Source organism: Impatiens glandulifera, chromosome 1, assembly GCF_907164915.1.
Source record: "Impatiens glandulifera chromosome 1, dImpGla2.1, whole genome shotgun sequence".
Taxonomy (NCBI): Eukaryota; Viridiplantae; Streptophyta; class Magnoliopsida; order Ericales; family Balsaminaceae; genus Impatiens; species Impatiens glandulifera.
Window position 1 is genome coordinate 15,165,113 of NC_061862.1, and position 72,089 is coordinate 15,237,201.

The 72,089-nt window shown below is 30.3% G+C and overlaps 6 protein-coding genes and 1 non-coding gene across 7 annotated transcripts; 3 read left to right on the forward strand and 4 right to left on the reverse strand.

Moving 5' to 3' along the window:
* The first annotated feature begins 25,326 nt into the window (after positions 1-25,326).
* LOC124918966 (COP1-interacting protein 7-like) lies at positions 25,327-29,614 on the forward strand. The gene is made up of 12 exons (XM_047459059.1): positions 25,327-25,629; positions 25,713-26,031; positions 26,117-26,156; positions 26,234-26,289; positions 26,353-26,399; positions 26,475-26,627; positions 26,713-26,879; positions 26,964-27,907; positions 27,988-28,752; positions 28,796-29,117; positions 29,192-29,278; positions 29,365-29,614. The coding sequence occupies exons 1-12, from the start codon at positions 25,571-25,573 to the stop codon at positions 29,442-29,444; spliced, it is 3,039 nt and encodes a 1,012-aa protein (XP_047315015.1). The 5' UTR covers positions 25,327-25,570; the 3' UTR covers positions 29,445-29,614.
* Positions 29,615-31,026: 1,412 nt separating this feature from the next.
* LOC124921013 (60S ribosomal protein L14-1) lies at positions 31,027-32,004 on the forward strand. Its single transcript, XM_047461611.1, has 4 exons — positions 31,027-31,087; positions 31,213-31,314; positions 31,475-31,717; positions 31,806-32,004. Exons 1-4 carry the CDS (start codon positions 31,085-31,087, stop codon positions 31,860-31,862), a joined length of 405 nt encoding a protein of 134 aa, XP_047317567.1. The 5' UTR covers positions 31,027-31,084; the 3' UTR covers positions 31,863-32,004.
* Positions 32,005-33,123: 1,119 nt separating this feature from the next.
* On the reverse strand, positions 33,124-33,195 carry TRNAQ-UUG. Its single transcript has one exon. It is a non-coding gene; the product is annotated as a tRNA-Gln (tRNA).
* A 420-nt stretch (positions 33,196-33,615) lies between these two features.
* Positions 33,616-34,487, forward strand: LOC124918976 (CRIB domain-containing protein RIC5-like). The gene is made up of 4 exons (XM_047459068.1): positions 33,616-33,687; positions 33,790-33,890; positions 33,963-34,014; positions 34,099-34,487. The coding sequence occupies exons 1-4, from the start codon at positions 33,633-33,635 to the stop codon at positions 34,485-34,487; spliced, it is 597 nt and encodes a 198-aa protein (XP_047315024.1). The 5' UTR covers positions 33,616-33,632.
* Positions 34,488-34,599: 112 nt separating this feature from the next.
* On the reverse strand, positions 34,600-35,806 carry LOC124920434 (plastid-lipid-associated protein 6, chloroplastic). The gene is made up of 4 exons (XM_047460924.1): positions 35,452-35,806; positions 35,134-35,370; positions 34,929-35,055; positions 34,600-34,857 (listed from the first exon to the last, which is right to left on the reverse strand). Exons 1-4 carry the CDS (start codon positions 35,704-35,706, stop codon positions 34,643-34,645), a joined length of 834 nt encoding a protein of 277 aa, XP_047316880.1. The 5' UTR covers positions 35,707-35,806; the 3' UTR covers positions 34,600-34,642.
* Positions 35,807-45,040: 9,234 nt separating this feature from the next.
* Positions 45,041-45,418, reverse strand: LOC124918988. Its single transcript, XM_047459079.1, has one exon. The coding sequence runs from the start codon at positions 45,416-45,418 to the stop codon at positions 45,041-45,043; it is 378 nt and encodes a 125-aa protein (XP_047315035.1).
* A 2,134-nt stretch (positions 45,419-47,552) lies between these two features.
* Positions 47,553-48,712, reverse strand: LOC124920869 (cyanate hydratase). Its single transcript, XM_047461440.1, has 4 exons — positions 48,338-48,712; positions 48,100-48,171; positions 47,920-48,028; positions 47,553-47,827 (listed from the first exon to the last, which is right to left on the reverse strand). The coding sequence occupies exons 1-4, from the start codon at positions 48,619-48,621 to the stop codon at positions 47,783-47,785; spliced, it is 510 nt and encodes a 169-aa protein (XP_047317396.1). The 5' UTR covers positions 48,622-48,712; the 3' UTR covers positions 47,553-47,782.
* Between the last annotated feature and the right edge of the window lie 23,377 nt (positions 48,713-72,089).

Sequence of the window (72,089 nt, forward strand, 5' to 3'; positions counted from 1 at the left end):
TAAAGTTAAAAATATTAAAATTTTTAGTAACTAAATTATAAGGTTGTCAACAAATATATATAAAAAATAAAATAAATAAAATAATTGAATTAGGTTAGTTTCAAATACCTATATATTTAGTTTCATAAAAAATCTAAAATATTAATATAATATAATATAATATAATATAATATAATATAATATAATATAATATAATATAATATTTAATTTATATATATTTTTTAATTTAATTACTATTTAAATAATAATTAATTAAAAGACATAAGGTTAGTTATGTTGTAAAAAAATAATAATTAAATTTTAATATTAATAAAATTTTAAATAAAATTTATTTATAAAAAATTAAAATAATGAAATAAAATATTTATAAAGTTAAAAATATTAAAATTTTAAGTGAATAAATTATAAAGTTGTCAATAAGTATATATAAAAAAAAATTAATAAAGGTTGTTAGTATATTTTTAAAGGTTAGCAAAAACTTTTTATTTTATTGACTTTTAGCGTGGGCAGAAAATATATATATATAACCATGTTTAGGTATAACTTTTAATCAGTAGTTAAGCATTTAGAACTCAATCAAGTTTCTGTTTATTTGATTTAAAATAATATTTTATATTAAGAAACATTATGATAATCTCAATGAATTTAATGCTTTACTATAAGCAAATTTAATTGAGAAGATTAGTTCTCATTTGAGTAGGTTCTCACATCATTTTTTTTTTCTACAAACCAAAGACAATTTCCTTTTTCTTTTTATAGAACAAAATGCACCATATATCCAAACCTTCCATTGAATATTCCAACTTCAGTCCAATAGAAGATGAAATTAGAATAGAAGTTATTAAACTATTTATAATTAACATGATATATAGATAACAATATTCTTTTTAATGTCTAGAATAATATGATAGCTAGATTGAAATTAGCCAGGGAGAGTCGAGACCAGGCCCTGGGTCTTGCCCTAAAGTATCGAAAAGGCAAGGACTCCAAGAAGAAGTAAAGCTTGAGGTCAAGAACAGAAAGCTCAAGATCAGGAGCCAAAGCGAACCGAGAAGAAAGAAGGTTGAATCTGCTCCAAACCCTTAAAAATAAATGAAAGGAGTTTGTTTCTGCCTCAATAATTGTAAATGAATCGTCCAACTGGAAATGATAACAGAATGCATATGTCATTAGAAGGAGTTCCGGCGGATAAATTTGCATTTGGGATGTCTCTTGTACCTAGACATCTAGTTCACCATTTCACTGGATCTTTTCCATGCGGCTATTCGATACTGGGTTCGGGCATCATCCTCTTCGGTCAGCTCTTGAACTGACTCCTTGAACTGTTTGGTCTTAGAGGATAATTCAGGTGCTATCTCGGTTTCTATGATTTTATCAGGTTGGATGGTCTTTGGTTCGGTCAAGGTGGATGCTATGGGGTCGGCTCTAAAGTTGAGTTGGGCTGATATTAATGTTAATAGGTTCTTATACTCTGCTACCATGTCATTCAATGCATTAAATAACTCATCTTTAGTAAATTCTTCACAGGGAGAGTCAAATACATGTTCCTCATTTGCCATTAGACATGTGAGTTCATCATCACAGTCACTGTGAGCCCATAAGCTTCCTCCGTCATCGGCTATCAGTGCTTTCTGAACTTCACTTCCTTCACCGGTTTGTTGATAGTTATTTCGGTGATTCTGATCATCCGGTTTCCGGTCATCCCATCTTGGTTTTCTGCATTCCCACCTGAAATGTCCCAAACAATTGTAGTTATAACATCTAACATTAGATTTATCACCGTAGTTATAGTTGTTGTTGTTTGTCAGTTGGCTTCTCTTCATGAATCTGCCAAATTTCTGTGCAAGCATTGCCATGGCATCCTCGGTGAACTGTTCAGCGGTTCTGATCGGTGCAGGGGCAACCGGTTCTATGGATGTGACTAAGGCTTTAGTAGAGGTTGAGGTTGAAACTTCATCTTCAGTCCTAGATCTCATTTCAAACTCAAATGCCTTAAGATCTTCGAATACATCGTGTAGTTTCATCTTGCTTAGACAGTTTGATTCCCTCATCACCATTGTCTTTATGTCCCATGCACTTGGAAGAGACCTTAACGCTTTCATGATGATTTCCTTGTTATCGTACTTATTTCCAAGAGTTGATAGCTCGTCTATCATATCTGTGAACCGGTCACTGTACTCCCTCATTGTTTCTCCCGGTTTCATCTTGATATTTTCAAACTTCTGGGTAGCCACCACTATCTTGTTTTCCTTGGTTCTTTCATTTCCCTCATGAATTTGAATCATTGTTTCTCATATTTCCTTTGCGTTTTGGCAATCTCTGACTTTACAGAACGTATTCTTGTCCAAACCGTTGATGATGCGGTTTCTGGCATGGTTGTCCAGATTGTTTCTTCTCCTGTCTTCTTTTGTCCATTCCTCCCTATCCTTATCAATCTTTACCGGTCCTTCGGTCAGGATGAACTGCATCTCGTCATCCATGGTGATTAAGTGTAGGTGCATGCGTGCCTTCCAGTTAAAAAAATCGTCACCTTCTAGCATTGGAGGCTTATCGAAAGACATGCTTGCTTGAGTATTGAAACTAACTGCTCTGATACCAATTGTTAGGATCTAGGTCGCGGCTGGGGAACCGGGGTCTGACCGGTTAGCGCCTTCACTCAACGGTTGGTGTTTAATCCGATTAGAGATTAACACCGGGGTTTCAATACTACACAAACTGTCACAAACCCTTGAACCGAGTTCAAGTGTGGAAGTGGTTTGTTTCAGGTTGAAGCAGCACACACACATGATGAATATGACCGGATTTGGATAAAGTCGGTTTGGAGTTTGGTGGGTCGGTTTGGGATTTAGTAAATCAGTTTATGTGATGTTGGATCGGTTAGGGCGGTATGGATCGGTTAGTATAGATCGGTTAGAATGTAAAGCCGACAGAAAGTAAAGAACAAGACAGGTTTTTATGGATGTTCGGAGATAAAGCTCCTACGTCACCCCTTCCTCTCGAAACCGCAAGAAGGATATTAACTAAGGAATACACAAACACAATCCGATCGAGACTTATTTGCTGCTCGATAACACTCGTACAATTCTCACTGAAATTGTAATCTTACTTCACATATACACTTAAGCTCCTTAGAGAGATAAAGACCACTTATAACTTGGGTTGGTGTAGCTTTTAAATGTTTTCTCTTGTGACTTGTAATTTGTTTTTCGTAACTCGTGACCGCCTTTACTCCTCTTCAGCTCTTTCTTTTATAGCTGAAATGTGCCAACGGTCACATTTCATCTCCTTGAATCTGATTGGTTGAGCAGAGGTTCAGTGATTCAGACCTGGCGGTCTAGACTTCCAGTGTATAGGTCAAACCGGCTAGGTTTGTCTTTTACTTAATGTGGTAACTGTCGGTTGGACAGTTACCTACACCTGGAGGGTTGCGCCTCTGATTTATCCTAGAGTGGAAAGATCTTGTCGGACGGTCTTCTGCAGCCTGCAGATTGTCCTCAGACTTGTATGAATATGGCAATATTAAGGTCTGTCCCTTTGGTATCATCTTCAACAGATACTCAAAGTATCTATTTGCACCGGTCGGTTGTTTAGGTTAACCGGATGACTTCCGGTTTTTCATAGCTTCAGGTTAACCGGATGTCCAACGGTTTTGGCCTTCTTTTTTGACTGGTCTTGTCTTCCTGATCGGTTAGGTTCTTGGCAGGTTGTATTGCTTGACCGGTTGAATTACTTGACCGAACTTAATTCTTTAACCGTTCTCCTACACAAGAAGTTTGTTTTGTTAGGTTCTTATTTTTATCCGGTCTAATTTATCTAACAAATTTTTTATTTTATTTTTTACAATGCTAACAAATTGGACACCAAATAGACCAAACATTCTTATGCATTTACTGTGATTATAAATTGTTTTTATTAAATAACAAAATATATATATATATATTATTTTTCTTTCGTCAACATATATTGATAGGTCGATCAAATGTCTCTTGGGACCCGATTATCACTAAAATGAAATGTAAATTGTCTGGATAGAAAAGTAAAATATTTTCGAAAGGGGTTCGGCTAATCATCATTAAAAATGTATTGTCATCTATGTCCACATATGTGATGTTGTTATTCATTCTCTCCAAGAGTGTGTCGGTAATAATTGAGAAAATAATGTATAAATTTCTATGGTGATCTTTTAACTTATCGTTTTGTCATTTAGTTAGTTAGGATAAAGTTAAATATTTTAAAGATTAATGAGGTTTGGATATTCGAGATCCTATTTTTTTAATAAGACTCTTCTATTAAAATGATGTAATATTTACAATGGAGTCGGATAATCTTTGGTCATCGATAATTAGATATGAGTATGGTCATGATTGGTCTAGTTTGTTCACCAAAATATCTAATTATTCAGCGGGGTGTAGCATTTAAAAGTGAATTTATTTTATGTGGAAAACGTTTTGTGAGTAGTTTAGATTAATTGTGGGAATTGTTCTTCGATTAGTTTTTGGAACGACATTTGGTGTAGTATCAAAAGTCTAGCTACGACGTATCATGAGTTTGCTTCCATTGTTATATGTAAAATTGGCACAATTAAGGACGTGTTAACTGAATCTAGTGATTTCTCTAGCCGAATTAAATATATAAGGAGATTAAACATTATGAAAACTTTGTCCCATAATAGAATTTTATTTTATGTATGACGCAAGCAAGTGTCCCCGTCTGAATAAGATGTTATGCGTTGGCAATATATGGATTGTTTTCATGTGGGCATTGATTCCATATAATTTTTGTTGGGAAAAACTTTGGGAGTCAAAGATTCAATCCAAGATCTTGTTATTTGGATGTAGTAGCGTTATTCCTGTGGAATTCTTAAGGATGATATGTGCATGACAAAATGTTGTATTATGGTTAGTCGTATGTGTCACGAAGATGTTAATTAGTAATTCACTTACTTTTGCATTGTCGAGGGGTGACAAGTATTTGGAGTCTTTTGTGAAATATCATTGGGATTCATTGGGTGATGTCCAGATCTTTGGTTAATTACTGAGAAGTTTGAATTGATGCGGTTGATATGACAAGCCTACATATTTGGGTTAGCATTCAAATTATTTTTTGGTGGACTATCTAGTTGAAGAGAAATCGTCGAACTTTTAATGATCGTAGTCGTTCGATATGTATCATTCATAATGTTATTATTATTATGACGTTTTCTAAGATCCGTTCAGGAACTTCAGTAAAGTTTGTTGGAGAGTTAATCGTTCTTCTCGAAGATTTACGAGCTCGATAACTTATTAAGTACCTTTTTTTCTTTTTTCTTTTCATGTCATACTTTGTCGTGGTGCATAAACAATTTTTTCATTTTTAATATATATAGACTTTAAAAAAAATTATCGTATAAACTTAATGAAGATATTTACTTAATTATTTTAGTTAATTGTTGTAGTCAAACATTAATGATTTTACCAAAAATAAATTACCAAAAAACATTACATGTGTAAATGTTTTTTTGGTATGTAAATAAAACATGTAAGGAGACTATCACAATTAGACTATAATGTAAATGTAAATACTAATTTGGTTGAAATGGGTAAAGATAAATATACTAATTTTTTAAAATAAGATAAAAGTCATAAAGTGATATTTTATAATTACCCTTAAAAATTATAAAAATGAAAAGTAAAATAATTATATTTTTATTTAATATAAAAAATAAATGAATTTTTATTTTAATATAAGAAATTGATACTATAACTTTTTCACACCACATATTTTCAAGAAAAAGTTCAAATTTTGTGAAATATAGAAGAAAATTTCAATAAAGATATGAATGTACATTAAGGATGGATCTACAAAAAATATATATATAAAGATTTTATTTTGTATAAATAGAATAAAACTCAAAAGTTAAAATAATAATGTGAGAATTAAGTAAGTTAAATCTTATATAAAAAGAAAAAAAAAAGTACTCAGTAAATAAAGAAAAAAATTGAGTCATTCTATATATAGTATAAAAGACAAATTATAATTTATTGAGTGTTAAAAGCTATCAATCGAGATTATGGAATTTCTATAATATATATTTAATTTTAAAAAAAAAAAACAAGACTATATATATATATATATATATATATATATATATATATATATATATATATATATATATATATATATATATATATATATATATATATATATATATATATATATATATATATACTCTAACAATATTTCGACTACTTATTATTCTAAATAAATATTAAATGCTAGCCTATTGGAATTTTATTTATTTAAATATGAACAAAAATACATTTATTAAATGTCTTATCTTATTTTATGAGTTATGTTGAGTGAAATCTTCAAATGAGTTTGATGGGTATATATATATTTGAACTCATTCTATTCATTTATTATTTGCATTCTCTTGGTTTTATAATCCAAAGGTGTATTGTACAATTAAGTGTTTTCAGGTATCAAATCATTTATAAAACATTTAAATTTGATTGGTAAAATCGGTTAAACGAGTCAATTTTATTTATCATATTTTTTTTTTTTTTTTCATCACAGGTTGCAAGAATTTGTATCGATATGTTATCAAATTGTTATGAAATTTTCCCTGTAAACGGATATTTTGTGTTTCGAAGAAAGATGGGAAAGCATAAAAAAGATGTGAGAATTGCAGATCTACTTAGGTTTTGAGAGCGTTCAGTTCATTCGACAGAGAATTATCTTATAAAATTGAATAAATCATTACCCATAGTAATTGATCTTTCACTCTAGTAAATAAGATGATTTAAAATTTTAGTTCTCCATATTTTTCATATCTTTGCAATGTTTTTTAATTGTCATTTTCAGATTTATCATGTATTTCTATGAAACTCTTATTTTTGCAATTATGCTGATTTAATCTATTGAAGGTCATTCTCAGAATTTTATTTATTTATTTTCCGTTTACTCTTGCTTGGTAATTTGTTTAGTAGTTATTGACAATTTTTTAACTAGTCAAACATTTGATACTCATTTGTAGCTCAATTTATTTATATCAAATAGATTTTATATAAGTCTTAATTTTGCTCTATTTTATTTTATTTGGATAGTTTTCTCCTGGATATTATAACGAATCAATTTGGTTAGAAGAATTTCAGATACTACGTATTAAAAGCGTTTAAAGACGTATTATTTTTAATATATTAATTTTCCTAGATATTGGTTAGAAGATTTCATATAGTGCTTATTAAAAGCGTTAAAAGACGTAATATTTTTAATGTATTAATTTTTCTAAACTTTCTTAGAAATTGTGTTTGATAAAATTATTTATAAATTTATCAACTGTGTTCGATGAAATTAAGATTTTATTTTGAATATAAAATTTTAATGTTAAATTAGTGAAGTCATTCAAAAATAAAAGATGAATAAATCAATGAAAAATATTTAAAATCTAGGTATATGTGAGTTGTTTTGAGTTGTTTTTTATAAGTGAAGAGAAAATTAATTTATAATATTTTTTTATAAAAATCTGTTAAAATTATTTTATTAAAATCTTAAAAATTGGAGGATTAAAAATCAAAGTTAAATGAATACTATAATTAAATAATGACAATCAAATTATCCTAAAGAATCTGATTAGTAGTCGTGAATACAAACAGAGATTAAAAAATAAAGATTAAATTTTTTTATCAAACCATAATTATCCTAATAAATATTTTTATTTTCATATCAACAAGTTTTCTTCCTCTTCACATTGTCCTTCCTCTTCACCTTCCATTCATCTTAAAATGAAAGGGATGAACGCTAAAGGTTGATAAATATTGTCTATTCTTATTTTGATTTCTTTCTTTATATGAACCCGTTTTGATTTGATAAAAAAAATATATTCGTAAGAATTTTCGAATTTTTCACCTTATTATTATCAACTTAAATCATCACCAATTTTAAATTCCTTCGTATTAACTTGTAATTCTCTTCTTTCTTTTGATTAATCTTGAATTATTTTATTAATGTAGAGATACAAAATAATTTGTATACACTAATTATTCATTGATAGTATTAAATTAAGCTTTTTTAACTTAATTACATTCTTTTAGTTTAAATTAAATTTAAATAATCAAGTAATTTTATATAATAATTATTAAATAAACACTTAATAACTGTAATTTGATTAAAAATAGTTGTGTTATCAAATGAAAATTAAATTTGATTTTTTCATAATTAAATTTGAAAATAGTCAAAATAAAGATTGAAAATAAATTTTTGATATTTTGTATTAACAGCATAATTAAATTATGTGAGTTTATTAGGTAAAAAACGTGTATTGAGAGTTTATATTTTCTACCAAATTTTGGATCATTAAGAAAAAGAGTAAAAAGAGATGAATTTTATTTTTATTTTTTTTTTAAGTAAAATGATTTTTTTCTTTCTCTGACAAAATTACATACCAAATAGGTTTCGAAATCTTCTATCATTTTTTTTCATAAATACATTTAATTTTATATGAAGAAGGATATATAAACACCTATTTGATTTGATAAAAAAGAAAAAATATTTTTTTTATCTAATGTATTTTTTTAAGATATATTTTCTCTTTATGTATAAAAGTGTTGTATATATATTTCTTTTTTTATATATATAGTATGAAATTTAAAAATTAAGTAAAATGCTAGCATAACGTTCAAATCTATATAAATCTATATATATATATAATGATGCTTAATAAAATAAATGGAGGGTGACATTCACGCTCTCACCACAGACATAGGCTTATTATATTTTTTTAACATTTTATAACCATCTCTCTTATCATAAATACCATTTATTAATTTATCTTTATTAATGAATTTTTATTTTATTTTACTAATTTCTCTTTCCTAATTATTATTCTTAATATAAAAAACCGTTCAATTTAATAAATGAAAAATTAGACATAAATAAGAGAAAAACGTTAAATTTAATAAATAATAAATTAATGGGCATTAAACATAAATAAGAGAAAACCAATACAAATATTTGTAAATTTTTATTTCTCTCACATATTCCTTTTTTTTATTTTTCGGTTTCTCACCTATTCATTTTATTTATGATTTTGGACGGGCGAGACACTATCATGCATTAGATGAGCAATTTTCGATCCGCAGACGCTGAGTGTGGTATGTTTATGAGCTAGGAATGTAAAGGTTCTCATCATACAATTATCTGGTAACTTGCTTATTTTGCTGTAATAATTTACAGAATACTTCGTCAATACATTAGATTTGAAAATTTATGATACTCTATTGAGACCTTATAAGGGAACATGAATGAGCAGTACTCCATAATTCTTGCAATTTACATTACTTTCATTAACTCTATTCTGATGTATATTAAACTAATAATAACAAGAAGAGACAAATAGGAAGAACTACTATGGATCCTTACACATTTTTTTCATCTGGTTTATGGTAGCTACTCTCGGTCTAAATTTTGGTGTAAAGGAGGTGACACCGTTTTTGTTGGAGAGGTTAAATTTAGGTTTTTCTTGTTCCAACGATTTTGTATATTCTTAATGATTGAGTTATGAAAACACATTTTGCAGATAGAGATGATATGGAATGACTCACGATCTGGACCAGATAGCCTAAATGAAATTAAAATCTTAACTTTCATCTACACAACATGTAAACATAACTGATCACTTTTTACCGTTCAATTTAATAAATGAAAAATTAGACATAAATAAGAGAAAAACGTTAAATTTAATAAATAATAAATTAATGGGCATTAAACATAAATAAGAGAAAACCAATACAAATATTTGTAAATTTTTATTTCTCTCACATATTCCTTTTTTTACTTTTCGGTTTCTCACCTATTCATTTTATTTATGATTTTGGACGGGCGAGACACTATCATGCATTAGATGAGCAATTTTCGATCCGCAGACGCTGAGTGTGGTATGTTTATGAGCTAGGAATGTAAAAGTTCTCATCATACAATTATCTGGTAACTTGCTTATTTTGCTGTAATAATTTACAGAATACTTCGTCAATACATTAGATTTGAAAATTTATGATACTCTATTGAGACCTTATAAGGGCACATGAATGAGCAGTACTCTATGATTCTTGCAATTTACATTGCTTTCATTAACTCTCATTAACTCTATTCTGATGTATATTAAACTAATAATAACAAGAAGAGACAAATAGGAAGAACTACTCTGGATCCTTACACATTTTTTTCATCTGGTTTATGGTAGCTACTCTCGGTCTAAATTTTGGTGTAAAGGAGGTGACACCGTTTTTGTTGGAGAGGTTAAATTTAGGTTTTTCTTCTTCCAACGATTTTGTATATTCTTAATGATTGAGTTATGAAAACACATTTTGCAGATGGAGATGATATGGAATGACTCACGATCTGGACCAGATAGCCTAAATGAAATTAAAATCTTAACTTTCATCTACACAACATGTAAACATAACTGATCACTTTTTATTACAATTATATAGATTTAAAAGGAAGATTTCAGCACGTCTTAGAAGAATGTGGGTATAGAAGTCTTTGTCTAAACTTGGTGTAAAGGAGGGTGACAACGTTTTTTGTTGAAGAGGTTAAATTTAACTTCTTCCAGCGATTTAGTATCTCTTAATGATTGTTATGAACACATTTTTTAGAACACCACTAAATTTACATTAAAAATTTTCATTCTTTAACATTAAAAAGAATAAAACTTATAAAATTAATAAAAAAAATTAAAATAGTGTAAGTTCATGTTTATATTTATATAAGAATATTTAGTTCATATAAGTTCCTTTATTTATGTAATAAATATTCTTAAATAAATAAAAAAAATATTGTAATTTCATGTATATATATTTTCCTTTAATATAAATATATACTGTTTTATTATTAATCTTATATAAATATTTCTTTCATTATATATATATATATATAAAAATATATATATATATTGAATTAAATATAATATAAAAACTTCATTTATATTTTTTCCCGTACAACGTAGGGTATTTTACTAGAGCGGATGAATTTCAAAGATAATTTCACTCTCTTCTCGACCTGTGGTAAGCTTTAAATTCCTTCTCTTTTTCAAAAAAATTAAACAGCATATATCTTACGAACCCTAAACTATTTATTTTTTACGGTTAAAGGGGATGCAGTGCTAACTGAAGATGGTCTCATTGGCCTTTTGTGTTAAATCTAACATTTGATCGTTGCCAATTTCGAACTGGAGTTGATGGATTTCTGAGCTAATGGATTTTAAAAATAGTTAATAAACAATAGTTAGTAATATAGTCTATGGTTGATTTTCAGACCTTATTAGTGTAAGTCATATCCGTGGAGGTTGATTATGAACAAAAAAAAAAAAATGTAAATGAATATTAGATCAAAGTAAAATTTTATATAATTTGATCAATAATTCAAATTTTAAAGACTATATATATATAAATATATATATATATATATATATCTAACAAAGCTCTCTTCAAAATAATCCACATCATAAGGTAATTTATTTTTCTTATTCTCTCTTCATTTATTTTTATTAATTAATTATTTTTCTTTCTCTTACCATATATATATATATATATATATATTCACTCTAATCATATAAAATATACATTTTTTCATCAATTTTATTAATGAGACTCACTATTTATTAAAAAAACGGGCTATAAAATAATAAATGTAAATAATTATGATTTTGGTCATGCATTATATGAGCAATTTTCGAAAAAAAAAATATAAATTAATATTAGATCAAAGTAAAATTTTATATAATTTGATCAATGATTCAAATTTTAAAGTATATATATATATTTCATGTATATATATTTAGTTCATATAAGTTCCTTTATTTATGTAATAAATATTCTTAAATAAATAAAAAAAATATTGTAATTTCATGTATATATATTTTCTTTTAATATAAATATATATTATTTTATTATTAATCTTATATAAATATTTCTTTCATTATATATATATATATAAATATATATATATATTGAATTAAATATAATATAAAAACTTCATTTATATTTTTTTCCGCACAACGTAGGGTATTTTACTAGAGCGGTTGAATTTCAAAGATAATTTCACTCTCTCCTCGACCTGTGGTAAGCTTTATATTCCTTCTCTTTTTCAAAAAATTAAATAGCATATATCTTACGAACCCTAAACTATTTATCTTTTACGGTTAAAGGGGATGCAGTGCTAACTGAAGATGGTCTCATTGGCCTTTTGTGTTAAATCTAACCTCTGATCGTTGCCAATTTCGAACTGGAGTTGATGGATTTCTGAGCTAATGGATTTTAAAAATAGTTAATAAACAATAGTTAGTAATATAGTCTATGGTTGATTTTCAGACCTTATTAGTGTAAGTCATATCCGTGGAGGTTGATTATGAAAAAAAAAAAAATATATAAATGAATATTAGATCAAAGTAAAATTTTATATAATTTAATCAATAATTCAAATTTTAAAGACTATATATATATAAATATATATATATATATCTAACAAAGCTCTCTTCAAAATAATCCACATCATCATAGGGTAATTTATTTTTCTTATTTTCTTTTCATTTATTTTTATTAATTAATTATTTTTCTTTCTCTTACCATATATATATATATTCACTCTAATCATATAAAATATACATTTTTTCATCAATTTTATTAATGAGACTCACTATTTATTAAAAAAAACGGGTTATAAAATAATAAATGTAAATAATTATGATTTTGGTCATGCATTATATGAGCAATTTTCGGAAAAAAAATGTAAATGAATATTAGATCAAAGTAAAATTTTATATAATTTGATCAATAATTCAAATTTTAAAGTATATATATATATATATATATATAACAAAGCTCTCTCCAAAATAATCCACATCCTCGTAGGGTAATTTATTTTTCTTATTCTCTCTTCATTTATTTTTATTAATTAATTATTTTTCTTTCTCTTACCATATATATATATTCACTCAAATCATATAAAATATACATTTTTTCATCAATTTTATTAATGAGACTCACTATTTATTAAAAAAACGGGCTATAATTATGATTTTGGTCATGCATTAGATGAGCAATTTTCGATCCGCAGACGCTGAGTGTGGTATGTTTATGAGCTAGGAATGTAAAGGTTCTCATCATACAATTATCTGGCAACTTGGTTACTTTGCTGTAACAATTTACAGAATACTTCGTCAATACATTAGATTTGAAAATTTATGATACTCTATTGAGACCTTATAAAGGCACATGAATGAGCAATACTCCATGATTCTTGCAATTTACATTGCTTTCCTTAACTCTGTTCTGATGTATATTAAACTAATAATAATAAGAAGAGACATATAGGAAGAACTACTCTGAATCTTTACACATTTTTTGTCATCTGATTTATGGTAGCTACTCTCGGTCTAAATTTTGGTATAAAGGAGGTGACACCGTTTTTGTTGGAGAGGTTAAATTTAGATTTTTCTTCTTCCAACGATTTTGTATATTCTTTATGATTGAGTTATGAAAACACATTTTGCAGATGAAGATGATATGGAATGACTCTAATGGACGATCTAGACCAGATGGCCTAAATGGATTTAAAATCTTAACTTTTATCTACACAACATGTAAACATAACTGATCATTTTTTATTACAATTATATAGATTTAAAAGGAAGATTTCAGCACGTCTTAGAAGCATGTGGGTATAGAAGTCTTTGTCTAAACTTGGTGTAAAGGAGGGTGAGAACGTTTTTTTGTTGAAGGGGTTAAATTTAACTTCTTCCAACGATTTAGTATCTCTTAATGATTGTTATGAACACATTTTGTAGAACACCACTAAATTTACATTAAAAAATTTCATTTTTTAACATTAAAAAGAACAAAACTTATAAAATTAATAAAAAAAATTAAAATAGTGTAAGTTCATGTTTGTATTTATATAAGAATATTTAGTTCATATAAGTTCCTTTATTTATGTAATAAATAAAAAAAATTATAACTTCAAGTATATATATTTTCTTTTAATATAAATATATATTATTTTATTATTAATCTTATATAAATATTTCTTTCATTATATATATATATATATATATATATAAATATATTGAATTAAATATTATATAAAAACTTTATTTATATTTTTTCCCGTACAACGTATGATATTTTACTAGTGATTATTATGTTACTAACATCAAACATGAACCATATTACCAAATATTTTAATCTCTCTTCTCATAAATGCACTAGCATCATCAAATTAGTATTCAATTTAACTTTACAAATTCATTATATTTAGGTGTTAAATTTATCAAATGTTCTCCTAGTATGATTTAACCTTCAAATCATAAAATAACTTAATTCAAATAATTACTTAATTAATCATTTATTTTTTCAATACCTTACCAAATCTCTTAACATCTCCTCATAAATACATAAATTTACATGAAATCAATTTGTTCCTAAAACTAATTTTACCTTGTATATAAAATAAGTTATCTAGGTGTTAAAAAATATTTCAAAAATTATTTAAGCATAAACACAACAAGCTCACGGTTAGAGCATCTCACTCCCCGACTCATTTATTAAAAAATAAGATATTAAGTTTAAATATATTAATTTTTTAAACATAAAAGGTTAGTAGCACAGGTTCAAAATAAAATATTGAATTTCTTTATTTAATTATAAGTTTAAATCTCACCAATTTTATTTTTTTTATATCAATTTTTAAAATTAGAATTTTGACCCAAAAATTCTTTTTTTTTTTCTACGTGGGCTGGGACTCCCTGCTCAAGACTAGGGTTGGATCTCTTCCTTTATTTTAAAGAAGATGAGACAGCTTAGAGAGAAGTTGATAATTGCATATATGTTGATTCCATATAGTTTTCATCGTATTAAACCAAGATTTTGAACTTTTTATTTTATTTTTATATTTTATAAGTTATTAAATAATCACTTAATAGTAGTGACTAAAAAATATGGTGTATTATTAAATAATTGTATTTAAAAAGGCCAAACTAAACATTAAAGTATTTTTTTAACATTTTGTGTGGAAAGTGAGGTGAAAATATAATAAAATATGTATGAAAATTTGATTTTTTTTTGTTTGACTCATTAAAAACAAAATTAATAATTTTGTGCTAATTCTGTTTTTGACAAAGTGAAAAAATAATGCATACGAAATACATTCAGCTCTTTCTTCCTAAATTCATGCTTTTGCAGTATAAATTACAACTATCCTGAAAAAAAAAAGTATATTTTATATTAAATTATAAATTGTTTTGATTAAATAACAAAATAAGTGTATATTATATATATATAGTTTGAATAGAAACCGTGAGATCGGTTGGATTGAGTCGATGAATATCTCACTGGTGAAAAAGGGGTAAAAAACGAGAGTAAAAACTCTCGGTTTTGACCCTATAACTTTCGGTAAAGACACATTACTGAAAGTTTTGGTAACTCTCGCCATCCCTCGGTATTGACTCTTTCGTTAAAAACAATTAGGCGTTTACCGAGAGATATCGTAGAGTTTTCGGTTTAGATACCCTAGAGTAAAACCGAAAGTTAATTGAAAAACTTTCGGTTTTTCCACAAAGAGAAAAACCGAAAGTTTTACAAATAACTCTCGGTTTTACTCCTTAGGGAAAAACCGAAGGTTTTCCAATTAACTCTCGGGTTTCTTGAAATAGAAAACCGAGAGTTAATTAGAAAACTTTCGGTTTTTCCCTCATGAGTAAAACCGAAAGTTTTCTAATTAACTCTCGGTTTTCTTCAATTGTAAAACCGAAAGTTAATTAGAAAACTTTCGGTTTTACTCATGAGGGAAAAACCGAAAGTTTTCTAATTAACTCTCGTTTTTCTTCAAATGGAAAAACGGAGAGTTAATTAAAAAACTTTCGGTTATACTCCTACGGGGAAAACCGAGAGTTTTCTAATATAACTCTCGGTTTTTTCATTTGAAGAAAAACCGAAAGATTTCAATATTACTTTCGGTTTTTTCCTGTAAAATTTTAAAAATATGCTGATTATTTTGCTTGCAACCAAAACCTGTTCAGCCAAACCAATATATCAATAATAAAAGAAATGACACATACATTAAATGATCATTATCATTACAAAATTCGCAACCAAACTAACCATCCGAACAATCTGTTATAAATTCAAATCGAAACAACTACTAATGAAAACATGTTTTGAATCGAAACAACCAATGAAAACGTACTAGAATTAGCTTGTGGGGGGGGAGGTGGTTGTTGCCTCAGAAACAATTCGATTCTTTCCATTCTTGCATTCATTTTTAACTTCTCCCTCTCCATTCTTGTCACAATTTCTTCTTTTTCCGCTTGCATTTCTTCAATTTTGCGCATTCTTTCTTCATCCCTCTTCTTCAGTTCCTCTAGCTTGAGCGTCATTCTTTGATTCTCTCCATACAATCGCTCATTGTTTCGTTGTGAACTGTTTCCACTTCGACGATCCTCACGAAAGTGTGTGGGCCGGACGCCTGATCCCATTCTGAACACTCCCCCGTGTTTTTGTTGTCCGAACACTCTCTCCGTCAATTCAAAATCAGATATTCTAGGTTCGTTACTAAGAACCTCCTCCATCTGAACCTGCACAATTGAAATAAAGTATCATTTCTATAATAAAAAACTAGGCATATTCAATTCACTTACAATTTTCTCTTGCACTTGTTCGTCCAGGACGGGTGTTGGGTTTTCTTTTGTCGGTTTTGGGGTACGGGTCCTCTTGAATACTTCAATGACAGACGGTGTCCGTCCCATTTCAATCGTCTGTTGAAATAAATGATTTATATTAACAATCTTTAGATTAAGTTATTACAAATAATGTACTTACCAACTCTTCTTCTATTTGTGCAAACGGTCTACTTCTCGTATGATGTGGGAATTTCAGCTTCTTCCTGTTAATTATATTTGTACGACTGTTTTGCTGTATTTGAAATAAAAAATGAAGTTAGATTAATTAATATCAACTTTTATTTGAATTATGAAACCGTACCTTAAATTTTTCCGTGAAAAAATGGTTGCGACACACAAACTCCCAATCATCTCGATCGTAGTCTGGTGGAGGATTAGCCAGTATCGCCGCCTCGTCTCCTTTGTGGACGCGGATATATGACTTGTTCAAATCCGACCGTCATCTATCCCATATCTGCTTGGCGTGTCCTAATCCGGTCTTTCGAAATGAATCAATAGAACCATTAGTAGCTTCGAACGGATCCTGAAAAAAGACATTCAAATGTTAAAAATAATTATTTAATGAATAATGTATAATTAAGTAATAATTATTACCTTGATAGCAGTCTAGAGTGAATCCAATTGGTCCGCACTTAATGCCTTCCACTTTAGAAGACGGTGTGAGACGGTTGCGGGGTCCTGGATAATCGACCTCACATGTCTAGACCACCGTGTTCTTCCCACGTCAGCACCGCATGGCCTCCCATCTATCTCTCTAAAAGTAAGAGGAATCCTTGTCCCCGCTACCCTCTTAGACAGCGCAATATTCTTGTTCTTCCCCCGTCTCTTGCGGGCAGAAGATTCTTCAAAATTATCAAATTCATAATTAGATATGTGAATCAATTCAAACAATAACTAATTTGTAAACAAGTTACCTGTCGATGATGGGTCGGGAGTGGAACCGTGCTCCTCCTCGTCATCCTCCTCGTTAGGCTCCTCGAGACCCTCGTCTTCAGCCTCATCGTCATCCACCATATCAGCAAACGTGCTCTCTATAAACTCTTCGGCCTCAATAGCCTCAACATCCTCGTCTGTTGGGGGAGCAGTAGCTATCGGAACCATAGCAATAGGTGGTTCGTCTCTAGAAGACGATCCTCGGAGCCTTAAGTTCTCTGATTGGGCAAGTAAGTTCTGGTATGGCTTTAACAATTTGTTGGGTGTTTTCCTCATACTCTTCCAAGTTTCTTTACGACCTTTAGACATTATTAATGCATACCATTAATAAATGAGCGAATAATTGAAATAAAGTAGTAATAAGAACGAATATAAAGTAAAAAACATAAATCTACCTAATTAATTAATCTTGAACTATATGTTTGTAAATCGCGGTTTTATTTTTGTCACAATCTTCCAACCGGGTCGGGCTGACATATTAGGGGCGTAGAATACTTGTTTTGCTTGACTCGCCAATATATACGGGTCTTGACTTTGGGTTTTCAAAATTCGGTTTACATTTACACTTACGAAGCCATATTTATCCACTTTCACTCCTAGTTCCCCCGAGTGTGTATCAAACCACTTACACTTGAATAAAATAACTCGTTTGTGAGAAAAAAGTATTGTACTTCGATTATATCCGTTAAAACTCCGTAGTATGACATAGTTTCAGACCCGTTGTACCCCTCAACAACCACCCCACTATTTTGAGTGGTCAAACCTTCGTCGTGTTTTTCTGTACAGAATTTGTATCTGTTTACTTTACACCAAACATACATAGACGAGTACATACTTGGACCTTCTCATAAGATCTTGAGGTCTCTTGATATGTCGTTAAATTCTGCTAAATGGGCGACCTATATATATACCCGAAATGAAGTTGTTAAAATGAAAAAAAAGAGTTAGGATATATGGTTTATAATTTACTCACTCGATGCTTGAAATAGGCGGCAAACGTTTCTCCACTGGACTTGTTGTTATTGCAATACTGCATATAATCTCTACAAATAGATCGAATATTAAATAGCACACTCTTTAATTCTAATTAGTAACAGCAACATAGAATCTTACATGTAAAAAGGTTCTTCTTCGGGGCAATTTTTCAAAATGTAAGAATGAGCTGTCACTCGATCGATATAATCCAAGTTGTATATTTTTCCGTTAGATAGGTCTTCCAACGATGTAAATATTGAAATGCCCGAGATTTCAGCTTGTGCATTTTCTTGCTCTTCTTCCTCCATATACCTGGCACATAAACTAATACTCTCATTAACAAGATAGCTCTCGCTTATAGAGGCTTCGGGGTGGTTATTATTTCGCAAATATCTTTTCATTGTACCCATGTAATGTTCATACGGATACATCCATCGATACTGAACAGGTCCCCCAAGCAAAGCCTCAAATGACAAGTGAACCGGGAGATGCATCATGATGTCGAAGATTGACGATGGAAAATCATTTCAAATTTGCAAAGTGTCAATGTAATATCCATGTACAATTGTTCGAGGTCCTCTTGAATCAACTCTTTGAAGCACAACAACCGAAAGAAACGAGACAAATTTACTAACGCATCATACACATTATCTGGAAGTAATCCACGGGTTGATAAGGAATAAGATATTTCAATAAAATGTGACAATCATGACTCTTTAATCCCGAAATCTTTTTCTCTTCCAAATTTACACAACCGCCGATATTTGAGCAAAAACCATCAGGCAACTTGAGATCTTTCAAGAATTTACAAAGACGTTTTTTTATTTTCGGATGTCAAAGTGAAAGGCGCTTCTGGATAATGAACAACTCCTTCATCATTTATAGGATGTAACCATGATTTTATGCCTAAGAGTTGTAAGTCTTTACGGGCTTTAGGACCATCCTTAGTCTTCTCTTTCACATTCATTATTGTTCCCAACACGCTATCACAAATATTTTTCTCAATTATATAACTTTCGGAATTAACAATTCACAAATTGTTAAATTAATTGGTTTCTCACCTTCTAATGACCTTGAACAACATTAATTTAACACATTTGATATCATTAAAATATTGCACAATTCATATGATCAAACATTACACACATTCATATGATAATCAAACATAAACATTCATATACACTTCTCTATATAATCAAACACAATCATAAACATTTTTAACATTAAACACAATGTTAGTTTTTAAAATAAAACACACAATTGATTATATTAGTTAGGAGTCTAGATTAGTAGGTTAAAAACAAAATAATTTAACAAATTAGGAAGTGGTAAAACCGAAAGTTAATGGTATAAATTTCGGTTTTGATATGTATTTGCGAAAGATTTAAATAAACCTCTCGGTCCTGACCTTAAATGGAATGTTTTGGGAATGGTCAAAACCGAAGGTTTTCAAATAAACCTTCGGTTTTGACACTACCCAACACTTAGAATTTTTTCTGATTTATTTAAACAAGGATCAAAACCGAAGGTTTTCAAATAAACCTTCGGTTTTGACACTACCCAACACTTAGAATTTTTTCTAATTTTTTTAAATAATGGTCAAAACCGAAGGTTTTCAAATAAACCTTCGATTTTGGACATGCAGTTTTTTTTTTAAAAAAAGGTGAAAAGCAAACCAAAATAAAATAAGTCATGAACAACATATTAAAAATCAAACCAAAGATAATAATAATTCAAAATTATGAAAATAAAAGACATCAAAATGTCATCATTCGTACGGAAAAGAAAACACATAATTAATCAAACGATATAATCTACAAATTATTAGATGGGGGAGGAGGGGTGATTGATTCTGTCGACTCCTCAACAATTCAAGTTGTTGTTCGAGATTCTCCAATTTCTGTGTCATTTCAGCCCAGTCCGCTTTAATTTCACTCAGCAATTGGCCTCTTTCCGCATCCCTCAATCGGATTTGCTCCATTTACAGCGTCATATTTCTCACATCTTCCTCACGTGCCGCAGTTTCTGTTTGTGCTAGCAAATTCTGGTAATACCGAGACAGTTTCTCCGGTGTACGCCGAATACTCATCTATGACTCACCCATCCTAAATGTATTTCATATATATATATATATATCAGACACAATAACCAAAATATTTCATGATTCATTTAACAAAATCTAACAGAATCATATATATTTAACAAACTAACCTAAATCTAATTTAAACAATAACAAATCTAAATCATAATACCAAACAAATAATCTAAACTAGCATAAATCTAGATATTATAAACTAAATGATAACAAATCTAAATCTAAAAACAAAAAACAAATAAAAAACTAACCTGGAACGGAGAAGAAGAAGAGGCGGCGGCGGCTGCGGCGCGGGAGAGAGAAATGAGAGAGAGAGAGAGAGAGAGAGGCGAATGAAAAAGAGAAGGGGGTAGGGTTTGTATTTTTAAAGGTATTTACCGAAGGTTTTTCAATAAACCTTCGGTTTTGACTATTCTCAAAACCGAAGGTTTATTGAAAAACCTTCGGTAATAAGAATCACGGTATTTAATTTTTTTGTCTTTTTTGGATGAGTCAAAACCGAAGGTTTATAGGATAAACCTTCGCAATTAACAATTTCAGGAAAATATAAAACCGAAAGTTCTTTACAGAACCTTCGTAATTAATCATTCTCCAACTTAGAATATTTTTTCAATTTTTTGGGATGAGTCAAATCCGACGGTTTAATGGAAAACCTTCGTATTTAAACATTTCAGGAAAGGTAAAACTGAAAGTTTTTGGAATAACCTTCGCAATTAACCAAACTCCCTACACTTATAATTTTTTTGAATTTTTGGGAATGTCAAAACCGAAAGTTCTTTGTAGAACTTTCGGTACTAATTAGTAAAACCGAAAGTTTTAGACCCCTCTCGGAATCTATTTTCAATAACGAAAGATTTGTTCCTCTCGGGATCAATTATGAGAGTTTTATAAAACCCTCGATAATATTTGTCGGTAAAGGTCATTTTTTTACCAGTGTCTATCCCGATTATTTTTTCGAAAAGAACTGGAGAACGTTCAATGTTTGCGGTCGACCAATGTATTTATTCTATAAGACTATTATTATGACGATATAAGATATCTTTTCTGTAAAGTCGGTGGAGGCGGTACGGTAGTAAACTTATTGATCTTTTTGAGGATCTCTTTAACTTCTTAATGTTAGATTTTATATATGTCATATTTGTTTGTGAATATTTTTTTGTTTATGTTTGTTATTGTTAGGTAACAAAATGAACACTCATGTTTTTTTATTGTTTTTTGTTGTGTTTAAACGACTATTATTTATATCATAATAATTTGAATTTATTAAATGATGTAACTTGAATCAAATATATATTTACTTTAATTAATTAATAATTATATTATCAATATCAAACCTGAATGACTATCAAAAGATGGTGTAAATTGTGATTTTTTGTTTTATATGTAAATAAAGTGTAAGAATATTTTTAGAATGTAATTTAAAAGTAAATACTAATTATGGTTGAGAATGAATGAGACTATATATATAATATAATATAATATATATTTTAAATAATATAAAAGTAAAAAATAAAATGATTTTGTTAGTATTTGTTACAATAATAATAATGTGTAAAAGATTAATAGTAACAATATGAATGTGAACTAATTTAACCATGTTAATATAAATTATGATATATTTTTTAAAATTTTGATAAAAAAAATTAAAATTTATTAATAAAAAAAATAGATTGAGTGGAAAAGTTAAAGAATATCATAATTGAGTTGCAATAATGATAATGATTCAAGGAATGAAATACAACATTAATTATAGTGCACAAATTAGTCATCTATTCATCATTTTCATTTTTAGGTTATTATATTAATTAAAGAAACATTTGGTTTTAATAATAATAATAATAATAATAATAATAATAATAGAGTAATAATGATTTATGTCGATTAGTGACTACAATTAATTGGTTAGATTTAATATATATTTTGTATACAGCTTACCTAATCGATTACAAATTGTGACAAGCAAGTTACCAATTATCTTAGGCCAATTATCTTAGGCCTTGTTCGGATTAGGGTTTTAAAAAAACTTAGAGAGGGAAAAATATAATGATTGGTGATGATTTTGAGAAGGTTATGATTATTTTTGGTAAAAAGACTTAAAAGGTATTGATATATATGAATAAAATAAAAAATAATAATTTAAAATATAAGGTATTTTAGTATTTTGGTTAATGAAATGAGTGATGTGATTGTTGAGAAATTATTGATTGAAAAATTGATTTGAAATGAATTTTTTAAAAAACCAAAGAGAACAAAGCCTAAATGTCCATAAAAAATAGGTCAGTCTAACCCACAATTGACCAATCTATATACACTAGGCTCGTGAGATAGCCTCTTAAGTTTATTCTCTTATTAAAAGAAAAAAAAAGTTTGAAAACATATGAGATTTACTATATCTAAAAGATTTAAACAGAAAAATATTAGTCAGATGACTATTCGAATCTGAGTAAATTTGTTCAATCCCAGATCTAGTTTCAAATTAAGGATTTCCAAACAATGCATTATTTAATAAAAAAAATATTTATATATTCTTTTATAAAGAATTAATTCATTTTAAATTAAATAAATATTTACAAATAAAACATTAATTTGTAAATAATAAAAAATAACAAAAAGTTAAATAATACATATTTGTAAAACAATAAAATTATCAAACAATTATTAATTTTTTTTCAAAATTACTTTAAAGACAAAGTGAGTTTCATAACGAAGAGGAATAAATGTGAGTAAGTCAAATAAACTAATTATGTGTCCTCAAATGAATCCCTACCAAAAATTATGGGCGACAATGATTTTTTTTTTTTTTTTGCCCGGGTTGGTAAGTGACGCTACAAAAAGTTCTGCTAAATGATAACTTAACTGATATGATGGACACGAATTCGAAAAATGATCATCAACACAATTAGAGGGTATATGCAGAAGACGACCCATTAAAAATTTGAGTATTACTCAGATTACAAGAATTAAACAAAATATAATTAAAATCATTAACAAAATCCGATTTTGTTAAATATAATGTTATACCAAACAAAATACTAATTAAAAAATTTGAGCTGTAGAAATAGAAGTCAAGCATCTTTCAATTATAAAATAAATCATTAAAACACTATAAAAATGATAATTTTTCAACATTTTTAAGGCTTTTCTTGAGAAAGAAAAGAGGAATAGATGGAGAGAATTTTTTTATAATATATATATATATATATATATATACTCGGACTTGTTGGTCCCAAAATAATTAAAAGTTGGTTTAGGCAAATAGTTGTTTAATCACAATTTAGTGGAGTTAAGACATTTTCCTACTCATTTTAATGCTATCTTTTCCTCATCCATTTTTCAACAAACAAATATTGGATTCCAAACCAAATGAGAATAAAAATGGCCAAATTAATCATTCCAAAGTTGGCTGTATTTTTGTGAAAAAAAGCAATGATGATGATGATCAAATTTATGGGTCTTTTTATTCTTCTCAAAGCTTCAATATCTGGATATATATAATTGGGAGACAGGTATCTATAGTTTCAGATGACCGCTGCGGTATAATTTGTTTTCTAGAGTAAACTCATAAATAACCCCTCAAACTATTTATCGTTTCTGAAATAAGTCCTTAAATATTGCTTTTTATATAGGTTTTTCAACCAAGAAATATCTATGATATTAACCTTTTCAAAAATGTTTTTTATTTTATTTAGAAAGACAGTTCTTTTTGAAAATTTAACTCCCATTATCTTATATCAAAATCATTTTCAACGAGTAAGGGTTTCTCCTAAATAGGATTATTTGGTTTATTTTGAAGAAAAATCTGTATGAAATATGGATAAGTTTATTTGGGTAGAATGAGTTTTAAGACATTTAAATCCATAAATAAGTAGCGATTTTATTTTTTTTATCGAGTTCCGGATCGAGTTCCAGTAGAAACCAAATATTTTAAGCGACTGATCTCTAGGAACAAATCAAAAGATAAATAAATATTGTTAATTATTTTTTGTTATCTTTAATTGATTCAATATTATTGGACAACTAATCAATTCCTTAAAACAAAAAAATCAAACAAAACAAAATTCAATTCTACTTGCTATATTATACTATTATTCAATTACTAGAGCTTGTTTAATTTGATATATATATTTTTTTAAAACCCAATATTTTATTTCACTGCATTTATCTTTACCACTCATTTTATCTACAAAAAAATATCATTTTATTTAATATATTTTTTAAAAAAGTATAATAATCATTAAATTAAAAAAATTATTATTTTTGAAAAAATAAATCAAAAAAAATCTTACCAAAACCCAAAAAAAATCTAAAATAAAAATAAATTTTACATATTTGAAAAAAAAAAAAAAAAAAATCGGTTAGTCACTACATGCGCATGTTAGCACATCCCATAATAAGTAGATGAAAAAGACAAGTGCAACGTTTAGAAAACTCGTGGACATTTCAGTAATTTTAGCAGACACAGAATCTACGCAAAAAGTTGTTCTTAGTTTGTCTTCTTTCACATATTTCGCAACACCGTCTTCGTTAACAGTGCATGAATTGTCCAAATTACCCTCCAAACTTGATTATATTCTTCCCCGGGTGGTGGGTGGTATCCAAGAAGGAAAGACATTTCTTTCAGTCTCTCTGTTCAATCTCTTCTCCCTTTGCCTCTCTTTGTCCACCATTAAAGTGGGCACTGCTTTGCCGACGCTTTCTTTCTCTCTTTAAAAGTCCCTTTTCTCACTCTCTCATAAGCAAGCAGAGCTCAGTTTTATGCAGAAGAAGCCGAATTGTCAATGTCCATTTGATTGAATCTTCTTTGCTACCTCAAAAGTTGTATTCTTTGTTTTGTATATTTGGTGGGTTTGATCCAAATGAGGTCCAGTACTCTGCTCGACTCAGCTATCTTCCACCTTACTCCCACTCGTACCAGGTGAAGCTCATTTTTACATGTCATTCTTTCTAGGAAAATAAAATCTGGGAATTGATAATGTACTTGGATGTTTATTGTTTCAGGTGTGATTTACTTATTACTGCAAATGGAAAGACTGAAAAAATTGCTTCGGGTTTGTTAAATCCATTTCTGGCTCACCTGAAAACTGCTCAAGATCAAATTGCCAAAGGTGGTTATTCTATTTTACTTGAGCCTGAAAGAAGAAATGGCCATGATGATGATGATGATGTTTCCTGGTTTACAAAGGATTCACTTGAAAGGTTTGTGCGATTTGTTAGCACCCCTGATATCCTTGAACGAGTTTATACTATAGAATCAGAGATGTTGCAAATTGAAGAATCAATTGTTATTCAGAGAAATAATGATGCTGTAATCAACAATGTATGTAAGCCAAGTTTCTTAGATGAAGATTATGGAAATAAAAGGTCATAATAATCTAATGTTTTCTCTTCTTGTTCTTCTTCAGGTAGAACACCGTCAATCAAAATCTATTACAAATCATGAAGGTAGTAGAAGGCCTGAAAGTTTATACTATGTTTCTTAGATTTGTTTTTGAATAATTCTTGTGTGTTTGATTGAACAGCCAGCAATACAATGAGAGATGATGCGAATGAGGAGAAGGGTATTGTCCTTTACAAGGTATTGTATTTTATATTCCTTTGTTTTATATATATACATTCTTAGTTAGATTTGTGTTTGCAGCCTGACGATGAAGAACACGAGGGAAATGGTTCTGAAGAAAATTCAAAGTATGTACTACGATTGATGTTCTGCCTTAGTTGAGGTTTATCTGGCTAACCGTGTTAATTTGTTGTGGATTTAAGAGTTAAACTTCTAAAAGTGCTGGAGAGTCGGAAACTTGGACTGCAGAAAGAACAAGGAATGGCTTTTGCACGCGCTGTGGCTGCAGGGTTCGACATTGATCACATGAATCCTTTGGTTTCATTTGCTGAATGCTTTGGAGCCACACGTTTAATGTATGCAGCTTCAAATTATATGAATCATGTTTTATTGTCTGTTAGTTTGTTGTTTACAGATTTGTCTGCCCACTTTATGTGACAGGAACGCTTGTTTAAGGTTCATGGATCTCTGGAAAAGAAAGCATGAAAGTGGGCAGTGGCTTGAAATTGAAACAGATGAAGCAATGTGTAATCGCTCATCAGATTTCTGCACCATGAATGCTATGCTTTTTTCTAGTACTGTTGAGGAACAAAACGATGACAGTGCTGGTATTTGACACTTTCTAGGCTCGTTTCTTTTACTGAAACGAATGTTAATTATTGATTTTCATTTTTCATTCTTCATTCACGCAGAGAAAAGGAATCTTGTGGATCAGAAAGAAGGATACATTCAAGGCCAAATCCCACAGCCCATTTTCTTTCCTCCTTGGCCTATGCATTCACCTCCAGGAACTGTTCAAGGAGTGCCCTATTACCATGGCTCACTTTATCAACCACCTTATCAAATGGACAACAATTTCTCACCAAATATTGATTCTAGAGTTGGACGCAGTAACAAAAGGAATTCTTTGGAGGAGTTTACAAAAGAAGATTCCGAAATATATCAGAAGAAAACTAGCAGATCGAGTAAAAAGAAACCAGATGCTGTTATCAGAAACTCTTCAGATTGCAGCGACTCAGAAGAGGAATTGTCTTCGTCCTTGAAAAGGAAAGGGAATGAATATCGTTCATCAAAGCTGGAATTGTATAAATGTGATAATCGAGAAGAAAGGAGCTATGGAAATGAGATTGATAATGGCGGGCATTGGCAAGCATTCCAAAATCTTTTATTGAGAGATGCTGATGAAGACAAGCATGTTTCAGATAAAGAGAAAAAGGACGAATCTTTCATTGTTCCTTTCAGGACTGGTAATGTTGACAGGACTGCCATCGATGTTGAATCTGAGCTTCCATCGAAGCATCAGAAGTTAGAATACAATTCTTCCAGATCCAATAAGAAAACTAGTTATGAACAATATGACTTGAACTTGAAGAAACATGAAGGCCGAGCTAAGAAAGAGACCGCAGGATATGATCCTGCTCTGGAGTCCAACAAATCACAGAATAACAGAATTAAAAGTGGTAATGTAGCTAAGAGCTTAAACAGAACTACAGATAAAAAGAAGTATGCATCTGTTGGAGGACCAATAAGGAAGGTGAAGAAGCCATCAAAGATGAGTCAGCTAGACGATGCTAAAGCACGTGCTGACAAGCTGAGAAGTTACAAAGCTGACCTCCAGAAAATGAAGAAAGAAATGGTATTGTCCGTTAGTCATCATAGTTAAAAAAGAACTTAAATTCTAAGTGTTTCCAAATCTCAATATCTTGTTATTTACAGGAGGCAAAAGAGATGAAAAGGTTGGAAGCTTTGAAGATTGAAAGACAGAAGAGAATTGCAACAAGAGGCAGTTCTTCATTGCCCTCACCACAAAGCAAAAAACAATTGCCTTCGAAACTGTTTTCTCCTAGCTCTCATCCCGGTTCAAAATTCAGTGATTTGCAGCCAGCAGCATCGTCTCCATTACAGAGATCGAAGATAAGAAATGCTTCACTTATGTCAAAGAATGAATCTAACAGAGCTTCCAAAACAGGGAATAACAATAATAGGCTGGTTAAATCAGTTTCCTCATTGCCAGATCCAAATAAAAAAGACAATGTTGCTGTTACTGTTGCTGATACAAAGGCTTCAATGGCCAGAATAAGAAGGTTGTCAGAACCTAGAACAGTTGGTCCTGAATCAGTATCAAAACCGAAGGTGGTATCATCATCTAGTGGACGACCTGATAGTAAGAAAATATCTGCTATTATAAATCTAGACAAAAGAAAGTCTGCAACACTTCCTGAACTGAAGATTAGAACATCATCGAAAAGGACTATGGATGGAAGGACCAAACTAACAACAGTAAATGGAACCAAGTCATCATCTGCAGCTTCTGAAACAAAGAATGTACTTAAAATAACAGCGCATGATAATGATGATGACATGGATGTAATTGAGAAGGCAGTTGTCATTCTCGAGTGTGAGAAGAAGCCTTCTGTAGTTGTTCAACAAACCTGTCTGTTCGATGATCTGAAAAAATCTGAGGTAAGGAATAATAATGAAGTGCATTTTTTATCTAGCTGCTGTTAATAATGGTTATTAACAGGGTTCGGAGGAAAGGCAGAAAAACTTTGGGGGTAAGACGGTTGTGGAGAAGCATAATCAACCTATCCCCACACCCTCTTATGCTACTAGACCCGAAATGTTAGTAGACAGGAGAGTAGCAGAAACAACTAAAGTAATCCAGCATATTTCTGGACCTCATAATAGCCTGAAATTGGAAAGGATTCCTGAAATACTGGAGAAATCGCCTAAAGGGCTTAAACGATTTTTAAATTTTGGAAAGAAGAATAAAAATTTAGCTGGTGTAAGTTATTACGATGGTTCTGATGCAGCAGCAGATGGTGGAAGGGCAGTTTCTTCAGAAGGTAATAAAAAAAATCATAATGTGATTGATTACGATTGATTGGTTAAGTATTGATTAGTCTTCCCTAACATTCAGTTGGTAGTAGTAATACATTGAAGAATCTCATCTCACAGTCACTAGATGAATATTCAGATTCTGCCTCTACTACAACACCTCAAAAGTGTAAGTGATGATTGATTATAAATAAAGCTGATATCAATGAATGTTGTTTCCTTTCTTTACATAAATTGATGTCTTTATGGATTCAGCTTCGCGCCACAACTTTTCCCTGTTGTCTCCCTTTCGAAGCAGCAAGAAGAGCAGCGAAAAGAAGAACCAGAGCAGCTAAAGTTTGCGATTTCAAGTTAAGTGTGACACAATGAGACTTGCTCCCCCTGTTCTATTAGAAGGAAAGGAAAGAATAGCTGAACTTGTGTAATATGTAAAGTTGAACTTGTGTAATATTATATTATTGTTTTATTAAATACAATCAAAAAATGACAAAGACTAAACATTCTATTATCATTTCATTCCAAATTCTATTGAGTAGTAGACTATTATAGAAAATGTGGTTTTCTTCTAAACTATTATAATGAGTCAAATTTAGACAATAACATGAAGAAATAATTATTTTTTTGTTAGTAGGATAATTAATTGAAAACTATTTAGAAAAACATATTTGGTTTAAGAGCAATGACTGATAGAGCGACGCTGATGACACTTTGTATCTAGGGCCGAAGAAAGTTAGCACAATGCTAACCCAAGACAACCTAGGACTGAGGAAATCTAGTCCAAGGCTAACCCAAGACCAAGAGCTCCGCACACCCAGGATTGAGAGTCCGCATCCGACCGAGAGCCTCTTACACCTTTGAAAAAAAAATAGAAAATGATTTTAAAATATCGACCCCGACTTGGGTGGAAAAAATAAGTCACAATAAAAAAATTATCATGTAAAAGTGTAAAAGGATAGAGAAAACCCGAACATAGTCATGTTCGGGACACAATGCTCTCAAACGACTTTCTCTCTATAATTTTTTACCTTTTTAACTTTCTTTATAACTTTTTACATTAGAGTTTTTTATTTTCACTTATTTGAATGCTACCTTTCATCATAAAATATTCTAAATGGGAATCAAATTTACAAGGTCTTTTATATTCTATTAAAATATTTCATTATATTATTAACCAAACATAATTAACTATAAAAATAACACCATCATAATAATCATTTTAAACAAATTTTATTATTAAATAAAGAAAAAAAATATATAAATGTAAAATGTAATTTTATATAGACTAAAAAAAAACGAATTTTCGATTGAATTATTTTTTTAGTTGTTTAACCGGTTAGTTTAATTATATTTATATTAGTTTTTTTTTTAAATATTAGATATATTATAAATAATATTTAATAATTTATATATTTTAGTTATTTTTAAATTTGAAATAATAATTGGTATAGAATTGTTTAATTTTGTTTTTAAACTTATATAACTATTAATTTAAAAATATGTTTTTTTAAAATATATTATATTGTTACAAATGACATATTTTAAAATATATTTATAAAATATTAATATAATATATTATATTAAAAAGAAATTATTTAATAAATTTAATATTTAATTTAAAAAATTAAATTATTGGTTATCAGTCAAACCCGCTTAACTATGGGAACTAGTAGAAACTGTAACCAATTTGTAAAATAAAAAGTAAAATCAGACTGAAACCGATTAACCGACTAAACCGATTAACCGACTAGTTAAACACCCATACTTCAATATCATAATTTAAATGCAATTCCTTGACCAAAGATGGGAGAAATGTAGAATATTCTTGTAATTTGAAGTTTAGTAGTGAAATTAAAATATCATAGCAGTTAAAGGGCTTTATGTGTAATTTATCCTGACTACAAAACTAACCCTACTACACGCCTAGTTCTTACCTGCACCTGTTTCTCCTCCGCCTCTCTCTGCAGCCGAAGCAAAAATGGCGAGTTCACTTTCTAAACCCTAGCTATCGAGTTCACTTTCTAAACCCTAGCTATCGTCTTCCATTTTTGATCCATGAACATTGAAATGGAGCTTTAGATTGACCTTTTTTGTTTGTTTCTGCAGCCGTTCAAGCGTTTCGTGGAGATCGGAAGGGTTGCACTCGTCAACTATGGCCCAGAATACGGAAAGCTCGTCGTCATTGTCGATGTTATCGACCAGAACCGGGTAAAATCATCTATCTTGTACTATTAGATCTTGAATCGAAGTTATATTTCAACTAGTAGATTTGATTTCTTCCAAATTGGTCAAATCTAACAGAAAATGTAGATAGATATTATTAGGCTGTGAGTAAAAAGAATTGAGTCGTGAATTTGAATGAATGCAGGCTCTTGTTGATGCCCCGGATATGGTTAGAAGCCAAATGAACTTCAAGAGGCTTTCTTTGACAGATATCAAGATTGATATCAAAAGGGTACCTAGGAAGAAGACTTTGATTGAGGCAATGGAAGCTGCAGATGTTAAGAACAAGTGGGAGAAAAGCTCGTGGGGAAGGAAGTTGATTGTGCAAAAGAGAAGGGCTTCATTGAATGACTTTGATAGGTTCAAGATCATGTTAGCCAAAATCAAGGTCAGTTCATTCATTCATCCAAAATTGAATCTTTCCTTCTTTTTCTTTCTATTACTACTGATGTTTGATTGATTTTCAAATAATGCAGAGGGCTGGAGTTGTTCGCCAGGAACTTGCCAAGCTGAAGAAACAGGTTGCTGCATAACTAACTACTACTTAACTCTCCCTAGAAGTTGAATTTTGTTTAAGACATTATTATTATGTTCAAATTTGAGGTTTTTCATTGCTTTTGGTTGATGTGTTTCAGACATTCCTTCATTGTTTTTATTAATGCTGGATTTTGTTTATTCCTCTGATTTCTAGATATTTTTTTAATTTAGGAAGATAGAACTAGGGTAAGTTTATTTAGCTTATTCCTTCCGGTTAAAAGAGACAGTGGAGATAAAGTTTAAACGCAAAATGTGTTTGATTATAATTTTGTGGGTTAGCTTATTACGCAAAATTATTACAGTTAGGTTGGGTATTGGTTATTTTCACTTGTGGTATGAGGTAGAAGAAAGATATAAGAGTTTCTTTGGAGCTCCTTGATATATTGTTTTGTCTGTAATTGAATAATTGGTACAAACTTTAGGCCTTCAGTTATGGACTTATTTAAATAGTAGAGGGTCTTTCAGATGATAGTGGGTTATTTGTATAATCTTTAAAACAGTTCAAATAATAGGTGTATACTTCACAATAAAATGACCAAAATTTATATAAAGTGATTGATTCCCATTATAAATCAGTGGGACAATAATAAAAAAACATAAGATAATGAATTAAAATAATTGCCTAAGAAGCAAAAACAAAGAAAACCCTAAACATATTTGAACCAAATAGTAATGAATTTCTTCTATACAGACAACTTTTTCAGCTTGGCAAGTTCCTGTCTCACCACTCCAGCCCTCTGCATATTATTATTTTCAAAAGTCAGTTAGTTAACAAATCATATCAATAATATAGAACAAGAATAAAAAATCAATTTTCTATCAATCTCAATAATCCTCTTCTCTTCTGCACAATCAATTTCCTCCCCCACTAACTATTCCCCCACTTGTTCTTAACATCTACAGCTTTCATAGCTTCAATTAAAGTCTTCTTCATGGGTACTCTCTTTATATCTATTTTGATATCTATCAATGAAAGCCTCTTGAAATTCATTTGACATCTTACCATATCAGGAGCATCAACAAGAGCCTGCACACATTTCAATTTAAAACTATCAAACTATGATTCATTCATTATACAATCAAATCAAATCATCCCCCTTGTTTCTAACTGTTGTATGATTGAGAATTGTTACAAGGACTACCCTCAATCCAAAACACTAATTTTCTGCTATGTTTCTCATCTGATCACATTTTAAAACAGGAAGATAAAAAAAACCCCTAGTAAAAAATTAATCTTCTCAATCAAAAAAGAAAAAGAGGTCCTACCGGGAGTCGAACCCAGGTCGCTGGATTCAAAGTCCAGAGTGCTAACCACTACACCATAGAACCGTTTTGTTATTATAAAGAAATATAATTTTTATATAAATTAAAAAAAGAGAGATTATTTAGAAAAGAAGCCATTAAATTCATATTCGGCCATCCTGAAATTACGGGAAAATTAAAAGAAAAAAGCTTCCATCCAAAATATGGAGATCCAAAAGAAAGAAAAAGAAACAAGCTCCAATCTTCCTAAATTCCTTGTTGTTTTTCTTTCTCTCTAGTTAGATTAAATAATAATAATAATAATCTATCATTTCATTTCATTTCAATTCCAGTCCTTCTTTCCTTCCCCAGATGCTCCTTTTGGGGAGGACACCATGGATAGATAGATAGATGGATGGATGATGTTGTTGATAAAATGATTAAAAGATGCAATCTTGTTGACCCCCAAAAGGTTTAATTATTCACAATGCAGAGACAAACATTTTAACATAAGAAAAAGAAGAATGACAACCATGAAGGGGCTGATGAAAGGCCTCAGATATATCTCTCAAATTTTTGGTAAGCAAACTCTTTTCAGTTTTCATCATCAGATTATTATTATTAATTATGTATCTTGTCCATGTGATTAACTTATTATTATTTATTATAAAAATATTGAAGAAGAAGAGAAGGAAGACGAGATACAGATTGGCTTCCCCACTGATGTCAAACATGTTGCTCATATCGGATCTGATGGCCCTTCCACCAATCAACCAAGCTGGGTAATGATCATAAATCTCATAATCACAATCAATTGATTGTAATAATTATATGTTGGTTTGTTTGATTAACAGATGAACGAGTTCAAACCAGATGACCCTAAACCAGTTGAGACTCAATCTAGAGGTATATATATAATCATATATATCAATACTTGTTATGGGTTTTTAATGACATGTCATAATTTGGATGATGATGATAATTTTGAAGATATACAGCTAGAAGGTAATGCTGGAACAGGAGTAGGACAAGAGATGTCGGATTCCCCAACACGACAAAAAAAGCAACATAGACGACATCGTTCAGGAAGCGGGTCAATTAGTTCCCCGGCCCGTGAACCTTCAAGTACTACTACTGCTACTACAAAGCCGAGGCGTCCCAAGGCTGGCGGGGGCGGGGAGTCTCCAGCGAGGGAACCAAAGTCGAATGTCGACCCTTCAGGAGCTCCAAAACAGAGTCGTAAAAAGAAGACAAAGGATTCGTCGGGGCCAGATAAACTGCCTAGGCCGAAAGCAAGTCAGGGAAATGGAGTCGACTCCGGTGAGTTTTGTCCAAGTCCAGCTTATGATGTTTATCATGATAGGGATGGACGCGGCTAAGGTTTCAAAGGCACTCTATAAGTATTTATTTTTTTTCTTTCTTCTTAGTATGCACTTGTTTGGAAGATGAGGGCATTTGAGTGCCATTTACTTTTTGTTATTAAACAAAGTTACAAAATTGTATATTGTTGAAAATGCTTTAATTTTTCACATGTTTATGAAATCACAAAAACCCTTAATTCCCCTCTATCGCCTCTGGTGATTCGAATATCAGAATCGATGTAAGTTACTTCAAAATCGCCGCTACCCCTGTTAGATGGTGGCCTCAATCCATCTGGTAACTGAGGAACTTCCAATGGAGGTAATTGAGATAAATTACCACTTGTCTTTACAGTTGTCTTCTCAAATATGATCTTAATCTTAGATGATCCTATAAGCAAACAGAACAGAACAAGATCAGGTAAATTAACAATTTAAGGGTAATGAAAAACAAATACTAACCAACTAATTCAAACTTGTGTGCAAGGGTAGCAGTTAATTCTACAGGTGGAAGAGGCCAGGGAGCACCAAGCTCGAGCTCAACTATGTTGTCGAAATCTTTGCTTAAGATATCAATTCTTTGAAATACCTGGAATTTAAAAACAACCCATATTAGAAATTTGGAATTGAAGTTTTCCATTGGAGAAGAAGAAGAAAGAAAGAAAACCTGGCCAAGAGTAATTGGAAGTAATCTTCCAGTTGGAGGTCCAGGGCGGCTACCACCAAGTGTGCGAGATGAGAAAGCACTACTGTAAATCAACTTCCATTGACCCTGAAGTTTATCGAGTTCATCTTCAAGCTCTACAAGCCCACCATGATCTTCAAGCTCCTTGGCTGCAACATCTGCTTTTTTCAGATCTTCTTCAGTTGCAGCAAGACCTCTGTTTAACCCAGAAACAATACTCTACAATCCAACATTATTCTTATTTCAGATCAACTAACCTGTAATTGTAAAACCCTAAAGAAGACTGTAAATTAATAGTACCAATAGTTTGAGCTTGAGGGAAGATGTGAGCTCCGTCTTGGATTCGGGAAAACCAAAACTTGGCGGCGGCGGAGGAGGAGGAGGTTCGGCAACTGAGTATTGGGTGACAGTCAATGGGCGAATTGGGAATCGTTTTGGCGCAATTAATCTTGTTTGCTTCTTAAGTAGAAAGGTGGAGGAAGGTTGGGCGAGAGAAGTTGGGGGAGATCGATTGAGAGAAAAGGATGGGGAATGAACCAGCGGAGACGACGCCATTTGTGTGTGTGTGTGTGATTGTGTGAGTGAGTGAGAGAGATTTATTTCTGGAGATTTGATGGGAGGAAGAAGAAGAAGATGATTGATCGGACAAGGAGACACCAAATTCGTGGCCAGACCCCATTTACGTGGGTGGCTATAATGCGCTTATAAAATGTGTATTATTATAATCTAGGATCGATAAACTGAACGAAAAATTGTCTTAGTCATAAATTTTTTTTTTTTTTTTATCTTAAAAACGCTTATTTCTTTTTCCGAAACAAATGTTTCGAAACCTGAAATAAGTTTCAAAACATTTTTTATTTTCTCCCTCCAACCTAAATGGTATGTCGCGTCCATAAATGAACTTGTTCCTCTTAAATTTTGATTGATGGCATCATTTTCTATTATATTTTAGTAGGACTTTTAGTCAAATAATTTAATTATTCATAATTAACCAAATTTTTTTCTTTCTTATATTTTATTCATTGGATTTGTCGTTCTTTTTTATACAAAATGAAGTTAAATAAATAAAACTGAGGGCGACATGGTCGATGTGATGCAATTGAATAGAGTTAGAAGTTAATGTCTCTAATTTAACTATCAAATTTAAATGAAACTAGGGATTTTGACTATTAATTATTTAAAATTAAAAATTTAACGTTTGAAATTATATAATTGTATCACTAAATAGTCCTAAATGATAAGATTCAAACAAAAATCTAAAAATTCCACTTAAGAGTGTTAGACAGCCCAAACCAATGATGTTTAATTTTTAAAGTGTCCGGATTGTCGGGTCGAGAACGGTGGTTAATTTGGATATATATATGTGAGAGTAAATGAATATTTGGGTCGGATTGTGAGTTGACCCGCTCATAAACTTAAAACGGTTAAAAATAAAATTAAAAATGTTATAGATATAGTTCAAACTTGCAACATAACAAAACAAGTACAACTTTTTAACCAACTAAGCTAATAACACTTTATTATTTTAATTCAACACCAAATTTGATGAACGCGTTGGTTCATCAATAGTTTTTAATCAGTCATAATTCTCTTTTGTCATATGAATATAGTAAGTCTCGTCTAGACTACTTTATGGTAGTCTTTATATTTTTCCTTTCACTCGTAGTATGGGGAAGAAGTGGACTCTAGAGGTCAAACTAAATGAGTTGAGGAATCAAACTGTATCAATTGTTTTAAATATCGTTCTGCAATGTGAGAGTAAATGGATACTTGAGTCGGATTGTGGGTTGACCCGCACATAAACTTAAAATTGTTAAAAATAAAATTAAAAATGCTCACATTTTTATCGTAATATTTTTTTTACGATTTTTTATATTATTACTCGTTCAAATACACGAAATACATGCTAGTTTAATTAATAGAATTATATTATTATCATTTTTATTTAGAGCTGGATTGATATTGAGTTCTTTGAAAAATAAAGAAGTTAAGATTACAAGTTTAAATTTTGTTGAATTTTTTTTCTTCTTTTAATTATTTTAGTTAAATTTAAAATATTATTTTGTATATATATAATTTAAATTTTATAAAACATAGAATATAAATATTTTAATTAAATAATTTAATTATTAAAAAGATATATATAATAAGATTTTCACATTTTATTACAGACAATCCTAGGCCTTGTTCGTTATAGGTTTTTATTTTAAATTTTCCAAAATCAATTTTTAATTTAATCTCTTTTCACTAATTGGGAATAATGTCAATTTTACCATCGAACTATAACAGAATATTCACGTATATCACTAAACTAATTTTTGTTCGTTCATACCACTGTAGTTGAGTTTAATGTTCATCTATGTCACTGCTGGACAAAAACATCCAAATTAGTTAAGTTTTCCGTTAAATAATGACACGTGTGATTTACATGTCATTTTTTAAAAATTAATATATATATATTATTTTTATTTTTATTCAATATTTTAAATAATAAAACTTAATTTACATTTTCAAAGGTATTAATCAAATAAATTATATATTTTGAGAAGCATTTACAATAATTCACTTTATTTTAATTAATATATTTTTAATATTTATTTTTATTAACATTTCTAAATAATAACGCTAATAAAAACAAATGTTAAAAATATATTAATTTAAAAAAAAGTAAATTATTGTTAGTGTCTCTCAAAATGTCTATATTGTTTGGTTAATGTCTTTAAAAATATAAAAATTTTAGTATTTAGAAATTATGAATAAAAAAAATAAAAATATAATATATATTATTTTTTTTAAAAATAACATCTCAATCACACGTGTTATCATCTAACGGAATTGGATGTTTTTGTCCAGCAGTGACATAGATGAACATTAAACTCAACTTCAGTAGTATAAACGAACAAAAATTAGTTCAGTGATATACGTGAATATTCCGTTATAGTTCAGTGGTAAAATTGACATTCTTCCCTTCACTAACTACATCACTCATTTCATTAATCAAAATACTAAAATACCCTTTATTTTAAATTATTATTTTATATTTTATTTATATATATCAACACCCTTTAAGTCTTTTTTTTACAAAAATAATTATTACCTCCTCAAAATCATCACCCATTATTCAATTTTTCTCTCTCTTAGTTTTTTAAAAAATTCATTAACGAACAAGGCCCTAGTTGTAAAAATTATTTAAATAATTTATTGTTAATTTTTTTTAATCATTTTATTAATTAAAATATCAAAATATTATTTTATTAAAAATTAATTTTTATTAAATATAATACCTATAAATTTTCAGACAAAATAACTTGCAGCTCGTTCGGATTGGGTTATTTAAAAACTTAGAGGGAGAAAAAAATAACGAGGGTAGATGATTTTGAAGATTTAATAATTATTTTTGGTAAAAAGACTTAGAGAGTATTGATATATATAAATAAAATATAAAATGATAATTTAAAATATAAGATATTTTAGTATTTTGATAAATATTTCGAATGATATAATGAATAAAAAAAAGAATGAAATGATGTTTAATTTTGTTGGAGTGATTTTAATAACCCAAGTCCAAACAAGGTCGTTCTTAAACATAAATAAACTTTCCTCATAAAATAATTACATCTAATCACAATTGTTTCTTGATTTGATTCTACATAAATTATTATGGGAACAAACACAATTATGCTGAAATATAAGATTGATATATAAATGAATGATGTTAATTATTAGTTGTTTCAATAGTATTTATATATAACTGTTTTGATTATATTTATATTATAGAATAATTATAAATATAAAATAATAATTAATCAAATATTTTAGGTGGAATCCACTTTGAAGTGTCTTCATTAGTTAGTCACGTTTGTCCCTACTTGTATAGAATAATTATAATATGTTATAATTAGAAAAAATAAAATTAGTCAAATTATAATTAGAAATAACAATACTTTAAATAGGAAAATAATTTCTTAGAAAGAAAAGAGTTTGTAACATTGTTTCCATAAAAAAAAAAATTCAATTAATTAATAAGAATCAATTGATAACTTAATTAAAAGCCATTTGAAAATATTGTTATTGCATGTTTATATATAAATATATATATATATATATATAATTATTTTAAAATTTTCTGCATGCCTAGTTATTATTGTTTTCGTTTCATACCTATTTGCTTTATTTTGGTCTATTAAAATTTGAACTATGATTAGATGAATAGAATGGTTTAAATAAGCACTTTACATGGTCTTGTATTCCTCATTTACTGCACCATAACACTAGGCATGACAATGGTCCCGGGGGTCGGGTAGAGAGGAAGAAAACGATTCGGATAATTAGTTTGATTTTCGGTTCTAATAATTTCGGGACGGACCAATCTGTCTTGGATACCTAAAAAACAAAATTGAACCGATACCTGATCCATACAAGTCTGAACCTATCGGTTTGAGATATTTTTTTAAACTGAAAGATCTGTCGCTCTTTCTTTTAGTTCATTCCATAGTGTGAATCTCTATGTTTAAAATTGCCATAGCTGAAGTTGTTGATGGGAGAAGGAGATGACAAATAAGAGAAATATTAGAGAGTGATGAGATAAAAGAGAGATTTTTTTTTAATATTTGTTTTTCATAAAAAAAATTGTTTATTATTATATATACACTTTAATTAATATAATACCTTATAATTGTTTTATTAAATAATTTTTTAAATTGTAATACACCTGAATTATTTTGTTTTATGTGTGATGAAGAATTTAAAATTATATTTAAAAGTCAAAATTTGGTTAAATGTATTGAAATTATGTTTAACTATTATAAAAAAATAGGTTAATAAAGTACTAATAACAATTTAAATAAGTTATAATTGTAAATATCGGATCCGGTTCGGGTCTGATCTGAACGGATTAATTCGGATAATTTATGTACCAATTTTTTGACCCGGTTTGAGTCTACCTATCTGACAATTTTTACTATAGCATCAAGAGCTCAATCACCTATACGAAGCAATACCTCAAACCAAGGAGCCAAAGATAAACTTTTCTGCAGTTATTTCTATAACATCATCACTTTATTATCACTTCAAGCATATATAACTGAAAACAACCGGCACTAAAAAACCAGGTACAAGTTATTGATGGTTTATTCCAATACGAATATGATTCAGTTCAGCTTGAAATATAATTGTTTATTCCAAAATTTTCTGAAAAACCATGTTGGGTAGATTATAAATAAATTGATCTTCCAGAAACATATGAGAAATGTGCATCATTCAAGGAAAATATTAAAGGACATGACATTATATGTTTTTTGTATTAGTGCTGCCACTGGAAAGGGTATCCACAAAGTGATACCTGCTTATGAACTTATACTGGCTCAAAGAGAAGACAGTATAAATAAAGTTCTTAGTTCTTACCCTTTATTTAAAATAAATCTTAATATCTCTAGAATATTTAAAATCTTATATTAATGTTTAGATACAAAATTGTTTCCAAATATTGCTCTCTTTTATAGTGGGATGTCTCAATTTTCATTGTATCTCAATTAGGGACATCTTTCTGTATTTATAAATTTATTAGCAGTTTTTCAGAAGTATATTGCACACGTGTTTATGAATGAACCTATAAATATATTTTTGTTTGTGATGATGATACAAAGCATAAACTCTTTACTTTTTATGTTAGATTCTCTTTTCATTACTAAACATGAATTGATAATTATATAACTGACAATTTTTCATTTCAGTTACATAGATTCAGAAACATGTTTGGTAGTTTATAACAAAATGGATCATCCAGAAGCACATGAAAAATGGGTATCATTTAAGGAAATTTTGAAGGATGTGGTATTAAATGTTTTTGTATGAGTGTTGTCACGGGAAATGGTACCTTAAAAGTGATATATGCATCTTATAAAGTCATATTGGCTCAAAGAGAAACAATATAAATCAAGGTCTTACCTTTTTTTAAAAGAAATCTTAATGTCACTAGAATATTTGAAGTATCATATTAATGTTTAGATACAAATTTGTTTTCAAATATTACTCTTTCAGAGTGGGAGGTTTCTATTTTCATTGTATCTCAGCCAAATACATCTTTTTGTATCTATAGATTTATTAATGTTTTTTCAGAAGTATAATGCAAAAGTGTTTATGAATGAACCTATAAACATATTTTTGGTTATGATGATGATACAAAACATAAACTCTTTATTTATTTTTTTTATGTTGGATTCTCTTTTCATTACTAAACTTGAATTGATAATTGTATAACTGAACACTTTTCATTACAGTTGCATAGATTCAGAAAGAAGATTTTGATACAAGAGAGAAATGTATTAAGGTTAAATATAGTGACGAGAATAAAGTGACAGTTATAATGTAGTTAATTGTGAAGAGTGTGTAATGAAATGATTTTAGTTGTATCAAATTTCAGCACGTATTGGAAGTATGTGGAGTATATAAGTCTCTGTCTAAATTTTGGTGTAAAGGAGGTGACACCATTTTTGTTGAAGAGGTTAAATTTATGTTTTTCTTCTTCCAACGATTTTGTATCTTTTTAATGATTGAGTTATGAAAACACATTTTGCAGATGGAGATGACATGGAATGACTCTAATGGACCAGATGGTCTAAATGTAATTAAAATCTTAACTTTCATCTACACAACATGTAAACATAACTAATCACTTTTCATTACAATTACATATATTTTAAAAAAAAAGATTTCAGCACATCTTAGAAGCATGTGGGTATAGAAGTCTTTGTCTAAATTTGGTGTAAATGAGGGTGATATCGTTTTTGTTGAAGAAGTTAAATTTAGTTTATTCTAACGATTTAGTATCTCTTAATAATTGTTATGAACACATTTTGCAGACACCACTAAATTTACATTAAAAAATTTCATTCTTTAAAGAACCAAAATTATAAAATTAATAAATAAATTAAAATAGTGTAAGTTCATGTTTTTATTTATATAAGAATATTTAGTTCATATAAGTTCGTTTATAAAAAATTAAAATATTGTAAGTTCAATATATATATTTTCTTTTAATATAAATATATATTATTTTATTATTAATTTTATATAAATATTTTCTTTCATTATATATAAACATATTGAATTAAATATCATATAAAAACTTTATTTATATTTTTTTCGTACAACATATTTTACTAATTTCTATAACATCATTACTTATTATCACTTCAAGCACATATACTTGAAAACAACCAGCACTAAAAAAAGAAAAATAGTCATAGTAAAACATAGCATTTAAAGTATTAATCTCTTATTCAAATCAATTCAAATCTAAATTATTAATTTGGATAAGCTATTTCGGTTTGAATTAAGTTTAAATTTGATTAAATTATTATTCAAAAAATAATATATTATTCAATTATCTATCTTTTTACTAAATTGTACTTGATTAAAAAAGTAGAATGAAGGGGATGTAAATATATTTCTCACAATTAGCTCCATCGTCATTTCTAACTGCAACAATTTTATTTTATTATTATTATTATTTTATTTTGTTAACAATTAATTATTATTTCAAAACTTTTATGTTTATTGAATTAGTGGAAATCACATGTTTTAATTATTATAGGTAAATAAATTAATTATAACAAAAAAAAAATAATTACAAATAATTTTTAGATTTAACATTGATTTTTTCTTTTTAAAAGAAGGGCCTTTTTTGTTATAGAAAAAAGAGTGAAGTGAACCTATTAAATTGTAATATTTAACAAACAAATAAAAGAAAGAAAAAAATATATTAGTAATGAGATAAAAATAAATAAATTAGATAATCAAAATACTATTTAATTTAATCCTTATTAATAATGTTATGAATTATAAAATATTAAATTTAATTTAATTTATTATAAATCAAATAAAATCTTTTGGTTTTACTTTGTTTGCCAGAGAGAACACATTAGTGTTTTTTGAAAGATATTTATTAACAAGTTAATTTTTATTTTTAAGGGTAGGTTTGTAAAAGTTTAGAACCCATTCAATTGTGATTATATCAGTTTAATAGTGAATATGATAATTTCTAATATAATAATAATAATGGATAATTGATATTTGTAGAATAATTATAACTGGAATAAAATCTTATATTTAATAATAATAATAATGTAGATACTAGTCTACTCAACACGACATACGAATTTGAGATCGAGTTAATACGGAAATAATAAACTTGTGTACACGAATTAGCACAACATGAATAGACAAATTGAGTCTCAATAGGAGCACAACAAAATTTAAAGTTTGGCACAAAGTGTTCGAATCAAAACCCGATTGGTTCGACACGATATTAAGCTAAATAAAGACAACAATCCTCCCTACAAAAAAAATCTTTTCAAACTTAAGTTCAACTAATCTAATTAGTGGAATGTTTTAATGGAAATAATATATTTAGTGGAATGTTTTATTAGAAATAATATTATATTTATATTACAAAATAGCTAAATTCATATAAAAAGAAGTCTATTCAGATTGGATGTTATAATGAGACTTTTTTATTGAAAGAATGGTGGGTAAAAATTTATTTCTAATTGATCGATCATTACACAACTCTTTCACTCTTTGTTTATAAGGAAGATAAACACTATAGTTATTTTTCTTTTTTCTTCTCTGAGAACCAAAATGAGTCTAATTCCATATAAGTTTATTTATCTTTGAGTATGGTTCTTCATCATTTGTGTGGTAGTCCATTTTTCTTAGGTTTGGGTTTAAGATTTCTGAGTGAGGACAGTGGACTGACTCATAAGAAGTATTATAACAATCACGAAAACATTAATTAACATGATCACGAGTTAATACGATACAAGTACGAACACAACACGAGTATATATAGACACAACACAAATATGAATCTAAACACGAATCAACACAAACAAAACTAGTCGTGACTTAACCCAAACCTGACATAATATTATTCAATGCATGTAGCTTTGTTCATCTGGCCAGATTCTTATAATTTAGAGAGACATCTTCATAAAATATCTATTCACATGTGTGACAGGTCCATAATTTTTTTTAAACAGAAGTTAAGTATCACATCTTTAGTATATATGGATGACATTTTTTTACTTAAAAAATAGTTCACAATTTATCAATTTTAATTGATATTTCCAATTAAAAGTCTTGATCAACACTATTTGTTTAGGAGTAGAAATTACTGAACATTTATATATGTTTCTCTATTGACATATTCTTACAAGTACTAATATTCATTCAGCAAAACACTTCGAACACGACTCACCAGTATTCTTAGAATTGCCCTTATGATGTGCATTTTAGTATATCACACTTACTCGCCCTAATATAGTATTTGTTGTTAATCATCATCGTCATATTTGGGCAACATTTAAGCACACCATACACTACCTTCTTCAAACATTTAAGCACACCATACACTACCTTCTTCAAAAATTGTCTCATGTTAGAACCATTCCGCCTCACACATCTCTATGCCTATTAAGACCGCTAAAACATGTTGGTTGCAATGACTCTTAGGGGAGTTTCGTATCTATATGTCCTCTCCTCCCATTTTATGGTGGGCTCTCTTAGCAAACTCAGTTTTCCATGAAAACAACAAACACACTTAGATCAATTTTTACTTAGTACGTACTAGTACTAGAAAAAACAGCTCAAAAGACATCTTGTGTCCAATACACAGCACCAAAAGAAATCAGGATTTTGCAATAAACATTACAACATTAAAGACTAAGCGAACAAATACATCTACATTGAAAAATAACTATTAATGTATTTTGATGCATGGATTGTTTCTTTCTTACAATTGCATGAAACGATCAATATTGGATGATTGATAGCTAGGTCTTGCTTGCATTCATGGACCTGACATGTCATCAGCACGGTTTGTAACACGTCACATCTGAATCCATCGAGCCAGCTGCGACGGATTAACGACTCCAGCAACATGAGCCTCATCGTCCTTCATTAACCTCGCCACATCAGCATAGCTTTGTTGGGTTTGCCACCTCGGCTGCTCCTTCTCGGCTTTATCTCGGCTTGCAGGATCCCATTTCTGACCTAGAACCGTACCACTTTTCAGGAACTCATAAGCCATGTAGCCGGCTAGAAGCCTATTAGAAGCCGTCGACGACGAAGAAACATCACCATTAGAAGACGCCGCCGTTTGAACCGACTGCAGCGGCGGCGGCTTGATCTGTAAAATGGAGTCTGATCTCTCTTTACGCTTTCGTGAAGCAGCAGCCGGACGAGGAGGGTTCATGAATCTTTGCATTCCACGTCAGCAATCTGATCTGTCTTTCTTGTTTAGGGTACAACCGTCAAAGACACAACAAAACGGACATTTAATGAAAATTGAAAAAGAAAAAAAAGGGATTAGATATAACACCTTGTCTAGTTCTGAAAATAACAATAGAACCCAAGGACAAAAGAGTAAATTGATAAAAATAAAAAAAAATGAAGAGGGGAAAGAACTGAAAACGAAATATGGAGCGGCGGATCTGAGCGGTGGAAGCGGCGGAGAAGAGATTGAAGCTGCCGGAGATGGCGATTTACAGATCGAGATGGGAGAGAAAGGAAGGAGGAGAAGCGATTGAAGCTTTAAGAAATGTATGATCGATAAATGAAGATAGAGAGAGAGAAAGAGGAATTTGAGAGATTAGGGATTTAAAACAATATTCTTCTCAAACAAACTAGGTCTTCTCTTCTACCCCTTCTCTTTATAGTTAATTTACTGAAACAACCCTATCTTTACGCTTATTTCCTTATTTTTGTTTCGAATCATATCTTAATTTTAAGACTCCATCATTTCGTTTTCAATTTATATTATAAAATATTATAAATAAAAACGTAAAATGTATTATCTTTATTATGGGCAATTATTTAATGTAAAAAATGAAATCTTAATAAATTTGTGATTTTAGTATAATAAAAAAATATTTAAACTGTAGCCAATTCAAAACAAATATGATTTTATTGTATTTATTATAAGAGGTGTGATTTTTTTAACCTAAAATCATTTTAAGAAAAAGTTGTTAAATTTTTGTAGATAAAGACTTTTACTAAATCAATTTCTTTTTTTATTTTTTGTTGTTACTTTTACTTAAACTTATATATCAAAAAGGCATGTTTTGAATTTTTTTTTATCATTTTATTTGTAATCAAATAAACCATCCTTTCGAACAAATTAAATTAAAATAAAATTGTTAAAAATCAATATTTTCGCCCTGTGTTGTGTTTGGTTCAGCATTCTGTTTAGTCGGGTCGAGTTTTATATGATTGCGTTGATGATTTTTGTAGAGTCTGTGTCCCCTCTTAGAAGCAAAGACAAATACGACGAAATAATCGAATATTAAACTTTTATTTTTTAATAAAGAGTTATTGATATTTCATATAAAGACTCTCTTACATATATCTCTCATTATTTGTATAAATTTCTCACTATGTGATAGTCCATTATCATTTAAAAATATATTTTTTTCAAAGTTGCTTACGTTGCTTACCAACCCTCGATTCGAGAGTTAAAAATAATTTTCGTTGCCGATCAAAACATTTGATAAAATATTATTCCAACACTATTTCATTGATTCATTTGACTTGCTCAATTTCAATACTCATGGTTCAGGAACTCAAAATTTTCGTCTTTATATTGACCCTCAACAAATTGCACCGATCATTAAAAAATTATTTTATTTTTGTAGATGTTATTTTGTATTATTTACTAATTAATTTTTAATATATAACTCCTAATTGATTTAATGAAAATTAAATCCTTATAAAAAAAACAATCAAAATCTACCTACAGAAAACAACAAATAAAACTCAGTAAAACTTAGATTGTCTTAAGTTGAAATAGAGATTATGACTAAAAGGGTCATCTTACTTCCAACATTCAACAACAACCCAAAAAAAAAACTATTAGGCCTTAACATCATCAAACAGATTCACACCGACCTAACATTTGTTAAGGTCATAAAGATCTAGGTCGGGCGTGACTTGTTTTCTAACATTCTCCTATTATTTTCATTCATGATGATCCAACAAAACACCACTTTATGAACACATTGATTAACATATATTGAGATGTCTGATTCAAAGTCCAGATACTCCATTTCGTTTCAAGATCAATGGAGAAGAGAATCTAGCCAGTTGTTTTGGATTAGGCATCGATTTTGCATTATGCAGTAGGTTGTTTCATGGATTATCTTTCTTACCCAACAACCTGTTTAGTCTCACCTTATGATTTAAGGTAAGTATAAAACATTTTACCTCATGTTTCTAAATTCGTGGATCATGTTAATCCTTTCTCTCTATGTATAGTTCGAAATTTATAGGGTTATGTTATTCTTCTAAGTATAGTCTAATTTTACCTGTCTTTTTGTATAGGTTTATAACATTTGAACGATACATAGAGAAGATTAACATGATCCAATTTGGGTATTGTGTAGCACAGGAAATCAAAGAGTTTAGAGTATTCACTGTTCAGAAACTAGGATAATAAACACACAAATATTCAAAGAGTTTGGATGTTCATAGAGTATGCATAATAAGGAAAGCATCACAAACCCTTATTATTCCTTCTTCATCCTCTTACCAAGAAGAACTCATTCCATTGAAACAGAGCAGCATCAAGAAGAACTCACTTCTGCTGAGGCCTCGATCTTGACATCATGTCATCAGTTTTCTGTCCAGAAAAGAAAATGACAGTTTAAATCCAGACAAATACATGAACTAAAGTAATTAAACATGTCTTTATATGTTCAATTTGGTATGAACCTGCTCAGAGAAGGGCAAGTATTTTCCATCCAATGTGACAACCACGCGATCTTTCCCATCCGCGCCTTTAATCTTATCAACAGAACAGTAGAAGTCTATTGCTGACATTCTGATAAGATTTCAACATCAGCTACCATCTTCATCAAGATATCATCATCATCTAACAACAACAAAACTTACATTCCATCTCCAAATTCTTCATTGATAATTTCCTTTATGCTCCCACCAAAGTGCATAATTGCTTCATTCAATCTATAAGAACATATATCTAAGTATGATTGACATGGGTGCAATTCAAATGACCACAAATTGGGAAATCTATCAAGGATCTGTGTTGTTTCTCATAAAAGAAAATTGGGTAATATGATATCTGACTGATTGAAGGATAGATAAAGTTAATAATAATAATAATCAAAACCTGTAAACGGTAGGATCTTGGATGATTTGGGGGTCGTAGGACCTGAATGGGGGAACTTGCATCATATCATGGAGATGGGCGTCGGTAAGGTCCGGCAAGGCTTCCTTGAGCTTTGGGGCGGTTTCGGGCTTGAGGTGGGCTTGTCGCTTGAGAAGCTGGGAAACATAGACGTTGGTCAGTCCAGTTTCCTCCGCTATCTGACTGTAGCTCTTGCCGGACCGGCGCTTAACCTCTTGTAGAGAATTCACTATCGTCGCCGAGATGTCGGCACCGCCAGTTGCCATTTTGTTTTGTTTTGCTTCGCCGGCCGACGCTATTCAATTAGAAAACCTCACTGTTTGCCTTAACTTACACTCACAGGACTCACAATCACAAAGTAGCCCTTTTGATAAGAGCTGACCAAATTCTAAAAAAAAAAGTGAACTTTTTCTAACCATAAAATTAATGGGAAATTTGACAAAATAACCCTTGTAGTATGTAAAATTCAAAAAATGACTCGCACTTGATAAACTTTGTAAAAATGACACTTTCGACATGCGAAATGTCAGTCTTGCCCCTGAGATTACCCCTTATCGCGCATTACATAATACGCGTATAATGTAATACACATATTACATAACACATGTATTACATTATACGCGTTTTACATTATACGCGTATTAAATAAAACACGTATAATGTAATACGTTTTTTTATGTAATACGTTTTTTATGTAATACGCATATTATGTAATATGCGTATTACATAATACGCGCATTATGTAATACGCGTATTACATTATACGCGTATAATGTAATACGCGCAATATGTAATATATAAACCTCATTTTGACCCTATTTTAAATTGTTCCGACTCATAAATTTCTCTCTTCGACTCTAAAAACCCTATCCCTCCCTTTGCCACGACTCTCCGTTCAAGATCAATAGCTTCCACGACGCTCCGTTCGTTCAAGATCAACAACTTCCATGATCACGACCTCTCTGTTCGTTTAAGATCAGCAACCGAAGCCCCACGACTCTTCGTTCTCAAATGGGTATATTTATTTTATGTTATTTGATTCGATGATTTTTTAGTTAGTGATTATGAACACTAGGTTATATTCTTAGTTATTGATTCGATAACTCCTGAATGTGAATGAATATGCGAATACTATGTTATGAATAAAGACAGATGTTGCTCACGCGTATTACTCACGCTTATTGCTCACTAAGTTGGATTTTCCTACTAGGTTTTATGGAAATACAATGTGGCAAAAATTGCCCACAAGTTTGCTTCAATGAACCTATTGGATAGGGGTTCCTATCCATTAGATCCATTGCAGCAAACTTATAGGAAAGTTGCTGCATTAGATTTTTATTAAATCCTAGCAAGAAACTCCTCCTCAGTTATGGTTGACGCCATCTTCAAAAAGCAACAACAGAAGTAAGTAAAAATTGTGAGTGAGGAACATTACAATACGCGTATAATTATCATTGAACTATTTTTAATTTCAGCTCAAGTAATTATTTTCTTTGATAGAGAGTGAAAAATTACGGATGGTGGTACTCATTTTGTTCCAAAGTCAACTAGAGGTTTGAATATATCTCTAAATTCTACATATGCCAAATTAGTTGATATGATCTATTATGCTACTAATGTTGATAAATCTATATATGATTTATTGCTTCAAATCAAGTATAATACTTCGGATATGGATGTCAAATTTTCTTGTATAACTAATATCAAACAAGATATGGATGTGAAGTTCTTTTTAGATGAAGCAATGTCAATCCACCATCGCACTGTACTCTGTGTATCTTTAGTAGATAATTCACTACTTAGAAACCCAACAAACCCAATTCAAAAAGTGTAGTGGTTCCAGAAATTGATGATCCTGGCGTATTCCCGAAGTTTCAGTAGTAGAAGGTTGTCTTTGAAACTCAAAATGACATAGAAGAAGACCTATGTTTGCGTCTGAATGAGGGGGTTGGTGATTGGGTTGCTAGTAACCCATGTTTGCGTCTGAATGATGGGGTTGATGATTGAGTTGCTAGTACTCAATCAAGCAGTGCTTAGGTTGCTAGTACCAAACTAAGTTGTGTTTGGGTTGCTAATACCCAACTAAGCTGCATTGTTGGGTTGCTAATAATATACCAAGTAGTGAAAATCCGATACCTAAGACATTAATTTGCCAAATCAGATTGGAAGTCAGTACGTTGTTTGAGAATAAAAAAGAACTTCAACTGAGGTTACATAAATATGTGATGGCTAATCATTTTGAATTCAAAGTGGAGAAGTCAACAAAAGAACTTTGGTATGTGAAATGTTTGGATCAGAATTGTAAGTGGAGATTGCGTGTTGTGAAAGGAAAATCCTCGGAGATGTTTGAGATACGTAAATTTTTAAAAGATCATACATGTTCAATTGTGACAAGGCAAGAGAGTGTAAGGCAATCACCATCATGAGTTATTGGTAGGGGTGTTCATCGGTTCCGTTTTTGGGTTATTCGAGTTCCTTAGTTCAGTTTCTTCAAATTATTAATTTTTTAGCCAATTCGAAAACTGAACTAAATTCGAATAAATTCTAATAAAACCAAACCAAATTCGAATTTGATATTCGGTTCGAATTTCAAATAATTTGAATTCGAACCGAATTTGCTTTATTTTTTTTCTTTTATGGTTAAATCTTTAATTCAGATTATTCTAATTCAAAACAAAATTTGAATTAAGATGTTGAATGGCGAAGATAGATCTTGACTTCGAAATAGATGTTAAACGACACAAAGATAAATAAAGATTTAAGAATTTTGACAAAGAAGAGGCGAAGAGATAACGAGATTAGATAGATCGAATCTAAGAGATGTAGATGAAGACTCTTTCATATGAGAATGAAGAATATATAAAATTGAAGTATGGAGGCTCTTTCATATGAGAAGACAACTATGGAGATGAAAGGTATTTGATTAGGTTAGAGAATTAAAAGGAATTTAGAGAATAAAGATGAGGTGGACGGCGGGTTAAAGAATATAGATGAGGTGAGTGGAGGCTTAGAAATTAGGTTTAGAGAATGAATGAGTAATTATTATATATAATAAATTATATAATAAAATAAATAATTATATATTATATATAATAAATAATTATATATTATAATAAATTTTATATTTTATATAATAAATAATATAATAAATAATAAAAAATGAATTCGGTTTTCGGTTTGGTTTTCGAGTTGAAACCCCAACTCGAAAACCAATTCGAAAACTGTATTTTAATTCGAATTGGTTTGAAATTCGATTCGAAAACCAAAAATGAAATTCGAATTCGGTCGGATATTCGGTTCATACCAAATATTGAACACCCCTAGTTATTGGGGGATGCATGAAGAGCAAGTACATGGACCATCACCATGACCGCATGCCTAAGAAAATAATGGAAGAAATGTAGAGAAGTTATGGAATAAAGATAAGTTATAATAAGGCTTGGAGGTCTAGGGAAAATGTCCTAATGGCGGTGTGAGTACTATAGAGGATTCCTATGGTAAATTGTCATCATACCTATAAATGTTGGAGATGAATAATTCGGGTACCATAACAGACATCCAGACGGATGAGCTCGACCATTTCAGGTATATGTTCATGTCTTTAGGCGTCTTAATTAGGGGTTTCAGAAGTTGTTGTTATCCTGTATTGTGCGTTGATACCAGTTTTCTTTAGCTCAAAGTTGAAGGTCAGTTATTAGTGGTTATAGAATTGGATGCGAATGAGAAACTATAGCCTGTTGCTTTTGGCGTCATTGATTTAGAGAATAATAACTCCTGGACATATTTAATGCAAAAACTAAGAGAAACTATTGGGTTAGTCCCGAACTTCTCTAGATCCACATCCTTCTCCAGATCCTCATCCTTCAGCACCACATCCTTCTCCAGATCCTCATCCTTCTCTAGATCCACATCCTTCTCCAGATCCTCATCCTTCAGCACCACATCCTTCTCCAGATCCTCATCCTTCTCTAGATCCACATCCCTCTCCAGATCCTCATCCTTTAGCACCACATCCTCCACCTTCTCCACCTCCACATTCACCTTCTCCATCACTAGATCCTCAATCTTCTCATTCACCTTCACCACATCCTCAATCTTCTCATTCATCAGATCCTCCTCAATCTTCTCATTCACCACACCTTCCTCAATTTTCACATTCACCTTCTCCACATCATCAATCTTTTTCACCAGATCCTCAATCTTGTCCTGCACATTGGAAAAAATTAAACATACAAAAAAATGTGAATGTGAATTGTACATACCTAATCCTTCTCCACAAACAAATCCACATCTTTGTCTTTGTCAATCTTCTCATTCACCACATCTTCCTCAATCTTTTCATTCACCTTCTCCACATCATCAATCTTCTTCACCAGATCCTCAATCAACATATTCACCTTCTCCACATCTTCCTCATTCACCAGATCCTCATTCTTCTCCTCCAATAGATCCTCATCATTGTCTTCTACAATCTTGTCCACAAACACATCCTCCTCATTTTCTTCCTCAATCTTCAAGACCACATCCTCATCCATGTCTTCCTTATTCATCTTCTCCACATCCTCATAATTGTCTTCCTCAATATTCTCTTTTTCTTCCTCATCCTTCTCCACCTACACATCCACCTTATCCCCCACCAGATCTTCAATCTTGTCCTGCACATTGAAAACAATTAGACAAAAAGCGTGAAGCTATATAAAAATCTTGAACTTATACAAAAATCGTGAAGTTGTACATACCTTCTTCTTTTCATTCTTCTTCTCCACCTTCACATTCTTCTTCTTATTCTCTACCAACACATTCACTTTCTCCACATCTTCCTCCTCAATCTTGTCCCGCATAGTGGAAAAAATTATACAAAAAGCGTGAACCTATACATAAAGCATAAATGTGAATTGTATATACCTCATCCTTGTCTTCCTCCTTCACCTCAACATTCTCCTCCTTCTTCTCATTCCTCTTCAATCTTCTCTTACTTTGTTCCTCCTCTAGTGTGATTGATACTATGCCCAATTGTACCTGTAGTTGGTTCAACATCTCTTTTATGAGATTTATTTCAGTTTTTAGTTCATTTACCTCCTTTGTTAGTTGATCTAATATACATCCATCCTGGAGAGTTATTGATGTTGGAGTCATTTGAAGACCATCATCATCCTGGAGAGTTGTTGATGTTAGAGTCATTTGAGAGCCATCATCATCTGCTTGAGTCTCGGTGGCGCTATCAACAAAATGAGATGTGTTAGGGCTGGGGGTAGGGATGCGAGTTCTTCTCCTCGTGGAAGGTTTGGCAGGTTTGAGAGGAATAGAATGAAAGGTGTTGGGGTGAGTAATTTGTCTTCTCTTCCTCATGGCAGATTTAGGAGGAACTACATATTCAATCTCTTCATGTTTCCTCTTTCTAGAATTAAATTCAAATAATGAATCATACAAATTACCTCCCATATCTTCAAACTCCTCTCCACCATAAAAGATCTTTTCCTCTTCAGACACTTCTATCATTTTGACAACCTTGCATTGTAGGGCAGTGTGAAGATCAGAGACGGTGCTCTTCCTACTAGATTTGTACTATATTATCCTTGGGAAAACAGGCTCATGCGCTTGTAGCATCGTCCTCTAGGCAAGTTTGGGGACAAACATTTTCATAACCTCATAGGTTCACACTTGAAAGGCTAGTACAAACCCAAATACGGTATAAGAAACCTCGACCTTCTTGTCTTCTTTCTTCCCCATGACTTTCTTCTTGTCTAGATATATTGACCTGAAGTGTTCCAAGTCCCTGTTCAAACCCTTCAGGATTTCTCTGAAGGAAAACTTTCCCATGGAAATTGGAGGAAAGTGTCAATGTCCTCGACCATGCGGAAGAGTTTGATATTTATTATCCTCCTTGGATCAAGGGCAAAGAGAGAATGGCAAACCAGGAATACCAATCCCATTTTTCATGCATCTTTTTTATCAGAACATGACAAAAATCTTGAATGAAGGTCTCCAATTCTAACAATCATATTACTGTTAAAATATTTAACTACCAAAGGTGGACATTCTTCAACTTGATTGAAAATGATTTCTATCGTAAGGAATCTCCCAAATTTGAGGCTTGTGACTAATGCATACTCTTTCATCTCAAATCACAACTCCTATCCATTAATGAGGAACTTCATCTATTTAGAATTTGAGCTATTATTACTGAGAACCACAGTGACGGGCTCTTTTGAATAAAAATCGGAATTGGGTTTGCTCTACCCTTTCCATTAGATACATTGTAGCAAATTTGGTGACAATGTTTGACAAATTGATTTTCCATGATACCCTAGCAGCAAACTCATGAATTATGGTTGACGCCATATACTAAAAATGAACAACAAGTAAGTAAAAAACAAATAACATTGTAGTAAGCATAATAACTCAAGTAAGCAACATCAGATAATATGTGGACATTGGATAAACTATAACAAACAATGTGCGTGAAGTTACAATAGGCGGACATTGGATAAACCCTAACTAACTCAAGTAAGCAACATCAGACAATATGTAGACATTGGATAAACCATAACAAACAATTTGTGTGAAGTTACAATACGCAAACATTTCAATATACACATACGTATAATGCTCGTGAAGTAGCAATACACATATATTATATAAACCTAAACCATTCATGCATACAGAATAAGAGCATTACAATACGCTGATGTAATACGCGTGAGTGAGGAACATTGAATAAACAACATCTGAATATACACACATAAACCCTAAAAGCTAAGGATTATCCATCAATATACACATACATTGGAGTATTACACATAAACGCCAGAATAATAAGAACATTACACATAAACCATAAACTATAAACCCTAAACTCACCTAAATATAGGACCGACGAAATAGACGGACGATGATAAGAGTTGAGCGATGATGATGTTGAACTGATGTTGAACGAACCTGGAGAGTCGTGGAAGTTGGAGAGTAGAGTCGTGGGTTGGAGAGATAAAGTCGTGAGTTGAAACACTCTTTTTAAAATGAGGGTCCTAAATTAGGAGCTTTATATATTATGAAAGACGTATATTACATAATATGCGTAATATATTATACGTGTTTTATGTAATACGTATATAATGTAATACGTGTATTACATAATGTGCGTATAATGTAATACATGTATTACATAATACGCGTATTATGTAATAGCATATTATATTATACGCGTATTATATAATACGCATATAATGTAATACGCGATAATAAGCGGTAAGGGGACGGTCTTGGGGGCAAGACAGACATTTTACAGGCCGAAAGTTTCATTTTTACAAGATTTATCAAGCGTGGGTCATTTTTCGAATTTGACTCATTATCAAGGTCATTTCGTCATATTTTCCAAATTAATTGGTTTTAACAAATATGTATAAATTATCTCAAAATGCATCAAATTTAGTGTTAAATATTTGTATTGAAATTAAAAAAAACTTGTATACATAATATACAAATAATTAATATGTATAATATATTAAAAAAATTCTTGTACAAAAAATTCTTGTTATTAATTTTTTTTTTCGAAAGTCACACATATATATATTTTCTTTTTCTTTCTTAAAACCTCTTGAAAATTTGAAAAAAGACATTACCTTATTTTTTTTCAATGATTTTTTTAGCATCGAAAAGTATATTTCTTTCATGGTGTTGTATTTTGTTTAGTCCGACATCTTTTAATCGGATTGGATTTTTTGTTCTAATTTTTATAATTCGAATAATATTTTAAACTTTTAACGGTATTTTGTTACTCATATTCACCGATTGTCTTGATCAATTGTCTTGATGATCGTTTTTCGAGTTTGTGTCAATCCCTTTTTAATGAAAAATATATAAAATTGTCAAATTTGTCGTTATTTATCTTTTGTTTAATAAAAAGATATTGAAACTTATCTTTCATTTGAAGACACTCTTATAAATAGTTTTCTTTGATTTGATGGGCTTCTTGTTATTTTGACAATACTAGCATGTATTTCGTTCATTTGCATGAGTAATACTATAAAAAAACGTGAAAAAATATTACGGTAAACATGTTTATGGGTGGATCAAGCCACAATTCGACCTAAATATCCATTTAGTTTCACATATATCCAAATTAATCACAGCTCTCAACCCGGCAATCCGGACATTTGAAAAATTAACCATCATTATATATATATATAGATTAATTAGTTAAATAGTTGAACTTATATTGTTAAAATGTCTCGCGTTCATCAAATTTTGTGTTAAATTTAAAATATAAAGTGTTATTAGCCTAGTTAGTTAAAAAATTGAATTTGTTTTGTTAGGTTGCAAGTTCGAACCATACCTATAACATTTTTAATTTTATTTTTAACCGTTTTAAGTTTATGGGCGGGTCAACCCACAATCCAACCCAAATATCCATTTACTCTCACATATATATCCAAATTAACCACAACTCTCGACCTGGTAATCCGAACACTTTAAAAATTAACCATCATTGTATATATATATATATAGATTTGTAGACGACTAGTTATCACTTACAAAACCTTTTGCGGTGTTAAAGACAATTTTACAGTCTCTTAGAATTTTTTATATGGATTCTTTTGATAATGTTTGATTGGTTTGTTTGGCTTGTTCAGCTCAGTGCTCACTCATTGTTATGTAACTCAAATAAATTTATATTTAGAGTCATCCCGTATAAATTTTAAAATTGTTAATTTTTTTACATTAAAATTTTAAGTTTTATAAATTTCTTATACTATTTAACATTTGCATCTTTATTTAATTATTGTTAATTAATTTACCCTATGTAGCTCCTTATTTGAATGAGTGTGAACAAACTTCTTAAAATAATCAAAAAAAAAATTATAATAAATACAATATAAACAAAACTTTGATTCAAGACATATGTTTAATTATCTTTACCTTACAAGTTTAAATTCTTAGATGTCTTATCTTGAAATTAAAGAATATATATATATAATATGATGTTATAAATTAATTAAGTACAATGCACAAATAATAAAATCATCGATTTGAGAAGTTAATTTGAAACATGTGTTGTACATATTTTTCTTAAATAGAAATAATTGGGGGATAGAATTTGGGAGAGGGAATGGAGGAAGGAATTACGTGATGACGCTATCTGAATCTGATTTGTTGAAAAAATAATAAATTTTCTTTTTCTCCTCACCCTTTATCATATTTTCAGCTAGTGTGGTGACACCTCATTCTTTCCCATTTTCTCCCTCTATCACTCATCTTCCTTAAAACAATTTCATCATCTCTTGTGTTAAAGTTCATCACATATGGTTGTCTCTCATGGTACAATAAATGTAAGTAGTGATTTTGTACTAAAATCACTACACAACGAAATTGACAATATACATAATTCAATCATCGATCATCGGGTTCAAAGATCATCGGGTTCAAAGAAAATGATGAGATAATTATCTCTTAGAATTCTAGAAAGAGAATGAGATGGATGTATGTGTCTTAGAAATTAGAAAGAGTATATATAGCTGAAAATTAAATCAAATAAAATAGTCATTTAATTCAACAGAATGACCCTAATTGTCTTCTTAAATGTCGTTACAATTTCTTTTTGTTGAGAAAAAATATGTTACATAGTTTTTCAATTTATTAACAATAATATTTTAAATTAGTAATCAATCAATAAACTCATGTATGTTACAATTATAATTAGCAACGTTTTATTAATTGTTTTTCAAATGGTTAATTAAACAATTAATAAATTAGTTATATTTTAAATTAATTAATTCAAATATACATTTAGATCAAATTTCATCTTATAATTCATGTTTGAATTCCGTGTGAATTTCATTTGATTTTATTACCCAAATTCTCATTTTCATTTATTAATAAAATTTATAAATTAATTTAAAATTTCAACAATCTCCTACATTAATGGATATTGAAAGATTAATCCGTGAAATGTTCAATATTTGAATCATACATAGGATAGGTATGTGGGATAGGTAGGTGTTACTCTTTGAACATTCTTTTATTAAAGTATATATAACTTTACTAGTTGATTAATAGACTTTATGTCCTTGCACTATGTGCGTGATTTATTGATGTCGTGTCGAAAATAGTTTGTTTTTAAAACCGGGACGCTATTGTGCTGATTTTGAAAAGAAAATGAGGATAATTAATTTTAAAGTTATCAAAAACTTAAAGATTAAAACCGAGGCTTCATAGACGACTCCATAACTTACCATCCCGTTGAATCTGCGAGAGATAGAGATATTTAATGGGAAGTTGTCATAAGCCTTCTTTAGATTTTTTTTATATTAATTAACCTCACGACTAGAGAGTCACTTTATAATTTAAAAAGTTAGAAAACTAAGAGATATGAGTTCGACGTTTGGTTATGTGTGAGAAATGATTTTTTAAACATTTATGTCTCACAACACCCCAAAGGTCTTTATTAATTAATTTTGGTCATTTTTTGAATTTATTACGCTTTACTTATTAGAATTATATTTTATGCAACCCTAGGATCAAACGAGCCACAAACTTGCATTAAGGAAAAGCCAGGAAAATTAAAATAAAACATAAATCTAGAACAAGGCAGAAATATATGAAAATTAAAAAACAAAGGGACCGTGCTTAGCCTCTATAGTCGAAAAACATGTCGTCGGTCGAAAACCGAGCAGTCGCTCAGTCGGGTCTTTAGCAGGTCCCCATTCTCGGTCGCAGTCGAAGAAACAACAAGAAGATAGAAATCTCGGTTGGTAGGGTGTAGCGGCTGCCTATCGGATTTAGAAATATCGGTTCCGGCCCTCCTCTCGGTTGGGTGCATCCATGGGTCAACTTCCATCTATGCGGTCAACCCTTCGATCGCTCCTCACATCGGGTGTAGAATCGTGGTCGAAGGTCACGCCAACCTTCGGTCGGATGCGTCTATCGGGTGCAGGATCATCAATAAGAAATCATCCCTCGGTCGTAAAGCATCAATAGAACGAATCAACATTAGCAGGTCTATCGGGTGGAAAATATGAGGTTAAGGTGGGATATATCAGTCATAAGCACCGGGAAAATGAGTCAGAGTGTTGACTCTTAGTCGGGTACAGGAGTGGGCATCCTTCCTCTCGATAGGGTGCAGTTATTGGGTGTAAGAATAAGTAGCAAAAGGGATTCATTGGTCTTGAGCGTCGAAAAGGAAGAGAACATGCATTCTCGGTCAGGTGAAAACCAATAACGAGCCCAGGGTTTGTTTCATTGGTCCTAAGAGTCAGCAAGTCTAGCTAGATACGCAGAGTCTGGATAATTTTCTTGGTTAGACATGCGCTGCAGCATCTAAAACACTAGAAATGTCGGGAAGGCGTCAACGTACACGGGGGATTCTCGGTCGACTAACATACATGCTCTCTCTAGGGTGTATTTTTCTCGGTCCGATGTAGGGATGCAAATAAGTCAAGCTGAACTCAAGCCAACATGAGCTCGAACTCGACTCGAACTCAAGCTCGAATGAGTTTATAAATTTTAGCTCGACTCGACTATTACCTATAAGGCTCGACTCAAAAAACTTGAATTAAATTTTCAAATATTTTTGAAGAAAAATAATATTTAAATTTGATATTTTAATATTAAAATACATAAAAAATATATTACTTATTATCTGGTTCGAAAAAGTTTGACAAGCCATCGAGCAAATATTATATTAGCTCGAGCTAGACTCGAACTCAGTCAAAGTCAAACTCAAATCGAGCTTTGACCAAGCGGCTCGCGACCGGCTCACGATCAGTTTGACACCTTTGCAGCCTTAGTGCGATGCAGACACTGCTCGCCTCAGGTTGCACTTCTTTGGTCCTAAGCGTCACTGCTTCCTGATTTCTGACATAAGTCCAAACTTTCTAAACAATTGGTGGCCGATAATTATATACATTAAAATCACAAATATTGTTAAATAATAATGTTATTTACACATAATACGATAATTATATACATTAAAATCACAAAACCAAAACAATTAAGTAAAAAATCAATGTAAATTAAAAGCAGAATTTTTTTTAATAAAAGTGAGGTTACTTGGCTTTTTTTTTTCTCGGTCAAGTGACCTTATTTTTTTTTTGTTAGAATAAAATCTCACTCAAGTTTGATTGATTTATTTTATAAATGATGAAGAACAACTCTAGTGGTTTTGTTTTAGAATTATTTTTAATGGACAAGAACAAAAAAAAAGCCATACAACTTAGCCCTATCTCATGTTTTTGGTTTAGTTTTAGATTTTCCATTTTTTTTTTTTTTTATTTTTGTGTTAGATGATCTACATATTTACAAGATAATGGTGCAGAAAATTAAATTAAAACAAAGAAAACTTGCATAGATCTACAACTAGAATGTAAAAGACAAATGCATTTTATTAATGTTAAAGACAAAGACAAAAACAAAAACAAAAGATTAAGAAAGTTTACAAATGATGAATGCTTTCTTGATCTAAAAGGAGACTACGATCGAAACCCCTTAAGAAGAACTTGAGACCAACTTAACAAGACTTGGTATTTTCTTAAGGCTCTTGAGGGTAGAAAAAAGAGGGTGCAGCCTAGGGAATGAAGATAGTAAAAACTAAGAGTCTCCTCATAGTGATCTAATGTGGTGTTTAAATAGGGAATTCAAGAAAAACCCTAGGGTCCCATGCCCAATTACAACTACCTACACGATTGAGAAATCACTAGTAAGATGGAGGACAATAGCAACGATGTTTAGTGACAAAAATAATTACCGTCTCCACTTCTGAAATAAAAATCTTGAGAGTATTAATTATTTAATAAAATGATTAATTATATATAAATAGTAGCCAGTTTATTGTACCGTGGTCAAACTCTTTGATATACAAAATTTTAACGATTTTAAATTACCCGCGGTCATATGAATAACCTATTCTATGTAATATTATCAACGTCAATTCGATTGCACCACAGTTTGGAAATAATTTGGGACAATATAACTATCATATATTTTATTTATAAAATTATGTTATTATTATATATCAATATATTCCCAAGTTTTAAAATGTCATATATTTTGTATTATATATTTAAAAAATACCAAATAATTTATGTTATTTAAAAATAAAATCCTAAATAACTAAACTGAATTAGTCTCATATAACTTATACCCGGCCGACAGCAACCATCTCTCAACATGAGACACTCCAGGGTTTCATTTCTCCCTCTCCACGTCTCTCTTGCACGCTCATGTTCTAGAAAATCAGACTAACTGTTGTCATTTTCTATTTGCACTTCGCAAGAATCAAAGTCCGTCTTCGGTGTGTCGGAAATTGAAGGTCGTTTGTTGTGTCAATTTGCTGATCGAAAGTCGAAGATCCGTCTGAAAATTGCAGGTAATTATAGTGCATTGGTGAGTTTTGTCTATTTGATCTACTATCTACATTTCTCAAGTTCTTAATTCATATGCTTGAAGATGAACAAGACATCTTATCAATTATTTGCAACTAATTGACTCTTACTATACTTATTTGCTTGCTACCTTACTTGAATTTCAAGCCTCTTTGTTTCAGTTATTGTAAGGTCAATATTGGACAACTATGAAACTTTGAAGAGATGTAAGTACATAATTTTGTATGATAAATTCATTTCTTTTGCCTGCATTCCACGTGTCATTGTAAAGATTAAATACAAAATATGTTTAATTTATTTGCTTAGTGGTCTTAGCTTATTACTAACGCAAACAAAAAAGTGTTAAAACATGAGAATATTTGGCTTATATGAAATTATTCTGATTTTGATTTGATTTTGACATTAAACATTTGTATATGACAACATTTAGATGTAGAAGAAGCTTTTGAAATCTGGTTTTAGACGGTAATAAAATTATTGACATTTTGTGTATCTATATACCAAGTTGTTGAAGGCATGACATGTAAAAAATGAGGTGGTTGTTGAGAAACAGATTCTATAATAAACATTCTTTTGAAATACTTCAAACATTGTTAAGAATTTACAATAAGGTTTTGAGTTCATCCTTATACTGCAAAAACACAATAACCTGCTCTTTCTTTTTGATGATGATATCTATTTTGATTAATATACATTTTTTCTGGTTTTGCCAACATGTGTTCATCTTGTAGTGTGATTTTAATAAATCTAATAAGCCTATGCCAATTCCATCCATAATTAAAGCATGATAAGACATGGGTATCTTTGTTTGATTTATGCATTTGTTACAAGACATATAAGTATATTCACATATGGAGATTTTCTCACTTATATGGTAAATACCGCTTAATTATACACACTTTTGACATATAGTACATCACTTCTTTCCAATATTGCATTATGTTCTTATTGTTGTAACGGGATGCGATAGATGAGGTAAGCAATAAAGAACGACGCATATTTTAACGTGGTTCACCAAGATAAAACTTGACTACGTCCACCAGAAAGAAAGAATCTTATTAGGAGATCAAAACAAAGATTACAACCGTATAAACTAGGGTTATGACACAAGTTTATATAACACTCGGTCTCCTAAAACCCTAACAGTTACAGAACTGGGACTGGAAACGATGCTCTCAAGGCAAAGACTTCAACTTTTTGAAGTGTCTGACTGCACCTTTAAATAGTCTTCAACTAGGTTAACACAATATTTTGGCAAATAATATTCAAAATATTATGACAATACTTTTCTAGTTATATTACCATAATAAAAGATCATATTTCCTTTTGTGTTAATCTTATTTTCTTAAATCAAGATTACACACCAAAAAGATATACTTTCCTTTTGTTCAATATTCTCTTTCCTTGCATCATCAATTCAAGACATCTCAACAAATCTCCACCTTGACTTGAATTCCCTCAAATGCCCCAAATGCATTAATCAATGCTCAAATATTTTATCTCATCTCTCTGATCCAGAGTTATCATAAGACAACTTAACAGATGCATTCGTCAATGCTATATAGCCCAGATGCACTCGCCGGTGCTGGTGACCTTGATGCACTCGCCTTGTTAGATGGCTTAAATGCACTCGCCGATGTTAGATGGCCTAAAAACACTCACCAATGCTGAATGGCCAAAAAGCACTCACCAGTGTCAGATGGCCTAGAAGCAGTTCCCGGTGCCAGATGGCCCAGATGCACTCGCCGGTGCCGGATGGCCCATATGCACTCGCCGATGCCGGATGGCCCAGAAGCACTCGCCGGTACCGGATGACCCAGATGCACTCATCGGTGTTGGATGGCCCAGATGCACTCGCCGGTGCCGGATGACCCAGATACACTCGTCTCTCTTTTCTAGATCTAGAGTTGTCTCCAAGATAGCTTATCATCTTCTTAAGTAACCCCAAATATTCAAGTCTACTCAGCAAATCTCTATCTTGACTTGAATACTTTCATTGTTGCAAACCATAATAACACAGACACATTAATCAATGCTAAATGTGACCCAGATGTATTTGTCAATGCCAAAGATGACCTAGATACATTTATCAATACCAGAGATAGCCCAAATACATTAGTCAATGTCAGATGTGGCCAGGTGTATTAGTCAATGTCAGAGATGACCCAAATACATTAGTCAATGTCAGATGTGGTCCAAGTACATTAGTCAATGCTAGAGATGACCCTGATGCATTAGTCAATGCTAGAGATAGCCGAGGTGCATTAGTCAATTCCAGAGATGACACAAATACATTAGTCAATGTCAGATGTGGCCCAGATGCATTAGTCAATGCCAAAGATGGCCCAGATACATTAGTCAATGCCAAAGATGGCCCAGATGCATTAGTCAATCCCAGAGATATCCCAGATGCATTAGTTAATGCTTTAGATGACCTGGATACATTAGTCGATGCCAGAGATGACCTAGATACATTAGTCGATGCCCAAGATGGCCCAGATGATCTACTGCATCTCTCTTCTAGATTTAGAGTTGTCTCCAAGACAACTTAACAGCTCCTTTGTTGACCCAAATATTAAAGTCGACTTAGTAAATCTTCACATTGACTTGAATACTTCTATTGCTATAAATCATTGTGCAACTTCAGAACCGAATACAGTTTCTTCGTAGGTGAATGATTCTGACGTATTCACCTCCTCTAGAATGACAATCTCAACGGTTGTTCTACTCCTACCGATAACTTCAGCAACCCCATAAGCCCTATCGTTTTTGTAGAGAACGCATCTTGATCTTCCATATTATCTTCTCTTCCAGAATGACAATCTCAATTGTTGTCCTACTTCTACCGATAACTTCAGTAAGCCCATAAGCCATATCGTTGTAGTAGAGCCCACATCTTGATCTGTCATATTATCTTCTCCTCCAGAATGACAATCCCAACGGTTGTTTTTGCTCATGTTGACAACTTCAGTGACCCCCATAAGCTTTGTTGTTTCAGTGAAGCCCGCATCTTCATCTGCCACATTATATTCTCCTCCAGATTGATAATCTCAACGGTTGTTCTACTCCTACAAATAACTTCAGCAACACCATAAGCATTGTTGTTTAGTAGAGCACGTATCTTGATCTATCACATTATCTTCTCCTCCGGAATAACAATATCAATGGTTATTTCTACTCATGTCGACAACTTCAGTGACCTCCATAAGCCCTGTTATTGTTAGTAAAGCTCGCATCTTTATTTGTCACATTGTCTTCTCCTCCTGAACTTGTCGTCTTGATTCTTACTACTGTCATCTCAATTGAAAGAATAAACAATTGAATAACCTGAAGCTCTGATACCAGTTTGTTATAATGAGACGCGTGAGATGACGTAAACAATAAAGAACGACACAGATTTTAACGTAGTTCACCAAGATAAAACTTGGCTACGTCCACCAGAAAGAGATAATCTTATTAGGAGATCAGAACAAAGATTACAACCGTATAAACTAGGATTATGACACGAGTTTATATAACACTCGGTCCAACCTAACAGTTACAGAACTGGGACTGGAAACGATGCTCTCAAGGCAAAGACTTCAACTTTCTGAAGTGCCCGACTGCACCTTTAAATAGTCTTCAACTAGGTCAACACAATATTTTGGCAAATAATCTCCAAAATATTATCACAATACTTTCCTAGTTATATTACCATAATAAAAAATATATTTCCTTTTGTGTTAATCTTATTTCCTTAAATCAAGATTACACACCAAAAAGATATACTTTTCTTTTGTTCAATATTCTCTTTCCTTGTATCATCAATTCAAGACATCTCAATTGAAATAGTGACGTCCCTTACACCTGCACTGAATTGGATGAGTGATAATAGTTTTATTGGAGGTAGTTAATTATGCTTTTTTAGGTTTGTTGACCTTCAATACATTTAAATGTTTATGAATTGAGGGTGTTAACTATTTAAGTTTAATTAGAGATATTAGAAGCTGCATTTTTACAGTTTAGTTAACTACCCATCAATTTTCGAGAATTACTAGTTCTCCACAAAGTAAAGATTCTCTAAAAATTAAGCACAAAAGCTCTTTCATCCTGACAATTTGAACTTCATTTTATTGCTTATATTACTTAATAGTGTCAAAGTTTTGAAGAGTTGTATAACTGATTATACTTTTATTGTTTAATGAACAATGCCTTGTTATTTATTTACTAATACTCTTTAGATTTTTATCATCAAATTTCATAACGTGCTTCACTTCTCGCTGCTCAATTTAGGAGTGGTAATAACAGATTAGTTGACTAGCAACCTTGACAATAACAATACAATGAAATATCATTATAAAGTAAGTTTTACTTCAAGTAGCTGATTCATTGATGTTTTCAATAGTATTATTGACTTTGTCTACAAAAACATGAAAAAAACATGTTTTTGGTGGTTTAATTACATATTTATGGAGTATCATGATGATTAGATTGTTAAATTTGTATTGAGTATATTCTAGAATAATGTTAAATTCTTAATGGTATATTAAGACAAATTAAACTATTTGATCATTGGATTAAAAGGACTTGTTAATATAAATTGACTTAATTTTTTATAGGCTGATGATCATATTAATTTTATTGATTTTTGACAGGGATTACTTTAATGACTATAAATTACAATTATAATAAGAGATGGTTGAGAAACGGGTTGAATGCAATATGTTACAAGAGTTTAAATTTAGATTTTAAATAAAATTTGTACTCATAAAAATATTATGTTTGTTAATGTGGGTAATATAAATATTTAATTTTAGTATTAGAAAATTGTATTTCTAGATCGTTTTTTATGTTCACTTTTAGTTAATAATAAATATAGTAGTTTTTTGGTGACGATTTTAAATTTATGTATTAAGCCTTTTAGCAACACTAATTTATTCTAGTAGCCACTCTTTTAGCGATAGTAATTTACTCTTGTAGCCACCTTTTAGCGACAGTACTTAGTCCTGTAGTTATATTTTAGCTACGGAAGCAATAACGTCGGCTGACGACGGGTTAATTTACTATGGCTGTTGACTTTTAGGGATGGTAAAGCTAACAATAGCAACATTGTTTCCTGTCGCTATTGATCTTTTTTACACTAGTAAATAATTCTCTTTTTAACATGTCAAAATGTTTTAAAGTGAATAATCTCAAATTGGCATGTCACTAATGTCAATTTTCGGCCCATGAGATTAAAGAATCCCTTGGTTTTTTTATGTCCACTTGGTCATTTAAATTTTTAATTAAAAAAGATCAAGGACTTTTTTTAGCTCGCATTTTTTCTGCAACATCTTCTCCTCTCTCGTTCGACGACCTATATTTAATTCTCTACATTAAGACTGGACTAATTTTTTTCTTGTTAAATTCTTCGTTTCTCATTTCTTCTTCAAATTCACTATTGGATCAAACAATTGCTTGGTGAAGCTAGTGAGATGGTGAAGTATATAGAAGTGAAGCAAATTGTATTGGATTATAGGATTTGGACCAATGTTGTAATTGTTGTGAATTTGATGGCTCATTTGATGCGTCTACTGAGAATTTGTGATGCTGATGGTAATCATGCAATGAAATATGTCTATGAGGGCATGCATAAAGCACGTAAATAATGAATGATATATTTTTGAACAAGGTGGAGAGGTATATTTTGTCAACATATTCACATGATAACATACCAATTGAATCATGCATTTCAGTATTATCAGGACACTTATTACAAGAAACACATTATTATCCAAAATATACTTGATTTTGCAACCCTATAAAAGAGGATAGGCAATATAGATGGAAAAATGTTATTTCATGAAGTTGAATACTTTAAAAATCTTAGACTACCATCTTTTACACATAAAATAACATTGGATATGCTGAAGTCTCTAAGTTCAAGTACTTAGAAATTTGTATGTAATTTATAACTTTGAAGTTTCTTCATTCGGTTGTAAGCGTAATTGGAGCACACTAGCATTTAACCTGTGCATTTACACGAGTAATAATATAAAAAACCGTGAAAAAAATTACGGATAACATTTTTAATTTTATTTTTAACCGTTTTAAGTTTATGGGTGGGTCAACCCACAATCCGATCCAAGTATCCATTTACTCAACATCATTATATATTAGTTAGTTAAAAAGTTGAACTTATATTAATATTAAAACGTCTCGCGTTTATCAAATTTGGTGTTGAATTTAAAATATAAAGTCTTAGTAGCCTAGTTAGTTAAACAGTTATACTTGTTTTGTTAGGTTGCAAGTTCGAAACATACCTCTAGCATTTTTAATTTTATTTTTAACCGTTTTAAATTTAAAGGCGGGTCAACCCACAATCCGACCCAAGTATCCAAATTAACCACAACTCTCGACCCGGCAATCCGGACACTTTAAAAATTAAGCATCATTATATATATATAGATTAGTTAGTTAAAAAGTTGAACTTATATTAATGTTAAAACATCCCGCGTTTATCAAATTTGGTGTTGAATTTAAAATATAAAGTCTTAGTAACCTAGTTGGTTAAAGAGTTATACTTGTTTTGTTAGGTTGTAAGTTCGAAACATACCTCTATCATTTTTAATTTTATTTTTAACCGTTTTAAATTTAAAAACGGGTCAACCCACAATCCGACCCAAGTATCCAAATTAACCACAGTTCTCGACCCGGCAATCCGGACACTTTAAAAATTAAGCATCATTATATATATATATATATATATATATATATATAGATTTGATTGAGTTCATTGAAAAAAGAGAAACAGACTAAATAATTAAATACTTAATGACTTGGTATATATTCATTTTTGCATAATAAGAAATAATGCATTGTCAAAACTTAATACCTTAATGAATATCTTATTTTATTACTAAACAATGCTTTAAATTTGTAAGTACAAGCGTGCAAGACAATCCTATGATCCTATTGATTATAAATCTATTGATTAGAGTTTTGGATCATTGTGCATGAACCATAAGCATATATTAATTTAATTGGCAAAATATTGAGTTTAATTAACATATATTTATTTGATTATTTTTTAATATGCTTAAGTGATTATATATATATAATATATATAATTTATGTATCAATATATTTTAAAAAATAAAAATTAAAACGTGGTTCAACAAACGGACCGAAATTCGATAAAAATGGACTGGTCGGACCGAAATTCGATAAAAAGAATCAGATTGATGATCGGAACAGTTAATTTACAGAATAATTGTTATTTTGTTTTATTTGATATAAAAATATGATTAAATTTGATAAAAAATTTATATGTTAAAAATATATGAAAAATAATATTTTAATAATTATTAGTTAAAATTAAAAAAAGATTATCTAACTTTTTCAAACAATAATTAATTACAAACTTCTATACATAATATACAAATAATTAATAAGTATAATATATTAAAAAATTATTTTGTCAAAAGTCACGTCTGTATATTTTGTTTCTCTTTTTTTAAACCTCTACAAATGGTAAAAACTCTTAAAAACAAATTGAATGATTTTTTTTTTAATTTAAATACATTATTTTTTTTACTAAGATTTGAGTTGGTGTTGTATTTTGTTTAATTCGACATCTTTTAGTCAGATAAATTTATCGTCCGAAAATTTATAATCTAAATAATATTATAAAAATTTTTAGTAGGTTGTTTGTTGCTAATATCCACTAATTGTTTGGTTACGGCAAAATTTATGAAATTGTCAAATCTGCAACTGTTTATCTTTTGTTAGTTGAAACTGATCTTTAATTTGAACACACTCTTACAAATAAATTTTTTATTTGATGAGTTTTTCAATACTTTGACAATATTTATAAATAGACAGTTTCACTTGACAAAAAAAAAATTCGGGTGTTGTTTATCAACTCATAGACAAAGATAATTTTCACAATCTCTCAGAATATTTAGTAAAGATTTTTTCGACATCATTTGATTGGTTTGTCAATCCGTCTTGTTGTACTTATTCACTCATCGTTTTGGAACTCAACGAGTTTGTATTTAGATTCACCTTTATAAACTTTAAAATTGTTAAATTTTTTTCTATTAAAATTTTAATTTTTATAAAGTTATTATAATATTAAGCATCTACGTCTTCATTACCTTGTTGTAAATTAATTTTTTATATATAATTTCTTAGTTGAATGGATGAGAATTAACTTTTTTTCTTAAATAAAAAAAAATAATAAAATCGATAAAAACAAAATTGTGATCCAATACATATATTGTTTAATTATTTTATACTTAAAAGTTATAACCTCAACTATTAAAGTCAACTTTGTTTTTAAAAGCTAGTCCGATTCAAACTGATTTGAACAACAAAATAATTATTAAATTTATTAATATATAATTAAGATATATTTCAAAATAATTCAATATTCAAATGAGATATTTAAAAAATATCTTTTTAAATAAATTTGAAACAAAATTTTAAATATTATCTTCAATTGATCAATTATTTTTAAAAATAAAAAAGGCAATCAATGCTATTCAAAGGATAAACATTTAATTCAATGCTCACTAATTCCCAAATATTCAACACTGGTGAAGATAATTCAATCGATTGAATACAAAACATTAAATTGGTCATGTCTGGAATAATAGTCAATTGTAGAAATAAAAGTAATCAAACATTAATTTCTTTGCTTTTTTCCAATGTACAAATAATTTAATGAAAACTCCATTATGTTATTTACATTTTAGGGGGAACTCGTATTGCTACTGCTCATTAACTGTAGGTGCACAAAATATTCAATAATAGACTCATTGGTCAACTCAATAATAGTCTTAGTACAACATTGAAATTAAAAAAAAAGGACTAAAAATTCCTCAATAACTGTGGTCATCCACTTCACTTTATAAGTTTAATACAACTTGCTCGTGTCATTAATCACAGCAATTTCTCAATCTTAATGAACAATAAACATTACTTAATTATGAGTTAGGATCAACTTGAATCATTTGTGAATGTTTAGAAATCAAACTATTTTTTCTCCCTAGATTTACTTATAATAAAGGAATTGACAATCTTATCAAAAACTATATATATTATGTGATATTAGAGGAAAAAAGTATATTTAAAGGGATCATTTTTCCACAATTATTGTTATTTTATTGCATTATTAGAATAGCACGTTATAATGAAAAAGAAAGGGAGGAAAATTGATGGTTGTTGTACAACCTAGCTAGCAAAATCATACACTTTTGAGGTATTTTATTAATTATTATTTGTTTTTTAGAAGATCTTATCCGGTTACTTAGGCTAGTTGAAATTGAAATAGTTGTGCTCATTGAATGCTATATAACATTAATTTTCTCAAGTTGTATCTTTTTATCTATAATTTTTGCATTGATCTTCAATTCGCTCACCAAAGAAACAAGTCTCGAGAATATTGAGACGCTTCCTAAAGTATTGACTAGGATGACTCCTTCTAAAATAGCAACAGAGAATATGTACAAAAAAAATGTTTGCAAAACTTAACTTTTCGATTCAATTATCCTCCCAGAATTTAACCAAGTTGCCTTCTTCGATCAGAAATAAAAATTGATCCCAAAAACCTTCTAAAGCCTTGAAATACTTCTCAACATGCTACAACCTACGGGAATATTTGATTATTCAGTGAACCAACCACCCAAATTCGGTTATATATACTTGTAATCGAATTTTTTCGTATAGATAATTTTTTCTACATCGTGTTTATTGAATCCCATGGGATCCTTATATCTAGTTTTGGGGAAAAAAAAAAGAGAAGATATTTTGCTTTGGTACATTTAATATTAACATTAAGATTTCACTAGTTTTGCATCTTTCTTTCTTTTTCTAATTTAAGTTCATTTATTATTATTATATAGCAACTTGTCATTTAATCTCTTTCATTTTGTCCTCTATGTATAAATATCTAATGGATGAGGTTCCACAAGTCTCTTTCAAGGGAGTTGAAACTTTAGTGTAATTCACAATTTAAATACATTGACTAATTAAAGAGTACCTATGTATGTTCAAACCTAAAATTCAACCTTACATCTTTAAGAGAAATTTCAATGAAGAAAAGTAGTAGAAAAAACATTTATAATCAATTTCACATCTAACTAGGTCGATAATAGTCTATTAATATTAAGTCGAAAAACAATCTCCAAAAAGTCATGTGCAAATTAATTCTCCAGACATAACATATTTTTCTCATTATTAAATGTTAGAAGTAGTTAACATCACAAACAAAATAAATATTGATTCGACTAAAGACATTATGAGCCCACCCACTATATAAAAATGATGTGTGGTCATTGATTCTTTAAATGTGATGCTGATAATTAATCATTTATTTCAAATAATTAGAAATAATT

What these genes read in the sequence shown, in the direction of transcription:
- LOC124918966 (XM_047459059.1), top strand. Translation starts at nt 25,571, where the DNA reads ATGAGGTCCAGTACTCTGCTCGACTCAGCTATCTTCCACCTTACTCCC. An exon ending in ACAAAACGATGACAGTGCTG is followed by an intron (nt 26,880 to 26,963) that starts GTATTTGACACT and finishes TCATTCACGCAG; the next exon opens with AGAAAAGGAATCTTGTGGAT. An exon ending in AGGTAAGGAATAATAATGAA is followed by an intron (nt 28,753 to 28,795) that starts GTGCATTTTTTA and finishes GGTTATTAACAG; the next exon opens with GGTTCGGAGGAAAGGCAGAA.
- LOC124921013 (XM_047461611.1), top strand. An exon ending in ATGTTATCGACCAGAACCGG is followed by an intron (nt 31,315 to 31,474) that starts GTAAAATCATCT and finishes GAATGAATGCAG; the next exon opens with GCTCTTGTTGATGCCCCGGA. An exon ending in TCATGTTAGCCAAAATCAAG is followed by an intron (nt 31,718 to 31,805) that starts GTCAGTTCATTC and finishes CAAATAATGCAG; the next exon opens with AGGGCTGGAGTTGTTCGCCA.
- LOC124918976 (XM_047459068.1), top strand. Translation starts at nt 33,633, where the DNA reads ATGACAACCATGAAGGGGCTGATGAAAGGCCTCAGATATATCTCTCAA. An exon ending in CCACCAATCAACCAAGCTGG is followed by an intron (nt 33,891 to 33,962) that starts GTAATGATCATA and finishes TTTGATTAACAG; the next exon opens with ATGAACGAGTTCAAACCAGA. An exon ending in AGTTGAGACTCAATCTAGAG is followed by an intron (nt 34,015 to 34,098) that starts GTATATATATAA and finishes ATAATTTTGAAG; the next exon opens with ATATACAGCTAGAAGGTAAT.
- LOC124920434 (XM_047460924.1), bottom strand. Translation starts at nt 35,706, where the DNA reads ATGGCGTCGTCTCCGCTGGTTCATTCCCCATCCTTTTCTCTCAATCGA. An exon ending in CCCTCAAGCTCAAACTATTG is followed by an intron (nt 35,371 to 35,451) that starts GTACTATTAATT and finishes GTTGGATTGTAG; the next exon opens with AGTATTGTTTCTGGGTTAAA. An exon ending in TTCCAATTACTCTTGGCCAG is followed by an intron (nt 35,056 to 35,133) that starts GTTTTCTTTCTT and finishes TTTAAATTCCAG; the next exon opens with GTATTTCAAAGAATTGATAT.
- LOC124918988 (XM_047459079.1), bottom strand. Translation starts at nt 45,418, where the DNA reads ATGCAAAGATTCATGAACCCTCCTCGTCCGGCTGCTGCTTCACGAAAG.
- LOC124920869 (XM_047461440.1), bottom strand. Translation starts at nt 48,621, where the DNA reads ATGGCAACTGGCGGTGCCGACATCTCGGCGACGATAGTGAATTCTCTA. An exon ending in CAAGATCCTACCGTTTACAG is followed by an intron (nt 48,172 to 48,337) that starts GTTTTGATTATT and finishes ATGTTCTTATAG; the next exon opens with ATTGAATGAAGCAATTATGC. An exon ending in ACTTGCCCTTCTCTGAGCAG is followed by an intron (nt 47,828 to 47,919) that starts GTTCATACCAAA and finishes TTTTCTGGACAG; the next exon opens with AAAACTGATGACATGATGTC.